General features: G+C 44.4%; 5 protein-coding genes and 3 long non-coding RNA genes across 9 annotated transcripts; 5 read left to right on the top strand and 3 right to left on the bottom strand.

Moving 5' to 3' along the window:
* Positions 1-11,333: 11,333 nt before the first annotated feature.
* LOC117862120 (uncharacterized) lies at positions 11,334-12,380 on the bottom strand. The gene is made up of 3 exons (XR_011898516.1): positions 12,055-12,380; positions 11,894-11,962; positions 11,334-11,792 (listed from the first exon to the last, which is right to left on the bottom strand). It is a non-coding gene; the product is annotated as an uncharacterized lncRNA (long non-coding RNA).
* Positions 12,381-12,846: 466 nt separating this feature from the next.
* LOC117861837 (probable carboxylesterase 13) lies at positions 12,847-13,788 on the top strand (the record flags this gene model as incomplete). Its single annotated transcript, XM_034745369.2, has 1 exon — positions 12,847-13,788. A coding segment is annotated over one exon (399 nt), but the record flags the coding sequence as incomplete, so codon positions are not given.
* A 9,964-nt stretch (positions 13,789-23,752) lies between these two features.
* Positions 23,753-28,296, top strand: LOC140223150 (uncharacterized). The gene is made up of 3 exons (XM_072294675.1): positions 23,753-27,707; positions 27,786-28,010; positions 28,101-28,296. Exons 1-3 carry the CDS (start codon positions 27,474-27,476, stop codon positions 28,170-28,172), a joined length of 531 nt encoding a protein of 176 aa, XP_072150776.1. The 5' UTR covers positions 23,753-27,473; the 3' UTR covers positions 28,173-28,296.
* A 1,876-nt stretch (positions 28,297-30,172) lies between these two features.
* Positions 30,173-35,441, bottom strand: LOC117861485 (uncharacterized). Of its 2 annotated transcripts, none has more exons than XR_011898480.1 (4): positions 35,114-35,441; positions 34,953-35,021; positions 33,103-34,851; positions 30,173-30,542 (listed from the first exon to the last, which is right to left on the bottom strand). It is a non-coding gene; the product is annotated as an uncharacterized lncRNA (long non-coding RNA). The 2 variants fall into 2 exon arrangements; XR_011898481.1 differs by having other exon boundaries at positions 30,173-30,537.
* A 464-nt stretch (positions 35,442-35,905) lies between these two features.
* On the top strand, positions 35,906-36,847 carry LOC117861836 (probable carboxylesterase 13; the record flags this gene model as incomplete). The annotated part of the gene is made up of 1 exon (XM_034745368.2): positions 35,906-36,847. A coding segment is annotated over one exon (399 nt), but the record flags the coding sequence as incomplete, so codon positions are not given.
* Positions 36,848-46,812: 9,965 nt separating this feature from the next.
* LOC140223151 (uncharacterized) lies at positions 46,813-51,356 on the top strand. Its single transcript, XM_072294676.1, has 3 exons — positions 46,813-50,767; positions 50,846-51,070; positions 51,161-51,356. The coding sequence occupies exons 1-3, from the start codon at positions 50,534-50,536 to the stop codon at positions 51,230-51,232; spliced, it is 531 nt and encodes a 176-aa protein (XP_072150777.1). The 5' UTR covers positions 46,813-50,533; the 3' UTR covers positions 51,233-51,356.
* Positions 51,357-53,232: 1,876 nt separating this feature from the next.
* Positions 53,233-57,814, bottom strand: LOC140223061 (uncharacterized). Its single transcript, XR_011898482.1, has 2 exons — positions 56,163-57,814; positions 53,233-53,602 (listed from the first exon to the last, which is right to left on the bottom strand). It is a non-coding gene; the product is annotated as an uncharacterized lncRNA (long non-coding RNA).
* A 1,151-nt stretch (positions 57,815-58,965) lies between these two features.
* Positions 58,966-59,907, top strand: LOC117861835 (probable carboxylesterase 13; the record flags this gene model as incomplete). The annotated part of the gene is made up of 1 exon (XM_034745367.2): positions 58,966-59,907. A coding segment is annotated over one exon (399 nt), but the record flags the coding sequence as incomplete, so codon positions are not given.
* Positions 59,908-65,428: the final 5,521 nt, after the last annotated feature.

Genomic DNA, 65,428 nt, shown 5'->3' with positions numbered 1-65,428 from the left:
TCTTTGAATGCTTGCCTTGTCAATATTCAGTAATGAGAGTTCTTCATTGGAACAATCATATTTTTGTACTGAATTCGTAAACCCGAACCACAAATTTCTCAATTTTATTACCAATTCCTTGAACACAACTCATTATATGAAGATCTGTTCCGTTTCTAGTCGAGCTTTATGAAATTTTTGGAAAGATACAAGATAAGGAAGCTTCACCAGAAAGAAGAGCTAGAGGAGAGCAAAGGAGTGGCCAGGCCAATCGGCCTGGGGTCTCCTTGCCTCGATTTTCATGTAGCAAATTCCTGGAAGGTCTCTGGAAGGATCTAAAACTGATTTTTATTGTGTGGTGTTCAGAGGAGGTTCAGAGAAGAGATTAAAATAAAGAAAGAAAGAAAGAAAAGTATTGAGACAAATAAAAATAAATAATAGGAAAAGAGAGAAAGAAATAAAGGAGGAGTTTTTACTGTCATGAAGATCAAGAGTGGTGCAAAGAAAAGATGGACTTGTTTAAGGAACGGATTTTCATTCCAACCATATGCAATCCAATGACGAGGACATTGCTTGTGCCTCAGAGTCACTATATTTCTTTGCCTTTGCACATGTCCACCATTCTATATCTTCTCATCCTTGAAAACTTCACATTATGTGGATATTCTTATGATCAATGGCTCGAAAGGTAGGCTACCGTTAGAGGGTTTTCTTAATTCAATAATATACGTGTTGATTCTAGCTAACCTTACCCAAGCTCCACCATATAATTGAATGACTTTTGAGAGATGAGAGCTTGCAAATAAGTAGGATAGCCAACATTCATTTAAGCGACATATAAGCACCTGGAAAATAATTCTTTTTTCAATTTTGTTGCAGGGAGATTGTTTTATGATGAAAGAAAAACCCTCTGAAAAAAGCCAGAAAATAAGTGTAGTTGATTCTTGAAGTTACTTGCTGAATAATAGTTGTAGGGGAATCTTTCCTTAGATAAATCTTTGAACACCCAGACTTTGATTATCTTTGCTTCTCCTCTAATCTTTTGTTTCAAGGCTAGGTACTTGACTCGCTTGCTCAGGTTTAATTCAAGATCTTTTAGTCGCTAGACTTGCTCGAGGACGAGCAAGATCTAAGTGTGGGGGGATTGTTGGTGCTCATTATTGACACACTTTTAGTGCCATTTAATTAGTATTTTCATGCTTATTCGTATACTAACCCACCAATTGGCACCTAAAATAACCCTATTATTGCATATGTGTTGTATTTTGGAGCATTGTATTTTGGCAGGAAATACGACATAATCAAGGGGGTATGTATATAGAGCTTAATGGATATTTGGACAAGGGTCGTCGAGAAAAGCCAGCATGAGGAAGGAGAGGACCAGAAGGGCCTAGGCCGATCGGCCTGGGACCCTCTAGGCTGATCCTCATGGTCTATCCCAGGGCTCGGTCGATCTCTTGTTTCTTCAACGTGAAGTGTACGATGATCTCTACGGTTTTTTCACCGACATTGACCCAGAGCTGCCGCCTATTGGAGACTATTAATACCCCCTCATGGACTTCAAGGAGGGAGAGTTGGGGAGAAGAGGAAATCACCACGCAAACACTATCCATTGCCGCCACAAGTAGGAGAAATGAAGAGAAGATTGGATCCAGAGGAGGCCACACGAAGAGGAGCACCAGGGGAGGAGGAAACCCCCTGAGCTGATCGGCTCAAAATTCCCAGGCTGATCGGTCTGGGCCTTCCCTGCCCCCGTTTATCATCATCTTTGGTCCAGTTGATCTACAGGGTGTCCTTTACCACAAAATTCATCAACATGTGTAAGATCATGGGGGTAATACCTCTATTTGTCATCGGGGTTATACGGAGATCTTGATTTGTAATCGCTAAACCTTTGGTTGAGATCTATTTTGCTATCAATCTTATCTTGATGATGCTCTTTCATGAAAAGGTTGGTCAGCGCTACTTTGGGTTGCTTATTTGCTTACCTAGAATGATCATCTTGATGTGTTCTTATGTTCCGATAGTTGAGTACCCACATGTAGTGACAGTGTTGAGGGTGGGAAAGTGTTGGGCATGGTTCACAACCACTCACGATAACACCTAGATCTAATTCATTCATGCATGGCGATTGCATCTACAAGTGATCCTAGATCCCTAGGACAAGCGTTTAATCTATCTTGTTCACAACCTTTACTCTCTATCCATCTTAATCTAGATTGCTTAGTTCCTTTGTTAGCATAATCATATCTTATTCGAAAAGCTTTCAATTACATTGATTAGTGCTTAGTTAAACGTGCAAATCCCTTATTCCATGGATTGATAAACCTTGGGGGAATCTCTAAGGGAAAAGCAACAACTGATCCGTGCGCTTGCGGTTCACAATTTGGCATGCTAACTGCCATCTACACTCTGGCACCACCTTTGCTCTGGGTCACTGCCTATGGGTTCTCATGTGGGTATAGGGTGTTTGGCGGTGAATGTAGTCGATTTCCTTCCGATTGTGGGCCCATGGTTCCATGTGCTTGCTCCTGATTGGTTAAGAGTGTGTTTCCTTGCTCTTGAGGTGTCTTTTCTCTCCTAATGGGCCTCGATACAAATATTCACCAAGACTTGTGGAATTCATTTGTAATAACTGCTACCACTACTGTTGATGCTCATATTTTATGTGTTTATGCAAGAGTTGATGGCGCAGATTTTGTACTTAAGAGCCATCAGCAACACCCCCACACTTAGCCTTTGCTTATCCTCGAGTGAAGAAGAAAGGACTAAGGTGAAACATAACTTTCAAAGGTATGAAGCGAGCCTAAAAGATATTCCAAACCATACCTGCACTTGTGAACTTTGGAGTGTCTATCATGCCATCTTGGGTAGTTGAGGAATGGAATGGTCTTGAATCAAGTCACCTCAACTCCTTATGCCAAGTAGCTTGGGATTTTTCAATTAGTTTTCAAAACAAAACCTTGCTTAGCTCGTCATTTGATTCTCTCAGATCACTCAATGTGTATATGTCCTCACCAAGGCATTAGACAAGCCTTTCTTCATCCTACTTCTAATGATGGCTATATGTGGAGCTCAAGGTAGGCTATGAAGGATAAGGCATACTTGCATCACATATATTGCAAAGTCAAAGACCAGATCCAAAGAGAAAAATAAGTCATACAATCAGATCAAGATGTGCACGTGTATGGATGTGGTGGATGGAATGGAAACTCCTTTTGTATGATCTCTCTCCCTTTGTAAATATTTCTGAGGACATGTCTATCTTTCTTTTTCTTTTTCTGGGACATTCATGTGTCCAACTTTCCTGGACATTCATATTTTTTTGATAGCCCATATCTCTTTTGTAACAATAATCTTAGAAGGAGACCAATACATATGGTGGAGCATTTATTTTGTGGAATGAATGGATGGTACAATGCTAACATCTCATAGAAGCACAACAAGGGGTATATGGCGTGCACATGAGTCTTGATCATGAATGTATGAAAAGAATTGTCACAAGGGTCACACCAAATTGACAAAGCTCAATGCAAAGACAAGTAACATATGCAAATGGTTTTTCAAGATAACTTATCATATGGCTTTGGTAGGACTTTGGCACATAAAAGAGGACCTTTCAAAAAGGCTTTTTAAATTTTCAAATAGATTTTCCCAAGCACTTAAGCATTAAGAGCGAAGATCATATCATCGAACCATATCATACACATCAACTACTTAGATGAGCATGTTGTCCTAAAGATATTTGTTCACAAGCATCAAGATGATAAGCATGGAATAAAACATATGCAAGCCAACCATAGAAAGCATGTAGAGCAGGTGGAGCAAGTTGATTCATTTTAGTTGAGTTTGAATTAGTTGATCAGATTTAAAATTCATTCAAACTCATGAATCAGGGAGATCAGGGGTAAAGAGACACAAACCGACGCGGTGGATGAAGATGGCTCGAGTGGGCCACCCCCTAGGTCGGCCAAACCCCTATGGGTCCAGCTTTGGCTCCCCTTTCACATACGTGCTGGTGCAGCGTGGTGTGCTCTGTTTGTGGGTGTTGTCCATTGTTTCAACTCTAGAGAGTCCGTGGCTCTCCCCCACACTTATTTTGTACCTAGCTGCTTCTTCCAAAGACAAGTAAGTGACATAAGGACTCCATCAGGTTGGATGACCGGTGAGTCTACACTTTATTGAAATTAAATTGGAGGCGCTAACAATCTGATTGGAAATTAAAATGAAGGGAAACAAATAAACATATTCTAAAGTGCCTAAAGGAAAGGATACAAGGGGCACGTCTATTGAGTTGCATCGTAGAGACCGTCATGCCCCATGGCATTGTACAAGCGTTTTATCTTAGCACAAAGACCACGGCGAAGGACACGGAAGTTGTCCTTAAGTTCTTCTGTTTCTAACTTCTGCTCTATTAACGCATCGCTAAGCCTCCTATTTTCTAAACGTAAGTCTATGATCATGGAGGATAGCTGCTTAACCATGGTGGCCTTCGGAGATTCTCATTACAATGTTGAAACTAGCCCCTCGGCCTTCTGACTGGCAGCAGTGAGAGGTGGCGCCTGACCTTGTCACCCTCTAGAGACGAACCAAGCAATCCAGCCAATTACATCTCCAAGGGTGCGAGGTATGGCTTGGGCTCTCCACAACCACCATCCAAGGTTCGCACTCCAAATATTCGGAGGCAAGTTTGTGGTAGCTGACTTTCTGCCCACAATTCCTCCTCATAGCAGTGGCAGAATGCATCGCCGTACTAGTCAAACAAGGACCCGACGTAGCGTTCGCCCATCTTTGAGGGTGACCCTAGATATTCGTTGTATTTCAGCCTTCTGTAGGGACTCGACGCACGCGCCCGCTGTTCTGGAGTCCTCCTTGGCAAGGGCGAGCGTGCAGTCGAGCGGGAGGCCGAGGCGGCGCCGTCCTGGTTTGGCCAAACTGGGAGTTCGGCTGAACCCCTAGCAGCGCCTGTCACGCCCCTGCTTCACCCCTTGGGTGGTATGATGGCTAGGGGCTCGACCTCTAGTGCCTGGACCTCCTCCATCGCCAGATTGCCAACAGGGACAATGACATTTGCCTGAGTGATTTCCCGATCGAGATCAGTGGTCAAGCCCAAGTTGGTGAAAGGGATGAGGGCTTTGCCAGCCATGGTGGTAAGTAGAGATTTCCGGTGTGGATCTTGGTGAGTTTGATGGAGATGAGAGTGGAGTGAATGAGGAGAGGAGGTGGTTGAGATTTTAAAAAAGGGACTCCTCTCCTGCAATGTTAAACCCAACGGGACACTGAGGGAGGGGTCAAGGAACGTTGGAGGAGCATCTGCGCGAAGGCTGGGAGGGAGCGGTGCTCAGACTGGTTCGGCCGAACCCTTCTGGGCTTCGTCGGGCCTCCCGTTGCTCGTGTGCGTGCATGCAGCAAAGAGGGAAGCAGAGAGAGTGGGCCCAATCACTATATGTGCCGGGACTTTGGTAAAAGCTAGGATAGAGCTAGGGTCAATGAAATTAACCTTTGCTTAATTTCAGTTGTGGCTAATTAATTTAGGCTTGTTTTATTTTTAGACCATCATCATCAGTCGCGGACCTATGATTTTAGAGTAGGGTATGCCCATTGCAAAAAAATATTTAGACGAATGACATAAAAAGTTCACAAGGGAATCTACCTGCGTGTCTTCGTAGCCCTTTCCCACATTGATTTCAGATCAATATTTTTTGACTTCTCCATTTTTGACTGCCTACAAGGAACCAAATGTCATTTTTGACTTCTTCATGTCAACCGTATGCATCTATAGCAATTGGCAATACATCTATTTTGACACATCTATTTTTGCAACCGTGTGCATCATGTCAACAGATTGAGAGATTGAGCAGTCGATTTCGATTACCTCGCAGTGGGGGGCAGCAGGTAGTCCTGGTGGAGGGGGGGAGCTGGGGAGGGGCCGAGGCCCGGTAGGGGGGGGGGGCAGTCGCCTGGTGGGGCTGCGCCAGCACTGGCGCGCCGCGAGTGCCGAGAGCCAAGAGGCTGCCACATCGTGCGGGACCGTGGGTGGACCTGCTGGTGGAGGCCTAATGGGGTTTGGCGGTAGCGGGCGGCGGGATCTCACCGCGGGGGTTGGGGGGCGCGGCACGGCCGTGCGGCGGATGTGGGTGGACGGGGGCGGCGCGGTGCGTGCGGCTGTGCCTGGCACCTGGTGGCGGTAGCGGACTAGGTCAGGCAGGAGCTCGGGACCTGACCGACTGACGGGCTGAGTATGGTGGTGGGGGGATCAGTGACTAGATGGGCCGATGGGCCGGCCGGCCGGGTGTGGTCTGTGGGCCAGGTTGGTTTGGACGCGAATTGGAGCCCAAAATAGGTGTGAATATCAGTTTTAACACATAAACTATATTATACATGTATATACCTTTAAAAACTACTAAACATTTTCCCAAAAATATTGGGTATGCCTAGGAATACCCAGGCCACAATAGTGGGTCCGCCCCTGATCATCATATTCATGTTCATATTTATTTTTCTGCATGCATTGCATTTTGCCATCATTATAATGTGTTCATCCAAAAAATTTCACTTGCACCTTCATTGCATTCCATTCATGCTTTGCATATGGTTGGCTTGGTTGTTCTTTACGCTTTATGATGAATGATTTCATATCCATGTTAGTGCTTCATATGGGCATTTTCCATTTGCAATCTTGTGTAAAGATGGTGTTTAAACTTGCTTGCAGACCATCATCATTCAGTTTAATAAACCTTGTTAGCTATTCATCTTGTTTTCATGCTGCATTGGTTGGTTTATAAACTTTGCAATGCGCTTTCTTTTTCTTGTGCTATAAAGAATTACTGATCTTGGGATAGACATGGTGTTTTGACCTTGGTTAATTAATCTCTATAGCTATGGAGAAATTCAACAACCTAGCTGTAAACATGGTTTTTAGAACTATGTGTAAATATTGTCTTTGCTTATATGCCTTCCACTCATATGCATATACACATTGCACTCACGTACACCCATTAGGTTTTTATCTTTCTTTTTACTAGACTAATTATGCCACAAGTTAAGAATCTTAGGATGTGGTGTTGGTTGGTGGCAATTGTTTCTACTCCTAATCGTCACCCTAGGGGTAGTATGTGCACTTGAATTGTTTTGCAAGCATAAAGAAGATGCTCTCACAAATAAAAAGAAGATAAATACAAGGGATATGATTCGATGGAAATCAGATTTGGAGGTAATAAAATTCCAATCACCATAGCACAACTAATCTTCTCCCGAGACGAAGTTCTATCGTAACTAAGGTGTGACCAAAGAAAAAAAGCCAACCAGATCGTCAACATGAAGCACACCTCATTAGAACCTTCCAATTCTGCAATGTCTTGTTCTGCACTATCATAAACATCATGCTCGTGCTCCTCATCGTCATTGCCATCACTGGAGATGTTGAGGTACATGTCCACCTAGCTCCCCTCACCCTCGGTGTAGGTTCTTGCAACGTTTGAGCCACTACCGCCAGCAATAATCTGCTCCATTATATACCTTTCATCCTCTTTGGCTCCCATCTTAACTAATAATACAATTAGTTTTACACACATCTAATCATAGAAACATTAAATTAAAAATTGTCTCAAGTAGTACAATAAATGAATATACATGAAACCATACAACAACCATGAAATAAAGGAAATTTATACAAAACTTGTCCTAATTGCCCGTACAATAAACATATACACGTAATTATACATCAACCCTTGTCTACTAGAAAAAGAAAATTGGCAATCTACTAAGTATACACATGATTGAAATATACACATGAAACCATACATTAAATTATAAATATGTATATATGGAATTCATATATACAATAAAACTTGTACAATTTATTACATGAAACTTACATGAAATTAAACATTAAAAAATTCACGCAATTATACAACATGCACCTCTGTCTCTTGTGACGAGGGTGGCCAGCCGGGCAGGCGAGGGGGCTAGGCGCAACGGCGCCGGCGGGGGGTCATGGGGGAGGCGAGGTGGCGGGGACGAGGGGAGGCACGGCCGGCCGGGTTGAAGGGGTGGCTAGGTGGGGTCCCCTTTTTTGTTTTCTAATGTCAATCACCGTCGGCTCCAGTGCCGTTGTTGAAGGGGATGCCCATCACCGCCAACCTTTGACACTGATAGGTCTTTCTGTAGTAGTGTACAACACATTTTTTTTAAATTGGTTCATTTTATTCAAATACTTCCTCTGTCTAGAAATATAAGGTATCCTAGATATTTTAGGACATATTAGCAGGAGAAGCAAAACATGCATGTATCCGCGAGTTAATAGTAGTTGCAAATAATAAGGAACTTATTTTGAGTAATAATCCACCAATCAGTCACCCTGGCGACCAGCCCAATGTGGTGGAGCTGGTGGTATAGCAGCAGTGGTGGCACAGAGCAGGGAAGCGGTGCGACGCGGTTCGACACGCGTGGTGGCTGGCGGCGGCCGCAGGCATGGGGTAGCAGCCCTGGAGCGGTGGCGCGCACCTGAGGTGGTGGCACGGTTCTTGGCTGGCCGCAAGTGAAGGAGGCTGAGAAGCGATGCAAGAAGGCACCCCAGCGACCCTTTTGCGTGGATGCGAAGGCGAGGTTTATGCTTGTGGCGGCCATCGACCATGAAGAAGAGGTGGAGGGAGATTTGTGCTGGCAACCGCCGCCGCTCTATTGGGACCGAGATGGGCGACAAGACACTAGTTGGGTCTGCAGCTGCACATGGTTCAGAGGTAGCGGCGGGAGAGACACTGGAGGCTTGTAGAGGAATGGATGCGGTGCGGCGATCATGCGTTGGGATGCATGATGGCGACCTACTTAGGAGGGGCTCCCTCTTCTTCCTCTTCCTTCCCTTCTCTTCTTTTTTCTTCTACCTAAAAATTTATGGAGGGGCTAAGGGGGGCTCCATTGTTCGAGTGGCGGTAGGAGGACTGGAGCTCTGCCCGCCCCACCCGTTGATCCACCCCTGTCGATAAAGACTTTGCTGGTCTTGTTGCGCCAAGTGATAATTGATGAGGCAAACCCATCGCCCGTATCTTCTTGATGGTCCATTATTGCAATCATCGTCCTGCAGAATTATCTTATGGCATGTGCATTCAAAGTGCCTGGTCTGATCCTCAACCGGTGCATTGGGACTCTTCCGACATGTGTATGCTCTTATTTTAACTAATATTTTATGGTATATGGTAAACTATAGAATTTGTAGTTATTTGGGATGCTCTAAAATGTCTAAGTGTTTAATTTTTTGTAACTACGTGCTTATAGCTTGGTCGTGGATTGGAATCCCACAAACCATGCACACACATATTACTAATGATGCGTGTGTGCGCGAGCCTCCCAGCTGTTTTTCTTTAATTTTTTGGGTGCAAAAAAAGTTACTACCTATTGGTGTTACCAACTGGTAGTAAAGGAGCCCTTTTAGTACCAGTTATTTGACCTGATTCTAGAGAACTCCCTTTAGTACCGACGTAGTGGTACTGATTGCCAAACCGATACTAGAGGGGGTTGGAGATCAGTACTAAAGATCGTTTCTGCAGCAGTGATATATCAGGGGCGCTGCAGATTCTTCGAGTTGTTGCCTTAAGAGAACGCGGGTTTTGCTGTCTAACCTCTAGAAGATATGAAGCTATACATCGCAAGACAAAGAAACAGTCCAACCTGATACAGACAGCAAAATCAGAGCACAAAGCGGCTCAAACAAGCTTGGTGCTACATGCATACTAGAGTGTTGGGCCACACGAAAGACGGGATTTAAAAGAGCAGCAAAAGGAATTGAAATTTATACTGCCTCAAAATATGTTGGAGATACGTGTTAAATTCTACCAGATATAAACATGAGGCATATTACGTAAGTCATTGCTACTGCTATGTAACCCAATTCTAGATTCAAATAGCTAGGCGTAACCATTACATATGCATGTAAACGGTATGTAAAAATAGCATATGCAAAATAGACGTAACCGTACAAAACATCATGTAACCCAGAATAATAAGTATGTAACAATTCTAGATCTTGTGTAACCTACAACTCTATAAGAAACCAATCTAGGACTTACAGATTAGTGCTCCATCCTCATGTAGACTTGCTGCAGGGTTACGTGTTGCAGTGCAGATCGAAGATGAGGCAACGCAGAACATAGTCGATCGAATCGAGCGGTTGCGCAGTTGCGCTACCCAAAAACTTTATTGTTGTCCCTCGTGCAGGCTTCCTGACGGCAATAGCTCGGAGATACCGCTCACCCTCCTCCTCGGTGCACGCCAAGGAGAAGAGCCGGCGAGATCCAGCAGCTCAGTACCACAGCACACTTCACCAGATGGAAAAGGGAGATGGGAAGGAATTCGTGGGTCTCTCACATGTACATGTGTGTTCCTGGACGTCTCCAGAACTTCTTATAGAGAAGACGGTAGCCCTCTGCTAACCGTTTCCCCTACAAAATTGCCCCACTAATTGGCAGTAGTAACCGCCCTATTAACTCAGGATTAAGGTATTGACTGCGTGCTTATCACCTCCAATGACCGTTGTCAAAAGATTACACGCCAACGGCAAAAAGGTTATATCAACTTGACTTGGCAGCACGCTACGTCGCAAGTTTCAAGTCACGCGGTTGGTTACGCGAAAAGAACACAAATATGCGTGCGTGCGTGCGTTGTGTAACCAAGCCCCCTTCTCTCCTTCAGTTACGTATTTAGAGAAGTGAGAGAGCTCTCCTATTTAAGTTGGCTTCGACCAACTCAAACTAGCAGCATGGGACTATAGAATGCCACTGAACTCTTGCTTTGGGATTCCTTAAAAGATATATATTTATACATTTTGCTTTCAGGATTTTAGGTAACTAGATTTAACATTTAGACTAAATGTTAACTAGATTTATATAGTATATATATACTATAGAGTATCTTCATATTCTGCTTGGGTAACTATATTTAATATTTGTACATTAACATTTGTATGTGCAAATGTTACATTTAGTTACCCAAAATCCTGAAAGCAATCTAGATGAAGCGATTCAACTTCCATCGAGTCCTTGAATTCACATTACACATGCTTCGAGAAGCCGATAAGTTATTTCTGTCTTGAAATAATTATTTTAATCGGTTAATTTTCAAGCCGGCTAGCATATAAGAATATATGTGCCAGTGGGGAGTAACACCGGTACATTTAAGCAAGGGTGTTGGTATACAAAAGTACCGGTACGTTTACTTGACCATTCGTGTTGGTTGTCTTCACCGTGCTAGCAATAATGTATGCCTACGATAAGCTGAAAGGGAACTCACAGCAGTAGTCAATTTATACCGAGTATTTAACAATCTTGTACTTATTTGCAAAGGGTCATAGCAAAGGGTCATAGGATAAGATGTATTTATTGGCCAACAAGATGGTACCATACAACAGTAGTCATGCAAAGCACCATATCGAAAGAAGGTAACATCATGATAACCCCTTTGAAACTAGAAGGAAATAAACACAAAACAGATGGCACACTGGCTGGGATATGATACCCAGTTATTGAACAAAACACAAAGGGCAGGTAGCATGGAGTAGTATCTGGAGATGAACACACGTCTGAGTGTGTGGCATCAAGATCACCGACCTTATTGGAATATAAAGAGAGACACAAACAAAAACGTACTACACAAGGCAGCTTTAAGTGGATACGATATCCAATTATTTAGCACAAGGACGATCCAGTTGGATGCATTTGCTTAAGCAACCACGGTGGCAGCGCCAACGTGCACGTTGCAGAAGCTAGAGCAGGCTTGGTCGCAACTCTCAACGGCATCGTTCGCCTCTTCATTTCCCAGAGCTGATAAAATTATATATATATATAAATATATTAGATTATAGGATTCTAGCTGCCGCTAATTAATGATTATTGTTTTCTCCGTCTGAGCAAAAGGTGCTTACCAGCGTTGATGTTGTTGCACACAGACGACGCACACCCCAACTTGCAGAAGTTAAGCACATTAACTTCCTCTTCAATGCAAAACCAATACGTTTCATCAGATGGAAAATACATTAACGACTCAAAACACGAAGAAATCAAGTGAGATAAATTTATTATTTACCAGTGTCCGGGTCAAGGGTGAGGTGGTCGTTAGGGGGCTTGCATTTGTCCCCGCTGATAATTTTGCAGCCTGACAGTTTTGCACACGTTGGACGGGATGTACCCGTGATACGGCAGGCATTGTAGATATTTCTTGCAGTAATGGATGGGCAGCAGCTCTTAGCTTCCACTTGTATCTGCCCTATAACTAGACACAGTAAGAGAACAGCGAGGATTAAGTTCTTCATACCATTGCCGGCTAGTGCCATGTTCTTCATCATACTATGATTGTGTCTTGGCCAGGGAGAGAAGCTCGTGTGTAGTCAGGATTAATTGTGAGCACAACAAGAGCTAGCATGGCATCTATTTATAGGCTAGGGACTGGACGAGCAGAGTAGATTATTTGCAGCGTCCGTACTTGTTTACCGTGGGCCAGACATTTCATGCGTGCCCTTGTGCACATACCAAACGAATAGCATTATTAAATACTATGTACTGTGTGGTGCCACAACCATAGGTTAAGGACCTGCTTGGTTTCACATGCTTATGCATAAGCAACTTAAAATAAGCAAATAAGTTGCTTATGAAACCAATCACTCTTGCTTATGAGGTTGCTTATTATAAGCAAATAAGCAACTCTTGGGCTGCTTATGGTTGCTCATGGGGACTAAAAGGTGCACTTTACACCTCCTGCCCTCATTCAATGCACCCTACCCCCCCTCTCTCTCCCCCCCTCCCCTGTCACCACTCACCAGCTCCCCTTCCTCCGCGCCACCCGCCGCCGCCGGCCTCCGCACCACCTGCCGCCGCTCCCACCCGCCGCTCCCGCCCGCCGCCCGCCTCCGCACAGACCCGTCGGATTTACAAGAGCGGCCGCATCGAGCGCCCGCTCGTGCCGCCGCCGGTCGGGCCCAGCCTGGACGCCGCCACGGGCGTCGACTCCAGGGACGTCGACCTCGGCTCCTGCTCCGTCCGCCTCTACCTGCCACCCCAGGCCGCGGCCGCGGCCGCCGACGGCAAGACGAAGCTGCCCGTGGTGGTGTACGTCCACGGCGGCGGCTTCGTGGCGGAGTCCGCGACGTCGCCGCACTACCATCGCTTCCTCAACGCGCTCGCCGCCGCGCGCCCGACGCTCGGCATCTCCGTCGAGTACCGCCTCGCGCCCGAGCACCCGCTCCCGGTGGGCTACGACGACTGCCTCGCCGCGCCCTAGCACCTGGCGTGCGAGCGCGTGCTGGTGTGCGCCGCCGCTCCCGCCCCACCGCCGCCCTGGCCAGCTGCTGCTGCTCCCTGCCCGCCGTCGGCCCCCGGGATCGGACGTGTGCAGGAAGAAGAAGGGTGGGGAGGCAAATTGGAGGGGTAGCAACACATGGGGCAAATTTGACAATGTCCAACTCATTCAATGCTCATAAGCAAGGGTATCCAAACAGTTTAGACTAAAAATAAGCAACTTCAAATAAGCAACTTTAAGCAACTTTAAGTTGCTTATAATAAGCAACTCAAACCAAACAGGCCCTAAGCATTTAGGTCATGGCACATCAGAGTTTGTCCAAACAGTATAATAACCTCCATGCATGTCCATATCGTGAAAATGTGTTGCACGTGCTTGCAAGAGATGAACAGAGGGCATAGTTAATCCTGGATTAGAAATACAAGTGGGCCATTTAATTTATCTTGATCGAAAGGCCCGCATTTCGTTGGACTTGTATTCGTAGGGTTATATATAAAAGTGAATGGAAAGGATATTGTGACCCTGTATGGATGCATTGATGCTCCCAATCTTACTAGCTTGTCTATTATATCTCAGCTAGTCAGCTTAACTAATGACTGCTCATGAGATTTTCACCGCAAGGTAAAATAAATTTCCACACAACCCTCCAGGGATTAGTACACTAGGGATTCCATGATTGTTGATAGGGATTGCATGACAATGAAGATTGTCATGTGGCATATGTCAATATTAATCCTGATGGTCCCTTCCTTGTATCCATTAGTCCCTCCCGGTCATCCTTGTACGCATCCAAAGGTGACCTGTATACTAGTCCAAATATATGCGTGTCCATATCCTAAAAATGTGTTGCACGTTTCTAGTCTGGACAAATACTGGTAAGAGATCACAAGTGCAAATAATTAATCATGGATTCGACATGCAAGCTAGTGTGCCATGTGTCCAGCTGAATGGCTCGCGTGACATTGAAGTAGGTAGTCATATGGAAACATAGAAGAGTTTGTAAATAGTATGACCTCTGTACAAATGCATTCAAGCACCCACATTCCTAGTATCTTGTCTGTTGACTCTCAGCTAGTCATCTTGAATAGTGAAACATTCTTGGAATTCAAAATATTTTTTTTGTTACATTTCTCTTTTGCCTCCTTTAGTAATGCGTTATGCAACCGGTACCCAAGACCGAGGCTTTTAGTCTCCATTTTGATATATAGCACTGGTTGCAGCATCCAATACTGAAGGGGATTTCCCAATTGGTGCTAAAGGTGCATTCTATAGTAGTGGAGGGAAGACTCTGATGATTTAGTGTCAGAAGGAACAAGCTCAGCTGTCGTCGCTGGTCGAGGAGAAGGCCGCATTAGTAACCAGAAATGGCTCCAACTTAGCGACCACCGACTATTTGTTGGTGGCCACAATTATATTTATTCATTTATTATAATATTTTTAAGAAATATTTTCAAGGAATAATCTTGGTGTATTGTATTATACTTTAACCATACATGTAATTGTATGTCTAACTATGATTTTGTTCATCCAACATTTTGTGCTAATTGCTATCACCTAAATTAAATGGATATCCAAGTAGAATTTTGAACTCGCATTCAACCACATGTGGATCCGAATTTGCATTTGACTAAAAACCTGCTAAAAGGTGCTATCCAAATCTGATTCCCTGTGAATCCAATCCGATTCCGTCTTACGCATGACCTCATTTTACGTGAACAGTCTACCTCGGAAAGCAGAGTACATTGCACCAAGGGTTTCAGAGTATGAGGTTGATAAATTCTTGAAATATTTCAACTATGTATAACAAATCATTGTGCGCAGGCCGCCCAGCAAATTATTACAAGTTCCCTGTAGCTCTCAACAAGTCTCTTGAATATAGTCCTGCTCATATTAGTGTAGCTCAATTAGCTTTCAACTGAATACAGAGATCACATGTCCGTCATCAATTTCTCCTTGGTCTGCTCCATGGATAAAATTATCAGATTTGCCTTTGTGATGAATATACGTGTCACTAGATTTGTGTTATCCATGTATGTGTCCCTCTTCTTGGCGTATCCAAGGCAAGACATGCAAGTCTCTATGACATGTTTGTCTCTTGCCATTCTTTCTGGCAATGCTCATGTATTTTCTGAAGAAAACAGATCACTTGAGACATGCATGCAAATAGGCACGGGGTATTCTTCTGCATATATGCTGTCACTACTCCCAAGATGGTGTGGTCCATGTATCTGTATCTCTTCTTGGCGGTTCCACGGCAACCTAGGGTAAGTCGTGTATCACGTCCTGCCTCCTTGGTCTGTCTCTCCATGACATGTTTGCAGTGATGTGGTCCACGAAATATCTTATCCACTTACTTTTTTCTTTGCGTAATGAGATGAATTAATAATTTGCAAAAATTAGTTCAACAGCTTCACCGAGAATGTACAGATAATTTCAAGTTCACTAAGGGAAACATGCGTGATGCCGAGTGCCAGGGTCACTCCGCGAAACCCCAAAAACACTCGACAAAGCGTTTGCCGAGTGTAACACTCGGCAAACGACACACGGCAAAAATCTTGACGGCAAACACTGGTTCGCCGAGTGTTTTGTGTCGGGCACTCGGCAAAGACTTTGCCGAGTGCCCAGAAAACACTTGGCGAACAATTATTGAAAAAATAAAAAAAAATCATGCATGCTCTGCCACCTGCTCCGCCGCCGCGGCCGCCGCCGCCACCATCCTCTCCTCTTCTCTTCTCTTCAGGCCCCGGCGCCGGCGGATCCGGTGGAGGGGACGGGCGGGCGGCGGATCCGGGGGCCGGGGGGGCGGCGGTGGATCCGGGGGCCGGGGGCCGGGCGCCGGGCGGGCGGCGGCGGATCCGGGCGGGCGGCGGCGGATCAGGGGGCCAGGGGCCGGGCGCCGGGCAGGCGGCGGCGGATCCGGGGGCGCCGTGCGCCGGGCGGCGGGCGGCGGCTGATCCGGGGGCCGGGGGCCGGGCGGGCGGCGGCGAATCCGGGGGCGCCGGGCGGCCGGCGGCGGCGGATCCGGGGGCCGGGCGCCGGGCGGGCGGCGGCGGATTCGGGAGCGCCGGGCGGCGGCGGGGGGCGCTGGGCGGCATGCCGGGCGGCGGGCGGCGGCGGGGGTTTCGGGCGGCGGCGAGAGGGAGAGAGGAGGGAGAGAGGAGGGAGTGAGGGGAGTGAGAGTGAGGGGGGCCGGGAGAGTGAGGGGGCCGGGCACATATTCTTGAGCGGCCGGGCATTAATTCGCCGAGTGTCCCAGGGGTAACACTCGGTGAAGGCTGCTTTGCCGAGTGTCTACAATAGGACACTCGGCAAAGTTATTTTAAAAAAAATTTAAAAAATATCAAACAATTTTAAAAAATTGTCAAAAATTTACATGAAATAATTGTTGGAGGTATGCCCTAGAGGCAATCATAGAGATGATGATATTCCATTTGTATCCATGATTTGTATGTTGTGTTCATTGAATATCCATTGAAGGCTACTTGAATTGATTTGCAATTATGTGAATTGTATGTGAAACTCTTTACTTGTATGGTTATTCTAAAGTTGTCCCTAGTCGGAGTTCATGTGAGGACACACATGAATATTAGACTAGCACATGTATTAGTTGATGACTATGTTTCACAAGTCATGGACATGGAGATGTTGAACTAATAATGTGGACACATGTGGAGACATGTGCTGGGACTGACCCAACACGAGAAGTAGTTCTCTCTTTAAACAACATATACGCTTTGTCCTTAGACCTGAGATTGTCGCATGTATTCTAGATGTGGATCGACCTACTTAGGGGCTATCAAATGCTACGCCGTAACAGGGTAGTTATAAAGGTAGTTTTCGGGTTTGTCAAGAAGCATGCTATGAGACATGGTCAATCAAGATGGGATTTGCCCCTCTCTGATTGAGAGTGATATCTCTGGGCCCCTCGAGTGATCGGATCCGAAAATGCATGGCCATGCTACGTACGGTTAAGAGTTAACCTACAAAGGGATTCCGAATCACAGGATTGAGAAAGAGCGGTCGGCTTGAAGCTAGACCAAATATCGTGAGGCAAAGGGAATAGCATGTATATTATGTTGTGATGGTTCATCTGATATGATCTTCGTGTGTGTATAGGAGTTGGCACGTCTTGCTAGAGGCCGCTACCGACTATTGGGCCGAGTAGGAGTACTCGGGCCATGTCTATACGTATCCGAACCCATAGGGTCACACACTTAAGGGGCTGGAAGCCCAATTCGGATCTGATCCGAGTTGGATTAGGTTTAGAAGTACTAATGGGCCTCGGATCCAGAGGCCCGTCAGGAACCTCTATAAATAGAGGGGTGGGGGCGCCCTAGGGTTTACATCTTTTTGGCGAAACACACCTGCGGCGCCTCCCACGCCCTCGCCTATTGCAACTCGCGGATCTAGCAGTCCGGTTTGCGACGCTTCCTCCCTGCACGTGTGGATACCTTGGAGGTGTTGGGCCTGCAGCACTTGGATGAGCCGCCGACGAGCCGCCGACGAGTTAAGTGATACACGTAATTCCAGTTGCAGTGAGCGAAGATCAATATGATTGGTCGAATCGAAATCCAGGATCATACGCCAGGCGCATTAGATGTGCAATAGTAGATGGGATCTACTGCCGGGGTCGGAATTTTTGCCGTATGCGTATGCTTCGGTAAATCAGCCGTAACTTTTCGGTACGATCTCGGATCGGGGCGAATTTTATATGAAAATTGATCTACAGAAAAAGTTACACATGAAATTCAACCGCTTTGCCGTTTTCGGCAAAATTAGATTTCCCAAATTCGGCTTGGAAGATGGAGTTTCGGGCCTTCGAAGTTTGGAACGTTAGGACGCCTAACTCTGTTTTGCAGGATGTATGTATGTATCTTGTGATCAGTATGGCCCCCTTGTGTATGTGATGCATGTGTGTAACTCATTCGTGACCTGCGTGTCGCGCGTACGGCAACACGGCAGGAGCCATATGTGTTGTCACTTTATTGTATTTAATGGTCTGCGTACCAATCTGTGATGATCCAAGCAACTATGTAATCTTCATTACTAGATTCTTTACTAGCTATTAGGTGTAATAGCATGTTCTAGTTCTTGGAGGACTCCTCACCAGGAGGATGGCGCACATGGAACATGGAGATGGAGATCACCATGGTGAACAGGTTCTATGGAGATGGAGATCACCATATAAAAACGGGCCATACTGTGTCACAGCTGTGTGAATGCTATTCTGTTTATGTTTTACTTTCTGCATGCTGTGATGTTAGAAGTAGAACGATCCCTCACAAAAAATTTAAGTTAGTATGCCCTCCCAACTAAAACTTGCACCGTCCCATGTCTTGTACAATTAGTGGTGGGTCTATGAAATTAGGGTGCCACTAGTTTTCCTTGACTAGACGGGTTTGTGTCGGACACTTACACGCATAAGGGTTGGTTTGCTTAACGAGGTCATCTTAACGGTTAAGGACCTTGGGGCATAATGGTTGGGCGCCGAGACATGGAGATGTCACCCAACAACAGGAGTCATATGTGATATGATTAGCAAAAGTTGCTTACCGATCTACCTCGTTTGCTAGCGGTGATGCTAAAGCTCACTAGTAGACTTGTTAGTTGTGGATCCTGAATCACTAAGTTTCAATAGAGGGATATTGATTTTAGTGGGAGTAGATTCTGTTAAAATAGTTTAATGTAATTTGCTCTATCATGGATACGTTTGTCTTAGTGTATTTTGCATTACTTTTGTTGTAGATTAAATGGCACCTAGCAACACCACCACATCGTTTGCTTTGCGCTCGGTCCTTGAGAAGGACAAGTTGAATGGAACAAACTACTCGGATTGGATCCGTAACCTGAGAATTGTTCTCAGGGCCGATAAAAAGGAAGATGTTCTAGATACCCCACTACCACCAGTACCTGCTGATGATGCATCTGCTGCCGTTAAGGCTGCTTACAAGAAGGCATTTGATGCTAATCTTGAGGTAAGCTGCCTTATGCTTGCTTGCATGGAACCCGAGCTGCAGATGCAGTTCGAAACAAATCATGAGGCACACGATATGATCGTGGCGCTCAAGGACATGTTCCAGACACAGGCTAGGACTGAAAGGTTCAATGTGTCCAAAGCTTTTCTGGAGTGCAAGCTAGCAGAAGACGCAGCAGTAGGACCACATGTAATCAACATGGTTGGTTACACTCAGCGATTGGAGAAGCTGGGCTTCCCAATGGGCAAAGAGTTGGCCACTGACTTCATTCTTTCATCTCTTCCGCCTAGCTATGGGAACTTCATCTCGAACTACCATATGCATGGGACGGAGAAGGGTTTGAATGAACTGTGTGGTATGCTCAAGACAGCAGAGGTAGACATCAAGAAAAGCGCTTGTACTAGCCATGTGATGGCTATACAGAACAAGCCTAGCTTTAAGAAGAAGGGCAATTCTTGGAAGAAGAAGGGCAAGGCTGGAATTTCCAAGCCAAACCCAGCGAGCGCCCAAGGTTAAAGCTGGACCTGGACCTGCTCCAGACAAAGAGTGCTTTTACTGTCATGAACTTGGTCACTGGAAGAGAAACTGCAAGCAGTACCTAGCTTCGTTGAAGAATGGAGGAAGTAAGAGTACTTCTACCTCAGGTACGCTTGTTGTTAATGTCATAGACAACATATTTCTCGCTGATACAATTATTAATTCTTGGGTATTTGATACCGGATCGGTTGCTCATATTTGCAATTCGATGCAGGGAATGATAAGAAGTAGAAGCGTGGAAAGAGGAGAAGTTGATTTCCGCGTGGGCAATAATGCAAGAGTTGCTGCGTTGACCGTCGGGACGATGCAACTCCACCTCCCGTCAGCATTTATTATGGAGTTGAATAATTGTTATTTTGTTCCTAGTTTAAGTCGAAACATTTTGTCTCCTTCATGCTTGATGAAGGATGGTTATTCATTTGCGAGTGAAAACAATGGTTGTGTGATCTCTAAGAATAATATGTTTATGGCTTTTGCACCCATTGTGAATGGATTATTTGTTTTAAATCTTGATGGTTCACCTGTCTGTAATGTAAGTGCTAAAAGGCCTCGGCCTAATGATTTGAGTCCTACCTACTTGTGGCATTGTCGTTTGGGTCATATAAGTGAAAAACGCATGAAGAAGCTCCATTCTGATGGACTTCTAACTTCGTTTGATTTTGAATCATACGAGACATGTGAGGCTTGCTTGCTAGGCAAGATGACCAAGACGTCTTTCACAGGATTTCCTGAGAGAGCAGTAGACTTGTTGGAACTCGTACATAGTGATGTATGCGGACCAATGAGCACGACGGCTAGAGGAGGATTCCAATACTTCATATCTTTCACTGATGATTTTAGTAGATATGGCTATGTCTACTTGATGAGGCACAAGTCTGAAACCTTTGAAAAGTTCAAGGATTTTCAGAATGAAGTTGAAAATTAGCGTGTCAAGAAAATTAAGGCCTTACAATCTGATCGTGGAGGCGAGTATTTGAGCCACAAGTTTAGCAATCATCTAAAGAGTTGCGGAATTGTTCCACAACTTACGCCGCCTGGATCACCTCAGAGAAACGGTGTGTCCGAGCGACGTAATCGATCTTTGTTAGACATGGTTCGATCAATGATGAGCCAGTCGGACCTACCGTTGTCATTTTGGGGATACGCTCTAGAAACAGCAGCTTTCACACTTAATAGGGTACCATCTAAATCCGTAGTTAAGACACCATATGAGATATGGACTGGAAAGGTTCCTAGTTTGTCTTTTCTAAAGATTTGGGGATGTGATGTGTTTGTCAAGCGACTTCAGTCGGACAAGATCGCACCCAAGTCGGATAAGTGCATTTTCGTGGGATATCCAAAGGAAACTTTGGGATATTATTTTTACAACTGATCAGAAGGCAAAGTGTTTGTCGCTCGGAACGGGGTTTTCCTAGAGAAAGAGTTTCTCAAAGGAGAAAAGAGTGGAAAGACAGTGCATCTTGAAGAAGTTCAAGATGAGCCGATCGGGCAAGAATCAATGAGTGATGCTAACGTAGCAGAACAAGTTGAGATACCCATGGCAAGAGAAGCACCGCCACAACCACGAAGGTCGGCAAGGCTCCGCGAAATGCAGGAAATATTATTGTTGGACAATGATGAGCCTGTGACATATGCAGAAGCAATGATGGACCCAGACTCCGAAAAATGGCAGAATGCCATGCAATCCGAAATAGAGTCCATGGGAGACAATCAAGTTTGGCTGCATATTTCGATTATGAGATATGGCAGATGGATGTCAAGACAGCTTTCCTGAATGGAAACCTAACTGAGGACGTGTATATGATACAGTCCAAGGGTTTTGTCGATCCGAAAAATGCTGGAAAGGTATGCAAGCTTCAGAGATCCATTTATTGATTGAAGCAAGCATCTAGGAGTTGGAACATTCGTTTTGATGAAGTGGTCAAAGGGTTTGACTTCACCAAGAACGAAGAAGAGTCTTGTGTTTACAAGAAGGTTAGTGGGAGCTCTGTAGTATTTCTAATCTTATATGTGGATGACATATTACTGATTGGAAATAACATTCCTATGCTTGAGTCCATAAAGACTTCACTGAAAAATAGTTTTTCGATGAAGGACTTAGGGGAAGCGGCATATATTCTGGGCATTAAGATCTATAGAGATAGATCGAGAAGGCTTATAGGTTTAAGCCAAGATACTTACATTGACAAAGTGTTGAAGCGGTTCAGCATGGAAGGGTTCTTGCCTATGTCACATGGCATACATCTCAGCAAGACTCAGTGTCCTTCGACTGCTGATGAGCGGGATCACATGAGTAGAGTGTCATATGCCTCGGCTATTGGATCTATCATGTATGCAATGATAAGTACTCGCCCAGATGTTTCATATGTGCTAAGTATGACAAGCAGACACCAATCTGATCCAGGTGAGAGTCACTGAACAGCGGTGAAAAACATTCTTAAGTACTTGAGAAGGACTAAAGATATATTCCTCGTCTATGGAGGTGAGGAGGAGCTCGTTGTAACAGGTTACACCGATGCTAGTTTCCAAACCGACAGAGATGATTCAAAGTCACAAACAGGATTTGTGTTCACGCTAAATGGTGGTGCTGTTAGTTGGAAGAGTTCCAAGCAGGAGACGGTGGCCGATTCTACGACAGAAGCCGAGTACATCGCGGCTTCGGAAGCCGCGAAGGAAGGTGTTTGGATAAGGAATTTCCTCATTGAGCTTGGTGTGTTCCCGAATGGGTCCAGCCCATTGAATCTCTACTGTGATAACAATGGGGCAATTGCGCAAGCAAAGGAGCCAAGGAACCACCAGAAGAACAAACATGTAATGCGGCGATTTCATCTCATTCGAGACTTCGTTAACCGGGGTGAGATCAAGATATGCAAAATACACACGGATCTGAACATTTCTGATCCGTTGACAAAACCACTCCCGCAGGCTAAGCATGATGCGCATGTAAGAGCTATGGGTATTAGGTACCTTCTAGATTGACTCTAGTGCAAGTGGGAGACTGTTGGAGGTATGCCCTAGAGGCAATCATAGAGATGATGATATTCCATTTGTATCCATGATTTGTATGTTGTGTTCATTGAATATCCATTGAAGGCTACTTGAATTGATTTGCAATTATGTGAATTGTATGTGAAACTCTTTACTTGTATGGTTATTCTAAAGTTGTCCCTAGTCGGAGTTCATGTGAGGACACACATGAATATTAGACTAGCACATGTATTAGTTGATGACTATGTTTCACAAGTCATGGACATGGAGATGTTGAACTAATAATGTGGACACATGTGGAGACATGTGCTGGGACTGACCCAACACGAGAAGTAGTTCTCTCTTTAAACAACATATACGCTTTGTCCTTAGACCTGAAATTGTCGCATGTATTCTAGATGTGGATCGACCTACTTAGGAGCTATCAAACACTACGCCGTAACAGGGAAGTTATAAAGGTAGTTTTTAGGTTTGTCAAGAAGCATGCTATGAGACATGGTCAATCAAGATGGGATTTGCCCCTCTCTGATTGAGAGTGATATCTCTGGGCCCCTCGAGTGATCAGATCCGAAAATGCATGGCCATGCTACGTACGGTTAAGAGTTAACCTACAAAGGGATTCCGAATCACAGGACTGAGAAAGAGCGGTCGGCTTGAAGCTAGACCAAATATCGTGAGGCAAAGGGAATAGCATGTATATTATGTTGTGATGGTTCGTCTGATATGATCTTCGTGTGCGTATAGGAGTTGGCACGTCTTGCTAGAGGCCGCTACCGACTATTGGGCCGAGTAGGAGTACTCGGGCCATGTCTATACGTATCCGAACTTATAGGGTCACACACTTAAGGGGCTGGAAGCCCAATTCGGATCTGATCCGAGTTGGATTAGGTTTAGAAGTACTAATGGGCCTCGGATCCAGAGGCCCGTCAGGAACCTCTATAAATAGAGGGGTGGGGGCGCCCTAGGGTTTACACCTTTTTGGCGAAACACACCTGCCGCGCCTCCCACGCCCTCGCCTGTTGCAACTCGTGGATCTAGCAGTCCGGCTTGCGACGCTTCCTCCCTGCACGTGTGGATACCTTGGAGGTGTTGCGCCTGCAGCACTTGGACGAGCCGCCGACGAGCCGTCGACGAGCCACGACAAGCCAACGACGAGCCGCGGTACCGGAGGCGATCTTGCTGCACGTGGACGAGCTGCTGAGGAGCTGCTGGACGTGATCGACTATGTACGACTACGTTGATCGACTACATACGACTACGTGATCGTCTTCACTGCATCGACGCATATCTACATCTTCCGCACCAGTAGTGCGTCGAGTGGTAATCCCGTGATCCTTATACGACAGTTCTTCTTGGTTATACGCGGTAGAATATCAGAATTGCGATAGTGTAGCCTACCTCGTATTCCAACAATAATATATATTCTCTATTCACTGTACAAAAAGTTTTGTAGTCCAATCAAAACTAGACCATTTCTAGTCCCTCCCGGTCATCCTTGTACGCATCCAAAGGTGACCTGTATACTAGTCCAAATATATGCGTGTCCATATCCTAAAAATGTGTTGCACGTTTCTAGTCTGGACAAATACTGGTAAGAGATCACAAGTGGAAATAATTAATCATGGATTCGACATGCAAGCTAGTGTGCCATGTGTCCAGCTGAATGGCTCGCGTGACATTGAAGTAGGTAGTCATATGGAAACATAGAAGAGTTTGTAAATAGTATGACCTCTGTACAAATGCATTCAAGCACCCACATTCCTAGTATCTTGTCTGTTGACTCTCAGCTAGTCATCTTGAATAGTGAAACATTCTTGGAATTCAAAATATTTTTTTTGTTACATTTCTCTTTTGCCTCCTTTAGTAATGCGTTATGCAACCGGTACCCAAGACCGAGGCTTTTAGTCTCCATTTTGATATATAGCACTGGTTGCAGCATCCAATACTGAAGGGGATTTCCCAATTGGTGCTAAAGGTGCATTCTATAGTAGTGGAGGGAAGACTCTGATGATTTAGTGTCAGAAGGAACAAGCTCAGCTGTCGTCGCTGGTCGAGGAGAAGGCCGCATTAGTAACCAGAAATGGCTCCAACTTAGCGACCACCGACTATTTGTTGGTGGCCACAATTATATTTATTCATTTATTATAATATTTTTAAGAAATATTTTCAAGGAATAATCTTGGTGTATTGTATTATACTTTAACCATACATGTAATTGTATGTCTAACTATGATTTTGTTCATCCAACATTTTGTGCTAATTGCTATCACCTAAATTAAATGGATATCCAAGTAGAATTTTGAACTCGCATTCAACCACATGTGGATCCGAATTTGCATTTGACTAAAAACCTGCTAAAAGGTGCTATCCAAATCTGATTCCCTGTGAATCCAATCCGATTCCGTCTTACGCATGACCTCATTTTACGTGAACAGTCTACCTCGGAAAGCAGAGTACATTGCACCAAGGGTTTCAGAGTATGAGGTTGATAAATTCTTGAAATATTTCAACTATGTATAACAAATCATTGTGCGCAGGCCGCCCAGCAAATTATTACAAGTTCCCTGTAGCTCTCAACAAGTCTCTTGAATATAGTCCTGCTCATATTAGTGTAGCTCAATTAGCTTTCAACTGAATACAGAGATCACATGTCCGTCATCAATTTCTCCTTGGTCTGCTCCATGGATAAAATTATCAGATTTGCCTTTGTGATGAATATACGTGTCACTAGATTTGTGTTATCCATGTATGTGTCCCTCTTCTTGGCGTATCCAAGGCAAGACATGCAAGTCTCTATGACATGTTTGTCTCTTGCCATTCTTTCTGGCAATGCTCATGTATTTTCTGAAGAAAACAGATCACTTGAGACATGCATGCAAATAGGCACGGGGTATTCTTCTGCATATATGCTGTCACTACTCCCAAGATGGTGTGGTCCATGTATCTGTATCTCTTCTTGGCGGTTCCACGGCAACCTAGGGTAAGTCGTGTATCACGTCCTGCCTCCTTGGTCTGTCTCTCCATGACATGTTTGCAGTGATGTGGTCCACGAAATATCTTATCCACTTACTTTTTTCTTTACGTAATGAGATGAATTAATAATTTGCAAAAATTAGTTCAACAGCTTCACCGAGAATGTACAGATAATTTCAAGTTGTTGATCAATATATGATTACTACTCTATATTTCAAATATTAGATCCAACATTTTGTAAAGAGTATTTTAGCATTCTATGCAAGGACAATAAAACAAATAATTGTGCACAGGCGGCCCAGCAAATTATGTCAAGTTCCCTGTAGCTGTCATGTCTGTTGAAGATAGGCCTGCCCATATTATAGTGCCTCAATTAGCTCTCAAGTGAAAACAAAGACCACAATTTGACCATGGATAAACTGACCAGCTTTGCTTGTGTGATGAATATACGTTTCACCATATTGGTGTGATCCATGTATCTGTCGCTCTTATTGGCGTATCCAGGGCAATCTTGGCAGGCCGTGTATCACGTTTGCTCTACCTCCTTGCTAGCTTGGTCAGCCTCTTTCATTATTTGTGGCAATACTCATGGATTTTATGGGGAAGAAAACAGATCACTACAGACAAGCTAACAGGTTCCGGGTATTCTTGTGCGTGCTGTCACTACTCGCTTGATGGTGGTCCATGTATCCGTCTCTCTTCTTGATGTTTTCATGGTACGGCGTAGGTATATTATTTATAGCGATTCTGGAAGCTCTAAAGTGGCTAAATTAATGTTTGTTGTAACTAGGTGCTCAAGGCATGGTAATGGTAACTAAGTGTTCATGTACAGTAAAATCCAATGTTTTTAATGCGGTTACCCAAACCTTGACCCCTGTCTTTGTTCTAAACACACATTTGGTTCTAGTAATTCAATGTGTTTAGTCCTCAACCGGTGCATTCGGACTCTTCCACATGCGTATGTGCTTATTGTAACTAATATTTTTATGATATATGGTAAACTATGTTATTAACATGTAGTCATGGGATGCTTTAAAATGGCAGCAACAGCACCTTGTAGAGCTTGCATCACTATGTAAGAAACCCACATTAGCGATGGCTCTAAAGCTCAATACTGATGGTAGATTTTTGCGTTACTAAATTATCATAACTAATGCTACAACATTAGTGACGCATTATAATTACCCTTCACCAATGACTCTCACGGTGACATGTTTTTTTAAAACACGTCACCAATGATTTGCCATTGAGATAACGCGTTTTAACACGTCACCAATGTCAAGTCATTGATAACATGTTTTGCTAAAACACGTCACTATAGCACACTTTATGTAGCAAGTAGCTGGTGAAGCTCAAAATTGGCTTCACTGGCTTTTTCTGTCCCCTAGTTCATTTTGTGTTCATGTAGACCTATTTGGAATACAGGAATGGAAAAAAATGCATGAAAGAGCAACGCATGTAGAAAACAGACGAAAGGAAAAAAAAACATAGGAAATGTTACAAGGTGGTGCTTGTATTGGTGGAATAAAAACGGAGGAACCAGCTGGTATTGTTGAAAAGAATAGAACATTTCTACAGCCACCGTATGTTTAAGTCGTGAATGATAGGTTGGCCCAAAGAACTGGCCTGGTCGAGAACCTGCAAAAATAGCGACACTACGGGAAACAGTAAAGTTGCCGAGTGTTTTCTATTTGCCGAGTGCTTTATCTCGGGCACTCGGCAAAGGAATATACAGTGATGGCAAGGGAGGTTCACGGGCCAGACTTCGATTCAAGCTCTGAGGATATTGATGGAGAAATCGTGATGAGGGTGGGAGGAGGCAAGAAGCATGGCCGATATTGGATTGGCGACGGCGTAATCAACACGGCCTCTACTGCCACTCTCTCCCAGATCCAAGCAAGGAGCACGGACTCGAGCCCGGCGATACGGCTACGACCAACCATTGGACAGTTCCAGATGGAGGCTCTCCAGGTTCTTTCTCTTCCATTCATTGTTCGTTGGTTGCTATACTTTAGCTTTGCATTGTAACATTGCAATGAAATATTGTAGGCCCAGGTGGAAGCAGCAAGGAAGCAACAAGAGGAGATGGCGGCGAGGATGGAGCAGATGGTTCAGCGGAGGTTAGAGGCCGAGCGGCAGAGGATGGAGGAAGAAAATCGGATGAGGATGGACCAGATGTTCCAGTACATGCAGAATTTTGCTTCGAGCATGGGTCAATCTTTGCCACCGCCATCGATGCTGTTCCCTCCGCCTCAGCCACCCACAACTACTCCTGTGAGTCATTTGACACATTGTGCTTAAGATTGAATACTTTAATTTTGACAACTTTAGATGTTAGCTCAGAATGTCCTATCCTATGTGCAGAATCAATCGGCGGCTTCGAATAATGAAGACCAAGATTTGTCGCAGTGGTCTCCTTGGCCTCCATGGATTTAGACATTGCATTTGTGACTTGAACTTGGATGAAACTTAGTTGTGACTTGAACTTGGATTTATGGCTTGTTTCATGCTTACTTTGGATTATGTCTGTGATATTTATGAATAATGCTTGTAATGGTGATTGTGAATTATGCCTGTGATTGTTTATTATAAATGCCTATGATGATGTCTATTGTGAATTGAGAGGGGTCCGTTATACATGACAAAACGGGTAAAAAGGGGGGTACTATCCACTTTGCTGAGTGTTTTGGCTTTAACCCTCGGCAAAGGGGGCAGTGTTACACGCATATTTGCCAGAGTGATTTCCCCATCGAGATCAGTGGTCAAGCCCAAGTTGGTGAAAGGGATGAGGGCTTTGCCAGCCATGGTGGTAAGCAGGGATTTCCGGTGCGGATCTTGGTGAGTTTGATGGAGATGAGAGTGGAGTGAATGGGGAGAGGAGGTGGTTGAGATTTTAAAAAAGGGACTCCTCTCCTGCAATGTTAAACCCAACGGGACGCTGAGGGAGGGGTCAAGGAACGTTGGAGGAGCATCTGCGCGAAGGCTGGGAGGGAGCGGCGCTCATACTGGTTCGGCCGAACCCTTCTGGGCTTCGTCGGGCCTCCCGTTGCTCGTGTGCGTGCATGCAGCAGAGAGGGAAGCAGAGAGAGTGGGCCCAACCACTATATGTGCCGGAACTTTGGTAAAAGCTAGGATAGAGCTAGGGTCAATGACATTAACCTTTGCTTAATTTCAGTTGTGGCTAATTAATCTAGGCTTGGTTTATTTTTAGACCATCATCATCAGTGGCGGACCCAGGATTTCAGAGTAGGGTATGCCCATTGCAAAAAATTATTTAGACGAACGACATAAAAAGTTCACAAGGGAATCTACCTGCGTGTCTTCATAGCCCTTTCCCACATTGATTTCAGATCAATATTTTTTGACTTCTTCATTTTTGACTGCCTACAAGGAACCAAATGTCATTTTTGACTTCATGTCAACCGTATGCATCTATAGCAATTGGCAAAACATCTATTTTGACACATCTATTTTTGCAACCGTGTGCATCATATCAACAGATTGAGAGATTGAGCAGTCGATTTCGATTACCTCACGGTGGGGGGCAGCAGGCAGTCCTGGTGTTGGGGGGCGGCGCTGGGGAGGGGCCGAGGCCTTATGGGGGGAGGGTAGTCGCCTGGTGGGGCTGCGCCAGCACTGGCGTGCCGCGAGCGCCGAGAGCCAAGAGGCTGCCACGTCGCGCGGGACCGTGGGTGGACCTGCCGGTGGAGGCCTAATAGGGTCTGGCGGCAGCGAGCGGCGGGATCTCACCGCGGGGGCTGGGGGGCACGGCGCATTTTGCCATCATCATAATGGGTTCATCCAAAAATGTTCTCTTGCACCTTCATTGCATTCCATTCATGCTTTGCATATGGTTGGCTTGGTTGTTCTTTACGCTTTATGATGAATGATTTCATATCCATGTTAGTTCTTCATATGGGAATTTTCCATTTGCAATCTTGTGTAAAGATGGTGTTCAAACTTGCTTGCAGACCGTCATCATTCAGTTTAATAAACCTTGCTAGCTATTCATCTTGTTTTCATGCTGCATTGGTTGGTTTATAAACTTTGCAATGCGCTTTCTTTTTCTTGTGCTATAAAGAATTACTGATCTTGGGATAGACATGGTGTTTTGACCTTGGTTCATTAATCTCTATAGCTATGGAGAAATTCAGCAACTTAGTTGTAAACATGGTGCTTAGATCTATGTGTAAATATTATCTTTGCTTATATGCCTTCCACTCATATGCATATACGCATTGCACTCACGTACACCCATTAGGTTTTTATCTTTCTTTTTACTAGACTAATTATACCACAAGTTAAGAATCTTAGGATGTGGTGTTCGTTTGTTGGCAATTGTTTCTACTCCTAATCATCACCCTAGGTGTAGTATGTGCACTTGAATTGTTTTGCAAGCATAAAGAAGATGCTCTCACAAATAAAAAGAAGATAAATACAAGGGATATGATTCGATGGAAATCATATTTGGAGGCAATAAAATTCCAATCACCATAGCACCTCCAATCTTCTCCCGAGACGAAGTTCTATGGTAACTAAGGTGTGACCAAAGAAAAAAAGCCAACCAGATCATCAACATGAAGCACACCTCATTAGAACCTTCCAATTCTGCAATGTCTTGTTCCGCACTATCATAAACGTCATGCTCGTGCTCCTCATCGTCATTGCCATCACTGGACATGTTGAGGTACATGTCCACCTAGCTACCCTCACCCTTGATGTAGGTTCTTGCAACGTTTGAGCCACTACCGCCAGCAATAATCTGCTCCATTATATACCTTTCATCCTCTTTGGCTCCCATCTTAACTAATAATACAATTAGTTATACACACATGTAACCATAGAAACATTAAATTAAAAATTGTCTCAAGTAGTACAATAAATGTATATACATGAAACCATACAACAACCATGAAATAAAAGAAATTTATACAAAACTTGTCCTAATTGCCCGTACAATAAACATATACACGTAATTATACATCAACCCTTGTCTTGTAGAAAAAGAAAATCGGCTATCTACTAAATATACACATTATTGAAATATACACATGAAACCATACATTAAATTATAAATATATATATATGGAATTCATATATACAATAAAACTTGTACAATTTATTATATGAAACTTACATGAAATTAAACATTAAAAATTCACGCAATTATACAACATGCACCCCTCTCTCTCGTGACGAGGGTGGCCGGCCAGGCAGGCGAGGGGGCTAGGCGCAAGGGCGCCGGCGGGGGGTCACGGGGGAGGCGAGGTGGTGGGGATGACGGGAGGCACGGCCAGCCGGGTTGCAGGGGTGGCTAGGTGGGTCCCCTTTTTCGTTTTCTAATGTCAATCACTGTTAGCTCTAGTGCCGTTGTTGAAGGGGATACCCATCACCGCCAACCTTTCACCAACGATGCCCAAAACTGGCAGTGACGACATTTTTGGGTTTGACACTGATAGTTCTTTCTGTAGTAGTGTACAACACATTTTTTAAAATTGGTTCATTTTATTCAAATACTTCCTCCGTCCAGAAATATAAGGCATTCTAGATATTTTAGGACATATTAACAGGAGAAGCAAAAGACGCATGTATCCCTGAGTTAATAGTAGTTGCAGATAATAAGGAACTTATTTGTAGTAATAATCCACCAATCAGTCACCCTGGCGACCAGCCCAAGGTGGTGGAGCTGGTGGTGCAGTAGCAGTGGTGGCACAGAGCAGGGAAGCGGTGCGACACGGTTGCACACGCGTGGTGGCCGGCGGCGGCCGCACGCATGGGGTAGCGGCCCTGGAGCGGTGGCGCGCACCCGAGGTGGTGGCACGGTTCTTGGCCAGCCGCAAGTGAAGGAGGCTGAGAAGCGATGCGAGAAGGCACACCGGCGACCCTTTTGCGTGGATGCGAAGGCGAGGTTTATGCTTGTGGTGGCCATCGATCGTGAAGAACAGGCGGAGGGAGATTTGTGCTGGCAGGAGCCGCCGCTCTGTTGGGATTGAGATGGGTGACAAGACACTAGTTGGGTCTGCAGCTGCACATGGTTCAGAGGTAGCGGCAGGAGAGACGCTGGAGGCTTGTAGAGGAATGGATGCGGTGCGGCGATCATGCGTTGGGAAGCACGATGGCGACCTACTTAGGAGGGGCTCCCTATTCTTCCCCTTCCTTCCCTTCTCTTCTTTTTTCTTCTACCTAAAAATTTATGGAGGGGCTAAGGGGGGCTCCATTGTTCGAGCGGCGGTAGGAAGATTGGAGCTCTACCCGCCCCACCCCTTGATCCACCCCTGTCGATAAAGACTTTGCTGGTCTTGTTGCGCCAAGTCATAATTGATGAGGCAACCCCATCGCCCCTATCTTCTCGATGGTCCATTATTGCAATCATCGTCCTGCAGAATTATCTTATGGCATGTGCATTCAAAGTGCCTGGTCTGATCCTCAACCGGTGCATTGGGACTCTTCCGACGTGCGTATGCTCTTATTTTAACTAATATTTTATGGTATATGGTAAACTAAAGAATTTGTAGTTATTTGGGATGCTCTAAAATGTCTAAGTGTTTAATTTTTTTGTAACTACGTGCTTATAGCTTGGTCGTGGGTTGGAATCCCACAAACCATGCACGCGCATATTACTCATGATGCGTGTGTGCGCGAGCCTCCCGGCTGTTTTTCTTTAATTTTTTGGGTGCAAAAAAAGTTACTACCTATTGGTGTTACCAACTGGTAGTAGAGGAGCACTTTTAGTACCAGTTATTTGACCCGATTCTAGAGAACTCCCTTTAGTACCGACGTAGTGGTACTGATTGCCAAACCGATACTAAAGGGGGTTGGAAATCAGTACTAAAGATTGTTTCTGCAGCAGTGATATATCAGGAGCGCTGCAGATTCTTCGAGTTGTTGCCTTAAGAGAACGCGGGTTTTGCTGTCTAACCTCTAGAAGATATGAAGCTATACATCGCAAGACAAAGAAACAGTCCAACCTGATACAGACAGCAAAATCAGAGCACAAAGCGGCTCAAACAAGCTTGGTGCTACATGCATACTAGAGTGTTGGGCCACACGAAAGACGGGATTTAACAGAGCAGCAAAAGGAATTGAAATTTATACTGCCTCAAAATATGTTGGAGATACGTGTTAAATTCTACCAGATATAAACATGAGGCATATTACGTAAGTCATTGCTACTGCTATGTAACCCAATTCTAGATTCAAATAGCTAGGCGTAACCATTACATATGCATGTAAACGGTATGTAAAAATAGCATATGCAAAATAGACGTAACCGTACAAAACATCATGTAACCCATAATAATAAGTATGTAACAATTCTAGATCTTGTGTAACCTACAACTCTGTAAGAAACCAATCTAGGACTTACAGATTAGTGCTCCGTCCTTGTGTAGACTTGCTGCAGGGTTACGTGTTGCAGTGCAGATCGAAGATGAGGCAGCGCAGAACATAGTCGATCGAATCGAGCGGTTGCGTAGTTGCGCTACCCAAAAACTTTATTGTTGTCCCTCGTGCAGGCTTCCTGACGGCAATAGCTCGGAGATACCGCTCACCCTCCTCCTCGGTGCACGCCAAGGAGAAGAGCCGGCGAGATCCAGCAGCTCAGTACCATAGCACACTTCACCAGATGGAAAAGGGAGATGGGAAGGAATTCGTGGGTCTCTCACATGTACATGTGTGTTCCTGGACGTCTCCAGAACTTCTTATAGAGAAGATGGTAGCCCTCTGCTAACCGTTTCCCCTACAAAATTGCCCCACTAATTGGCAGTAGTAACCGCCCTATTAACTCAGGATTAAGGTATTGACTGCGTGCTTATCACCTCCAATGACCGTTGTCAAAAGATTACACGCCTACGGCAAAAAGGTTATATCAACTTGACTTGGCAGCACGCTACGTCGCAAGTTTCAAGTCACGCGGTTGGTTACGCGAAAAGAACGCAAATATGCGTGCGTGCGTGCGTTGTGTAACCAAGCCCCCTTCTCTCCTTCAGTTACGTATTTAGAGAAGTGAGAGAGCTCTCCTATTTAAGTTGGCTTCGACCAACTCAAACTAGCAGCATGGGACTATAGAATGCCACTGAACTCTTGCTTTGGGATTCCTTAAAAGATATATATTTATACATTTTGCTTTCAGGATTTTAGGTAACTAGATTTAACATTTAGACTAAATGTTAACTAGATTTATATAGTATATATATACTATAGAGTATCTTCATATTCTGCTTGGGTAACTATATTTAATATTTGTACATTAACATTTGTATGTGCAAATGTTAAATTTAGTTACCCAAAATCCTGAAAGCAATCTAGATTAAGCGATTCAACTTCCATCAAGTCCTTGAATTCACATTACACATGCTTCGAGAAGCCGATAAGTTATTTCTGTCTTGAAATAATTATTTTAATCGGTTAATTTTCAAGCCGGCTAGCATATAAGAATATATGTGCTAGTGGGGAGTAACACCGGTACATTTAAGCAAGGGTGTTGGTATACAAAAGTACCGGTACGTTTACTTGACCATTCGTGTTGGTTGTCTTCACCGTGCTAGCAATAATGTATGCCTACGATAAGCTGAAAGGGAACTCACAGCAGTAGTCAATTTATACCGAGTATTTAACAATCTTGTACTTATTTGCAAAGGGTCATAGCAAAGGGTCATAGGATAAGATGTATTTATTGGCCAACAAGATGGTACCATACAACAGTAGTCATGCAAAGCACCATATCGAAAGAAGGTAACATCATGATAACCCCTTTGAAACTAGAAGGAAATAAACACAAAACAGATGGCACACTGGCTGGGATATGATACCCAGTTATTGAACAAAACACAAAGGGCAGGTAGCATGGAGTAGTATCTGGAGATGAACACACGTCTGAGTGTGTGGCATCAAGATCACCGACCTTATTGGAATATAAAGAGAGACACAAACAAAAACGTACTACACAAGGCAGCTTTAAGTGGATACGATATCCAATTATTTAGCACAAGGACGATCCAGTTGGATGCATTTGCTTAAGCAACCACGGTGGCAGCGCCAACGTGCACGTTGCAGAAGCTAGAGCAGGCTTGGTCGCAACTCTCAACGGCATCGTTCGCCTCTTCATTTCCCAGAGCTGATAAAATTATATATATATATAAATATATTAGATTATAGGATTCTAGCTGCCGCTAATTAATGATTATTGTTTTCTCCGTCTGAGCAAAAGGTGCTTACCAGCGTTGATGTTGTTGCACACAGACGACGCACACCCCAACTTGCAGAAGTTAAGCACATTAACTTCCTCTTCAATGCAAAACCAATACGTTTCATCAGATGGAAAATACATTAACGACTCAAAACACGAAGAAATCAAGTGAGATAAATTTATTATTTACCAGTGTCCGGGTCAAGGGTGAGGTGGTCGTTAGGGGGCTTGCATTTGTCCCCGCTGATAATTTTGCAGCCTGACAGTTTTGCACACGTTGGACGGGATGTACCCGTGATACGGCAGGCATTGTAGATATTTCTTGCAGTAATGGATGGGCAGCAGCTCTTAGCTTCCACTTGTATCTGCCCTATAACTAGACACAGTAAGAGAACAGCGAGGATTAAGTTCTTCATACCATTGCCGGCTAGTGCCATGTTCTTCATCATACTATGATTGTGTCTTGGCCAGGGAGAGAAGCTCGTGTGTAGTCAGGATTAATTGTGAGCACAACAAGAGCTAGCATGGCATCTATTTATAGGCTAGGGACTGGACGAGCAGAGTAGATTATTTGCAGCGTCCGTACTTGTTTACCGTGGGCCAGACATTTCATGCGTGCCCTTGTGCACATACCAAACGAATAGCATTATTAAATACTATGTACTGTGTGGTGCCACAACCATAGGTTAAGGACCTGCTTGGTTTCACATGCTTATGCATAAGCAACTTAAAATAAGCAAATAAGTTGCTTATGAAACCAATCACTCTTGCTTATGAGGTTGCTTATTATAAGCAAATAAGCAACTCTTGGGCTGCTTATGGTTGCTCATGGGGACTAAAAGGTGCACTTTACACCTCCTGCCCTCATTCAATGCACCCTACCCCCCCTCTCTCTCCCCCCCTCCCCTGTCACCACTCACCAGCTCCCCTTCCTCCGCGCCACCCGCCGCCGCCGGCCTCCGCACCACCTGCCGCCGCTCCCACCCGCCGCTCCCGCCCGCCGCCCGCCTCCGCACAGACCCGTCGGATTTACAAGAGCGGCCGCATCGAGCGCCCGCTCGTGCCGCCGCCGGTCGGGCCTAGCCTGGACGCCGCCACGGGCGTCGACTCCAGGGACGTCGACCTCGGCTCCTGCTCCGTCCGCCTCTACCTGCCACCCCAGGCCGCGGCCGCGGCCGCCGACGGCAAGACGAAGCTGCCCGTGGTGGTGTACGTCCACGGCGGCGGCTTCGTGGCGGAGTCCGCGACGTCGCCGCACTACCATCGCTTCCTCAACGCGCTCGCCGCCGCGCGCCCGACGCTCGGCATCTCCGTCGAGTACCGCCTCGCGCCCGAGCACCCGCTCCCGGTGGGCTACGACGACTGCCTCGCCGCGCCCTAGCACCTGGCGTGCGAGCGCGTGCTGGTGTGCGCCGCCGCTCCCGCCCCACCGCCGCCCTGGCCAGCTGCTGCTGCTCCCTGCCCGCCGTCGGCCCCCGGGATCGGACGTGTGCAGGAAGAAGAAGGGTGGGGAGGCAAATTGGAGGGGTAGCAACACATGGGGCAAATTTGACAATGTCCAACTCATTCAATGCTCATAAGCAAGGGTATCCAAACAGTTTAGACTAAAAATAAGCAACTTCAAATAAGCAACTTTAAGCAACTTTAAGTTGCTTATAATAAGCAACTCAAACCAAACAGGCCCTAAGCATTTAGGTCATGGCACATCAGAGTTTGTCCAAACAGTATAATAACCTCCATGCATGTCCATATCGTGAAAATGTGTTGCACGTGCTTGCAAGAGATGAACAGAGGGCATAGTTAATCCTGGATTAGAAATACAAGTGGGCCATTTAATTTATCTTGATCGAAAGGCCCGCATTTCGTTGGACTTGTATTCGTAGGGTTATATATAAAAGTGAATGGAAAGGATATTGTGACCCTGTATGGATGCATTGATGCTCCCAATCTTACTAGCTTGTCTATTATATCTCAGCTAGTCAGCTTAACTAATGACTGCTCATGAGATTTTCACCGCAAGGTAAAATAAATTTCCACACAACCCTCCAGGGATTAGTACACTAGGGATTCCATGATTGTTGATAGGGATTGCATGACAATGAAGATTGTCATGTGGCATATGTCAATATTAATCCTGATGGTCCCTTCCTTGTATCCATTAGTCCCTCCCGGTCATCCTTGTACGCATCCAAAGGTGACCTGTATACTAGTCCAAATATATGCGTGTCCATATCCTAAAAATGTGTTGCACGTTTCTAGTCTGGACAAATACTGGTAAGAGATCACAAGTGCAAATAATTAATCATGGATTCGACATGCAAGCTAGTGTGCCATGTGTCCAGCTGAATGGCTCGCGTGACATTGAAGTAGGTAGTCATATGGAAACATAGAAGAGTTTGTAAATAGTATGACCTCTGTACAAATGCATTCAAGCACCCACATTCCTAGTATCTTGTCTGTTGACTCTCAGCTAGTCATCTTGAATAGTGAAACATTCTTGGAATTCAAAATATTTTTTTTGTTACATTTCTCTTTTGCCTCCTTTAGTAATGCGTTATGCAACCGGTACCCAAGACCGAGGCTTTTAGTCTCCATTTTGATATATAGCACTGGTTGCAGCATCCAATACTGAAGGGGATTTCCCAATTGGTGCTAAAGGTGCATTCTATAGTAGTGGAGGGAAGACTCTGATGATTTAGTGTCAGAAGGAACAAGCTCAGCTGTCGTCGCTGGTCGAGGAGAAGGCCGCATTAGTAACCAGAAATGGCTCCAACTTAGCGACCACCGACTATTTGTTGGTGGCCACAATTATATTTATTCATTTATTATAATATTTTTAAGAAATATTTTCAAGGAATAATCTTGGTGTATTGTATTATACTTTAACCATACATGTAATTGTATGTCTAACTATGATTTTGTTCATCCAACATTTTGTGCTAATTGCTATCACCTAAATTAAATGGATATCCAAGTAGAATTTTGAACTCGCATTCAACCACATGTGGATCCGAATTTGCATTTGACTAAAAACCTGCTAAAAGGTGCTATCCAAATCTGATTCCCTGTGAATCCAATCCGATTCCGTCTTACGCATGACCTCATTTTACGTGAACAGTCTACCTCGGAAAGCAGAGTACATTGCACCAAGGGTTTCAGAGTATGAGGTTGATAAATTCTTGAAATATTTCAACTATGTATAACAAATCATTGTGCGCAGGCCGCCCAGCAAATTATTACAAGTTCCCTGTAGCTCTCAACAAGTCTCTTGAATATAGTCCTGCTCATATTAGTGTAGCTCAATTAGCTTTCAACTGAATACAGAGATCACATGTCCGTCATCAATTTCTCCTTGGTCTGCTCCATGGATAAAATTATCAGATTTGCCTTTGTGATGAATATACGTGTCACTAGATTTGTGTTATCCATGTATGTGTCCCTCTTCTTGGCGTATCCAAGGCAAGACATGCAAGTCTCTATGACATGTTTGTCTCTTGCCATTCTTTCTGGCAATGCTCATGTATTTTCTGAAGAAAACAGATCACTTGAGACATGCATGCAAATAGGCACGGGGTATTCTTCTGCATATATGCTGTCACTACTCCCAAGATGGTGTGGTCCATGTATCTGTATCTCTTCTTGGCGGTTCCACGGCAACCTAGGGTAAGTCGTGTATCACGTCCTGCCTCCTTGGTCTGTCTCTCCATGACATGTTTGCAGTGATGTGGTCCACGAAATATCTTATCCACTTACTTTTTTCTTTGCGTAATGAGATGAATTAATAATTTGCAAAAATTAGTTCAACAGCTTCACCGAGAATGTACAGATAATTTCAAGTTCACTAAGGGAAACATGCGTGATGCCGAGTGCCAGGGTCACTCCGCGAAACCCCAAAAACACTCGACAAAGCGTTTGCCGAGTGTAACACTCGGCAAACGACACACGGCAAAAATCTTGACGGCAAACACTGGTTCGCCGAGTGTTTTGTGTCGGGCACTCGGCAAAGACTTTGCCGAGTGCCCAGAAAACACTTGGCGAACAATTATTGAAAAAATAAAAAAAAATCATGCATGCTCTGCCACCTGCTCCGCCGCCGCGGCCGCCGCCGCCACCATCCTCTCCTCTTCTCTTCTCTTCAGGCCCCGGCGCCGGCGGATCCGGTGGAGGGGACGGGCGGGCGGCGGATCCGGGGGCCGGGGGGGGCGGCGGTGGATCCGGGGGCCGGGGGCCGGGCGCCGGGCGGGCGGCGGCGGATCCGGGCGGGCGGCGGCGGATCAGGGGGCCAGGGGCCGGGCGCCGGGCAGGCGGCGGCGGATCCGGGGGCGCCGTGCGCCGGGCGGCGGGCGGCGGCTGATCCGGGGGCCGGGGGCCGGGCGGGCGGCGGCGAATCCGGGGGCGCCGGGCGGCCGGCGGCGGCGGATCCGGGGGCCGGGCGCCGGGCGGGCGGCGGCGGATTCGGGAGCGCCGGGCGGCGGCGGGGGGCGCTGGGCGGCATGCCGGGCGGCGGGCGGCGGCGGGGGTTTCGGGCGGCGGCGAGAGGGAGAGAGGAGGGAGAGAGGAGGGAGTGAGGGGAGTGAGAGTGAGGGGGGCCGGGAGAGTGAGGGGGCCGGGCACATATTCTTGAGCGGCCGGGCATTAATTCGCCGAGTGTCCCAGGGGTAACACTCGGTGAAGGCTGCTTTGCCGAGTGTCTACAATAGGACACTCGGCAAAGTTATTTTAAAAAAAATTTAAAAAATATCAAACAATTTTAAAAAATTGTCAAAAATTTACATGAAATAATTGTTGGAGGTATGCCCTAGAGGCAATCATAGAGATGATGATATTCCATTTGTATCCATGATTTGTATGTTGTGTTCATTGAATATCCATTGAAGGCTACTTGAATTGATTTGCAATTATGTGAATTGTATGTGAAACTCTTTACTTGTATGGTTATTCTAAAGTTGTCCCTAGTCGGAGTTCATGTGAGGACACACATGAATATTAGACTAGCACATGTATTAGTTGATGACTATGTTTCACAAGTCATGGACATGGAGATGTTGAACTAATAATGTGGACACATGTGGAGACATGTGCTGGGACTGACCCAACACGAGAAGTAGTTCTCTCTTTAAACAACATATACGCTTTGTCCTTAGACCTGAGATTGTCGCATGTATTCTAGATGTGGATCGACCTACTTAGGGGCTATCAAATGCTACGCCGTAACAGGGTAGTTATAAAGGTAGTTTTCGGGTTTGTCAAGAAGCATGCTATGAGACATGGTCAATCAAGATGGGATTTGCCCCTCTCTGATTGAGAGTGATATCTCTGGGCCCCTCGAGTGATCGGATCCGAAAATGCATGGCCATGCTACGTACGGTTAAGAGTTAACCTACAAAGGGATTCCGAATCACAGGATTGAGAAAGAGCGGTCGGCTTGAAGCTAGACCAAATATCGTGAGGCAAAGGGAATAGCATGTATATTATGTTGTGATGGTTCATCTGATATGATCTTCGTGTGTGTATAGGAGTTGGCACGTCTTGCTAGAGGCCGCTACCGACTATTGGGCCGAGTAGGAGTACTCGGGCCATGTCTATACGTATCCGAACCCATAGGGTCACACACTTAAGGGGCTGGAAGCCCAATTCGGATCTGATCCGAGTTGGATTAGGTTTAGAAGTACTAATGGGCCTCGGATCCAGAGGCCCGTCAGGAACCTCTATAAATAGAGGGGTGGGGGCGCCCTAGGGTTTACATCTTTTTGGCGAAACACACCTGCGGCGCCTCCCACGCCCTCGCCTATTGCAACTCGCGGATCTAGCAGTCCGGTTTGCGACGCTTCCTCCCTGCACGTGTGGATACCTTGGAGGTGTTGGGCCTGCAGCACTTGGATGAGCCGCCGACGAGCCGCCGACGAGTTAAGTGATACACGTAATTCCAGTTGCAGTGAGCGAAGATCAATATGATTGGTCGAATCGAAATCCAGGATCATACGCCAGGCGCATTAGATGTGCAATAGTAGATGGGATCTACTGCCGGGGTCGGAATTTTTGCCGTATGCGTATGCTTCGGTAAATCAGCCGTAACTTTTCGGTACGATCTCGGATCGGGGCGAATTTTATATGAAAATTGATCTACAGAAAAAGTTACACATGAAATTCAACCGCTTTGCCGTTTTCGGCAAAATTAGATTTCCCAAATTCGGCTTGGAAGATGGAGTTTCGGGCCTTCGAAGTTTGGAACGTTAGGACGCCTAACTCTGTTTTGCAGGATGTATGTATGTATCTTGTGATCAGTATGGCCCCCTTGTGTATGTGATGCATGTGTGTAACTCATTCGTGACCTGCGTGTCGCGCGTACGGCAACACGGCAGGAGCCATATGTGTTGTCACTTTATTGTATTTAATGGTCTGCGTACCAATCTGTGATGATCCAAGCAACTATGTAATCTTCATTACTAGATTCTTTACTAGCTATTAGGTGTAATAGCATGTTCTAGTTCTTGGAGGACTCCTCACCAGGAGGATGGCGCACATGGAACATGGAGATGGAGATCACCATGGTGAACAGGTTCTATGGAGATGGAGATCACCATATAAAAACGGGCCATACTGTGTCACAGCTGTGTGAATGCTATTCTGTTTATGTTTTACTTTCTGCATGCTGTGATGTTAGAAGTAGAACGATCCCTCACAAAAAATTTAAGTTAGTATGCCCTCCCAACTAAAACTTGCACCGTCCCATGTCTTGTACAATTAGTGGTGGGTCTATGAAATTAGGGTGCCACTAGTTTTCCTTGACTAGACGGGTTTGTGTCGGACACTTACACGCATAAGGGTTGGTTTGCTTAACGAGGTCATCTTAACGGTTAAGGACCTTGGGGCATAATGGTTGGGCGCCGAGACATGGAGATGTCACCCAACAACAGGAGTCATATGTGATATGATTAGCAAAAGTTGCTTACCGATCTACCTCGTTTGCTAGCGGTGATGCTAAAGCTCACTAGTAGACTTGTTAGTTGTGGATCCTGAATCACTAAGTTTCAATAGAGGGATATTGATTTTAGTGGGAGTAGATTCTGTTAAAATAGTTTAATGTAATTTGCTCTATCATGGATACGTTTGTCTTAGTGTATTTTGCATTACTTTTGTTGTAGATTAAATGGCACCTAGCAACACCACCACATCGTTTGCTTTGCGCTCGGTCCTTGAGAAGGACAAGTTGAATGGAACAAACTACTCGGATTGGATCCGTAACCTGAGAATTGTTCTCAGGGCCGATAAAAAGGAAGATGTTCTAGATACCCCACTACCACCAGTACCTGCTGATGATGCATCTGCTGCCGTTAAGGCTGCTTACAAGAAGGCATTTGATGCTAATCTTGAGGTAAGCTGCCTTATGCTTGCTTGCATGGAACCCGAGCTGCAGATGCAGTTCGAAACAAATCATGAGGCACACGATATGATCGTGGCGCTCAAGGACATGTTCCAGACACAGGCTAGGACTGAAAGGTTCAATGTGTCCAAAGCTTTTCTGGAGTGCAAGCTAGCAGAAGACGCAGCAGTAGGACCACATGTAATCAACATGGTTGGTTACACTCAGCGATTGGAGAAGCTGGGCTTCCCAATGGGCAAAGAGTTGGCCACTGACTTCATTCTTTCATCTCTTCCGCCTAGCTATGGGAACTTCATCTCGAACTACCATATGCATGGGACGGAGAAGGGTTTGAATGAACTGTGTGGTATGCTCAAGACAGCAGAGGTAGACATCAAGAAAAGCGCTTGTACTAGCCATGTGATGGCTATACAGAACAAGCCTAGCTTTAAGAAGAAGGGCAATTCTTGGAAGAAGAAGGGCAAGGCTGGAATTTCCAAGCCAAACCCAGCGAGCGCCCAAGGTTAAAGCTGGACCTGGACCTGCTCCAGACAAAGAGTGCTTTTACTGTCATGAACTTGGTCACTGGAAGAGAAACTGCAAGCAGTACCTAGCTTCGTTGAAGAATGGAGGAAGTAAGAGTACTTCTACCTCAGGTACGCTTGTTGTTAATGTCATAGACAACATATTTCTCGCTGATACAATTATTAATTCTTGGGTATTTGATACCGGATCGGTTGCTCATATTTGCAATTCGATGCAGGGAATGATAAGAAGTAGAAGCGTGGAAAGAGGAGAAGTTGATTTCCGCGTGGGCAATAATGCAAGAGTTGCTGCGTTGACCGTCGGGACGATGCAACTCCACCTCCCGTCAGCATTTATTATGGAGTTGAATAATTGTTATTTTGTTCCTAGTTTAAGTCGAAACATTTTGTCTCCTTCATGCTTGATGAAGGATGGTTATTCATTTGCGAGTGAAAACAATGGTTGTGTGATCTCTAAGAATAATATGTTTATGGCTTTTGCACCCATTGTGAATGGATTATTTGTTTTAAATCTTGATGGTTCACCTGTCTGTAATGTAAGTGCTAAAAGGCCTCGGCCTAATGATTTGAGTCCTACCTACTTGTGGCATTGTCGTTTGGGTCATATAAGTGAAAAACGCATGAAGAAGCTCCATTCTGATGGACTTCTAACTTCGTTTGATTTTGAATCATACGAGACATGTGAGGCTTGCTTGCTAGGCAAGATGACCAAGACGTCTTTCACAGGATTTCCTGAGAGAGCAGTAGACTTGTTGGAACTCGTACATAGTGATGTATGCGGACCAATGAGCACGACGGCTAGAGGAGGATTCCAATACTTCATATCTTTCACTGATGATTTTAGTAGATATGGCTATGTCTACTTGATGAGGCACAAGTCTGAAACCTTTGAAAAGTTCAAGGATTTTCAGAATGAAGTTGAAAATTAGCGTGTCAAGAAAATTAAGGCCTTACAATCTGATCGTGGAGGCGAGTATTTGAGCCACAAGTTTAGCAATCATCTAAAGAGTTGCGGAATTGTTCCACAACTTACGCCGCCTGGATCACCTCAGAGAAACGGTGTGTCCGAGCGACGTAATCGATCTTTGTTAGACATGGTTCGATCAATGATGAGCCAGTCGGACCTACCGTTGTCATTTTGGGGATACGCTCTAGAAACAGCAGCTTTCACACTTAATAGGGTACCATCTAAATCCGTAGTTAAGACACCATATGAGATATGGACTGGAAAGGTTCCTAGTTTGTCTTTTCTAAAGATTTGGGGATGTGATGTGTTTGTCAAGCGACTTCAGTCGGACAAGATCGCACCCAAGTCGGATAAGTGCATTTTCGTGGGATATCCAAAGGAAACTTTGGGATATTATTTTTACAACTGATCAGAAGGCAAAGTGTTTGTCGCTCGGAACGGGGTTTTCCTAGAGAAAGAGTTTCTCAAAGGAGAAAAGAGTGGAAAGACAGTGCATCTTGAAGAAGTTCAAGATGAGCCGATCGGGCAAGAATCAATGAGTGATGCTAACGTAGCAGAACAAGTTGAGATACCCATGGCAAGAGAAGCACCGCCACAACCACGAAGGTCGGCAAGGCTCCGCGAAATGCAGGAAATATTATTGTTGGACAATGATGAGCCTGTGACATATGCAGAAGCAATGATGGACCCAGACTCCGAAAAATGGCAGAATGCCATGCAATCCGAAATAGAGTCCATGGGAGACAATCAAGTTTGGCTGCATATTTCGATTATGAGATATGGCAGATGGATGTCAAGACAGCTTTCCTGAATGGAAACCTAACTGAGGACGTGTATATGATACAGTCCAAGGGTTTTGTCGATCCGAAAAATGCTGGAAAGGTATGCAAGCTTCAGAGATCCATTTATTGATTGAAGCAAGCATCTAGGAGTTGGAACATTCGTTTTGATGAAGTGGTCAAAGGGTTTGACTTCACCAAGAACGAAGAAGAGTCTTGTGTTTACAAGAAGGTTAGTGGGAGCTCTGTAGTATTTCTAATCTTATATGTGGATGACATATTACTGATTGGAAATAACATTCCTATGCTTGAGTCCATAAAGACTTCACTGAAAAATAGTTTTTCGATGAAGGACTTAGGGGAAGCGGCATATATTCTGGGCATTAAGATCTATAGAGATAGATCGAGAAGGCTTATAGGTTTAAGCCAAGATACTTACATTGACAAAGTGTTGAAGCGGTTCAGCATGGAAGGGTTCTTGCCTATGTCACATGGCATACATCTCAGCAAGACTCAGTGTCCTTCGACTGCTGATGAGCGGGATCACATGAGTAGAGTGTCATATGCCTCGGCTATTGGATCTATCATGTATGCAATGATAAGTACTCGCCCAGATGTTTCATATGTGCTAAGTATGACAAGCAGACACCAATCTGATCCAGGTGAGAGTCACTGAACAGCGGTGAAAAACATTCTTAAGTACTTGAGAAGGACTAAAGATATATTCCTCGTCTATGGAGGTGAGGAGGAGCTCGTTGTAACAGGTTACACCGATGCTAGTTTCCAAACCGACAGAGATGATTCAAAGTCACAAACAGGATTTGTGTTCACGCTAAATGGTGGTGCTGTTAGTTGGAAGAGTTCCAAGCAGGAGACGGTGGCCGATTCTACGACAGAAGCCGAGTACATCGCGGCTTCGGAAGCCGCGAAGGAAGGTGTTTGGATAAGGAATTTCCTCATTGAGCTTGGTGTGTTCCCGAATGGGTCCAGCCCATTGAATCTCTACTGTGATAACAATGGGGCAATTGCGCAAGCAAAGGAGCCAAGGAACCACCAGAAGAACAAACATGTAATGCGGCGATTTCATCTCATTCGAGACTTCGTTAACCGGGGTGAGATCAAGATATGCAAAATACACACGGATCTGAACATTTCTGATCCGTTGACAAAACCACTCCCGCAGGCTAAGCATGATGCGCATGTAAGAGCTATGGGTATTAGGTACCTTCTAGATTGACTCTAGTGCAAGTGGGAGACTGTTGGAGGTATGCCCTAGAGGCAATCATAGAGATGATGATATTCCATTTGTATCCATGATTTGTATGTTGTGTTCATTGAATATCCATTGAAGGCTACTTGAATTGATTTGCAATTATGTGAATTGTATGTGAAACTCTTTACTTGTATGGTTATTCTAAAGTTGTCCCTAGTCGGAGTTCATGTGAGGACACACATGAATATTAGACTAGCACATGTATTAGTTGATGACTATGTTTCACAAGTCATGGACATGGAGATGTTGAACTAATAATGTGGACACATGTGGAGACATGTGCTGGGACTGACCCAACACGAGAAGTAGTTCTCTCTTTAAACAACATATACGCTTTGTCCTTAGACCTGAAATTGTCGCATGTATTCTAGATGTGGATCGACCTACTTAGGAGCTATCAAACACTACGCCGTAACAGGGAAGTTATAAAGGTAGTTTTTAGGTTTGTCAAGAAGCATGCTATGAGACATGGTCAATCAAGATGGGATTTGCCCCTCTCTGATTGAGAGTGATATCTCTGGGCCCCTCGAGTGATCAGATCCGAAAATGCATGGCCATGCTACGTACGGTTAAGAGTTAACCTACAAAGGGATTCCGAATCACAGGACTGAGAAAGAGCGGTCGGCTTGAAGCTAGACCAAATATCGTGAGGCAAAGGGAATAGCATGTATATTATGTTGTGATGGTTCGTCTGATATGATCTTCGTGTGCGTATAGGAGTTGGCACGTCTTGCTAGAGGCCGCTACCGACTATTGGGCCGAGTAGGAGTACTCGGGCCATGTCTATACGTATCCGAACTTATAGGGTCACACACTTAAGGGGCTGGAAGCCCAATTCGGATCTGATCCGAGTTGGATTAGGTTTAGAAGTACTAATGGGCCTCGGATCCAGAGGCCCGTCAGGAACCTCTATAAATAGAGGGGTGGGGGCGCCCTAGGGTTTACACCTTTTTGGCGAAACACACCTGCCGCGCCTCCCACGCCCTCGCCTGTTGCAACTCGTGGATCTAGCAGTCCGGCTTGCGACGCTTCCTCCCTGCACGTGTGGATACCTTGGAGGTGTTGCGCCTGCAGCACTTGGACGAGCCGCCGACGAGCCGTCGACGAGCCACGACAAGCCAACGACGAGCCGCGGTACCGGAGGCGATCTTGCTGCACGTGGACGAGCTGCTGAGGAGCTGCTGGACGTGATCGACTATGTACGACTACGTTGATCGACTACATACGACTACGTGATCGTCTTCACTGCATCGACGCATATCTACATCTTCCGCACCAGTAGTGCGTCGAGTGGTAATCCCGTGATCCTTATACGACAGTTCTTCTTGGTTATACGCGGTAGAATATCAGAATTGCGATAGTGTAGCCTACCTCGTATTCCAACAATAATATATATTCTCTATTCACTGTACAAAAAGTTTTGTAGTCCAATCAAAACTAGACCATTTCTAGTCCCTCCCGGTCATCCTTGTACGCATCCAAAGGTGACCTGTATACTAGTCCAAATATATGCGTGTCCATATCCTAAAAATGTGTTGCACGTTTCTAGTCTGGACAAATACTGGTAAGAGATCACAAGTGGAAATAATTAATCATGGATTCGACATGCAAGCTAGTGTGCCATGTGTCCAGCTGAATGGCTCGCGTGACATTGAAGTAGGTAGTCATATGGAAACATAGAAGAGTTTGTAAATAGTATGACCTCTGTACAAATGCATTCAAGCACCCACATTCCTAGTATCTTGTCTGTTGACTCTCAGCTAGTCATCTTGAATAGTGAAACATTCTTGGAATTCAAAATATTTTTTTTGTTACATTTCTCTTTTGCCTCCTTTAGTAATGCGTTATGCAACCGGTACCCAAGACCGAGGCTTTTAGTCTCCATTTTGATATATAGCACTGGTTGCAGCATCCAATACTGAAGGGGATTTCCCAATTGGTGCTAAAGGTGCATTCTATAGTAGTGGAGGGAAGACTCTGATGATTTAGTGTCAGAAGGAACAAGCTCAGCTGTCGTCGCTGGTCGAGGAGAAGGCCGCATTAGTAACCAGAAATGGCTCCAACTTAGCGACCACCGACTATTTGTTGGTGGCCACAATTATATTTATTCATTTATTATAATATTTTTAAGAAATATTTTCAAGGAATAATCTTGGTGTATTGTATTATACTTTAACCATACATGTAATTGTATGTCTAACTATGATTTTGTTCATCCAACATTTTGTGCTAATTGCTATCACCTAAATTAAATGGATATCCAAGTAGAATTTTGAACTCGCATTCAACCACATGTGGATCCGAATTTGCATTTGACTAAAAACCTGCTAAAAGGTGCTATCCAAATCTGATTCCCTGTGAATCCAATCCGATTCCGTCTTACGCATGACCTCATTTTACGTGAACAGTCTACCTCGGAAAGCAGAGTACATTGCACCAAGGGTTTCAGAGTATGAGGTTGATAAATTCTTGAAATATTTCAACTATGTATAACAAATCATTGTGCGCAGGCCGCCCAGCAAATTATTACAAGTTCCCTGTAGCTCTCAACAAGTCTCTTGAATATAGTCCTGCTCATATTAGTGTAGCTCAATTAGCTTTCAACTGAATACAGAGATCACATGTCCGTCATCAATTTCTCCTTGGTCTGCTCCATGGATAAAATTATCAGATTTGCCTTTGTGATGAATATACGTGTCACTAGATTTGTGTTATCCATGTATGTGTCCCTCTTCTTGGCGTATCCAAGGCAAGACATGCAAGTCTCTATGACATGTTTGTCTCTTGCCATTCTTTCTGGCAATGCTCATGTATTTTCTGAAGAAAACAGATCACTTGAGACATGCATGCAAATAGGCACGGGGTATTCTTCTGCATATATGCTGTCACTACTCCCAAGATGGTGTGGTCCATGTATCTGTATCTCTTCTTGGCGGTTCCACGGCAACCTAGGGTAAGTCGTGTATCACGTCCTGCCTCCTTGGTCTGTCTCTCCATGACATGTTTGCAGTGATGTGGTCCACGAAATATCTTATCCACTTACTTTTTTCTTTACGTAATGAGATGAATTAATAATTTGCAAAAATTAGTTCAACAGCTTCACCGAGAATGTACAGATAATTTCAAGTTGTTGATCAATATATGATTACTACTCTATATTTCAAATATTAGATCCAACATTTTGTAAAGAGTATTTTAGCATTCTATGCAAGGACAATAAAACAAATAATTGTGCACAGGCGGCCCAGCAAATTATGTCAAGTTCCCTGTAGCTGTCATGTCTGTTGAAGATAGGCCTGCCCATATTATAGTGCCTCAATTAGCTCTCAAGTGAAAACAAAGACCACAATTTGACCATGGATAAACTGACCAGCTTTGCTTGTGTGATGAATATACGTTTCACCATATTGGTGTGATCCATGTATCTGTCGCTCTTATTGGCGTATCCAGGGCAATCTTGGCAGGCCGTGTATCACGTTTGCTCTACCTCCTTGCTAGCTTGGTCAGCCTCTTTCATTATTTGTGGCAATACTCATGGATTTTATGGGGAAGAAAACAGATCACTACAGACAAGCTAACAGGTTCCGGGTATTCTTGTGCGTGCTGTCACTACTCGCTTGATGGTGGTCCATGTATCCGTCTCTCTTCTTGATGTTTTCATGGTACGGCGTAGGTATATTATTTATAGCGATTCTGGAAGCTCTAAAGTGGCTAAATTAATGTTTGTTGTAACTAGGTGCTCAAGGCATGGTAATGGTAACTAAGTGTTCATGTACAGTAAAATCCAATGTTTTTAATGCGGTTACCCAAACCTTGACCCCTGTCTTTGTTCTAAACACACATTTGGTTCTAGTAATTCAATGTGTTTAGTCCTCAACCGGTGCATTCGGACTCTTCCACATGCGTATGTGCTTATTGTAACTAATATTTTTATGATATATGGTAAACTATGTTATTAACATGTAGTCATGGGATGCTTTAAAATGGCAGCAACAGCACCTTGTAGAGCTTGCATCACTATGTAAGAAACCCACATTAGCGATGGCTCTAAAGCTCAATACTGATGGTAGATTTTTGCGTTACTAAATTATCATAACTAATGCTACAACATTAGTGACGCATTATAATTACCCTTCACCAATGACTCTCACGGTGACATGTTTTTTTAAAACACGTCACCAATGATTTGCCATTGAGATAACGCGTTTTAACACGTCACCAATGTCAAGTCATTGATAACATGTTTTGCTAAAACACGTCACTATAGCACACTTTATGTAGCAAGTAGCTGGTGAAGCTCAAAATTGGCTTCACTGGCTTTTTCTGTCCCCTAGTTCATTTTGTGTTCATGTAGACCTATTTGGAATACAGGAATGGAAAAAAATGCATGAAAGAGCAACGCATGTAGAAAACAGACGAAAGGAAAAAAAAACATAGGAAATGTTACAAGGTGGTGCTTGTATTGGTGGAATAAAAACGGAGGAACCAGCTGGTATTGTTGAAAAGAATAGAACATTTCTACAGCCACCGTATGTTTAAGTCGTGAATGATAGGTTGGCCCAAAGAACTGGCCTGGTCGAGAACCTGCAAAAATAGCGACACTACGGGAAACAGTAAAGTTGCCGAGTGTTTTCTATTTGCCGAGTGCTTTATCTCGGGCACTCGGCAAAGGAATATACAGTGATGGCAAGGGAGGTTCACGGGCCAGACTTCGATTCAAGCTCTGAGGATATTGATGGAGAAATCGTGATGAGGGTGGGAGGAGGCAAGAAGCATGGCCGATATTGGATTGGCGACGGCGTAATCAACACGGCCTCTACTGCCACTCTCTCCCAGATCCAAGCAAGGAGCACGGACTCGAGCCCGGCGATACGGCTACGACCAACCATTGGACAGTTCCAGATGGAGGCTCTCCAGGTTCTTTCTCTTCCATTCATTGTTCGTTGGTTGCTATACTTTAGCTTTGCATTGTAACATTGCAATGAAATATTGTAGGCCCAGGTGGAAGCAGCAAGGAAGCAACAAGAGGAGATGGCGGCGAGGATGGAGCAGATGGTTCAGCGGAGGTTAGAGGCCGAGCGGCAGAGGATGGAGGAAGAAAATCGGATGAGGATGGACCAGATGTTCCAGTACATGCAGAATTTTGCTTCGAGCATGGGTCAATCTTTGCCACCGCCATCGATGCTGTTCCCTCCGCCTCAGCCACCCACAACTACTCCTGTGAGTCATTTGACACATTGTGCTTAAGATTGAATACTTTAATTTTGACAACTTTAGATGTTAGCTCAGAATGTCCTATCCTATGTGCAGAATCAATCGGCGGCTTCGAATAATGAAGACCAAGATTTGTCGCAGTGGTCTCCTTGGCCTCCATGGATTTAGACATTGCATTTGTGACTTGAACTTGGATGAAACTTAGTTGTGACTTGAACTTGGATTTATGGCTTGTTTCATGCTTACTTTGGATTATGTCTGTGATATTTATGAATAATGCTTGTAATGGTGATTGTGAATTATGCCTGTGATTGTTTATTATAAATGCCTATGATGATGTCTATTGTGAATTGAGAGGGGTCCGTTATACATGACAAAACGGGTAAAAAGGGGGGTACTATCCACTTTGCTGAGTGTTTTGGCTTTAACCCTCGGCAAAGGGGGCAGTGTTACACGCATATTTGCCAGAGTGATTTCCCCATCGAGATCAGTGGTCAAGCCCAAGTTGGTGAAAGGGATGAGGGCTTTGCCAGCCATGGTGGTAAGCAGGGATTTCCGGTGCGGATCTTGGTGAGTTTGATGGAGATGAGAGTGGAGTGAATGGGGAGAGGAGGTGGTTGAGATTTTAAAAAAGGGACTCCTCTCCTGCAATGTTAAACCCAACGGGACGCTGAGGGAGGGGTCAAGGAACGTTGGAGGAGCATCTGCGCGAAGGCTGGGAGGGAGCGGCGCTCATACTGGTTCGGCCGAACCCTTCTGGGCTTCGTCGGGCCTCCCGTTGCTCGTGTGCGTGCATGCAGCAGAGAGGGAAGCAGAGAGAGTGGGCCCAACCACTATATGTGCCGGAACTTTGGTAAAAGCTAGGATAGAGCTAGGGTCAATGACATTAACCTTTGCTTAATTTCAGTTGTGGCTAATTAATCTAGGCTTGGTTTATTTTTAGACCATCATCATCAGTGGCGGACCCAGGATTTCAGAGTAGGGTATGCCCATTGCAAAAAATTATTTAGACGAACGACATAAAAAGTTCACAAGGGAATCTACCTGCGTGTCTTCATAGCCCTTTCCCACATTGATTTCAGATCAATATTTTTTGACTTCTTCATTTTTGACTGCCTACAAGGAACCAAATGTCATTTTTGACTTCATGTCAACCGTATGCATCTATAGCAATTGGCAAAACATCTATTTTGACACATCTATTTTTGCAACCGTGTGCATCATATCAACAGATTGAGAGATTGAGCAGTCGATTTCGATTACCTCACGGTGGGGGGCAGCAGGCAGTCCTGGTGTTGGGGGGCGGCGCTGGGGAGGGGCCGAGGCCTTATGGGGGGAGGGTAGTCGCCTGGTGGGGCTGCGCCAGCACTGGCGTGCCGCGAGCGCCGAGAGCCAAGAGGCTGCCACGTCGCGCGGGACCGTGGGTGGACCTGCCGGTGGAGGCCTAATAGGGTCTGGCGGCAGCGAGCGGCGGGATCTCACCGCGGGGGCTGGGGGGCACGGCGCATTTTGCCATCATCATAATGGGTTCATCCAAAAATGTTCTCTTGCACCTTCATTGCATTCCATTCATGCTTTGCATATGGTTGGCTTGGTTGTTCTTTACGCTTTATGATGAATGATTTCATATCCATGTTAGTTCTTCATATGGGAATTTTCCATTTGCAATCTTGTGTAAAGATGGTGTTCAAACTTGCTTGCAGACCGTCATCATTCAGTTTAATAAACCTTGCTAGCTATTCATCTTGTTTTCATGCTGCATTGGTTGGTTTATAAACTTTGCAATGCGCTTTCTTTTTCTTGTGCTATAAAGAATTACTGATCTTGGGATAGACATGGTGTTTTGACCTTGGTTCATTAATCTCTATAGCTATGGAGAAATTCAGCAACTTAGTTGTAAACATGGTGCTTAGATCTATGTGTAAATATTATCTTTGCTTATATGCCTTCCACTCATATGCATATACGCATTGCACTCACGTACACCCATTAGGTTTTTATCTTTCTTTTTACTAGACTAATTATACCACAAGTTAAGAATCTTAGGATGTGGTGTTCGTTTGTTGGCAATTGTTTCTACTCCTAATCATCACCCTAGGTGTAGTATGTGCACTTGAATTGTTTTGCAAGCATAAAGAAGATGCTCTCACAAATAAAAAGAAGATAAATACAAGGGATATGATTCGATGGAAATCATATTTGGAGGCAATAAAATTCCAATCACCATAGCACCTCCAATCTTCTCCCGAGACGAAGTTCTATGGTAACTAAGGTGTGACCAAAGAAAAAAAGCCAACCAGATCATCAACATGAAGCACACCTCATTAGAACCTTCCAATTCTGCAATGTCTTGTTCCGCACTATCATAAACGTCATGCTCGTGCTCCTCATCGTCATTGCCATCACTGGACATGTTGAGGTACATGTCCACCTAGCTACCCTCACCCTTGATGTAGGTTCTTGCAACGTTTGAGCCACTACCGCCAGCAATAATCTGCTCCATTATATACCTTTCATCCTCTTTGGCTCCCATCTTAACTAATAATACAATTAGTTATACACACATGTAACCATAGAAACATTAAATTAAAAATTGTCTCAAGTAGTACAATAAATGTATATACATGAAACCATACAACAACCATGAAATAAAAGAAATTTATACAAAACTTGTCCTAATTGCCCGTACAATAAACATATACACGTAATTATACATCAACCCTTGTCTTGTAGAAAAAGAAAATCGGCTATCTACTAAATATACACATTATTGAAATATACACATGAAACCATACATTAAATTATAAATATATATATATGGAATTCATATATACAATAAAACTTGTACAATTTATTATATGAAACTTACATGAAATTAAACATTAAAAATTCACGCAATTATACAACATGCACCCCTCTCTCTCGTGACGAGGGTGGCCGGCCAGGCAGGCGAGGGGGCTAGGCGCAAGGGCGCCGGCGGGGGGTCACGGGGGAGGCGAGGTGGTGGGGATGACGGGAGGCACGGCCAGCCGGGTTGCAGGGGTGGCTAGGTGGGTCCCCTTTTTCGTTTTCTAATGTCAATCACTGTTAGCTCTAGTGCCGTTGTTGAAGGGGATACCCATCACCGCCAACCTTTCACCAACGATGCCCAAAACTGGCAGTGACGACATTTTTGGGTTTGACACTGATAGTTCTTTCTGTAGTAGTGTACAACACATTTTTTAAAATTGGTTCATTTTATTCAAATACTTCCTCCGTCCAGAAATATAAGGCATTCTAGATATTTTAGGACATATTAACAGGAGAAGCAAAAGACGCATGTATCCCTGAGTTAATAGTAGTTGCAGATAATAAGGAACTTATTTGTAGTAATAATCCACCAATCAGTCACCCTGGCGACCAGCCCAAGGTGGTGGAGCTGGTGGTGCAGTAGCAGTGGTGGCACAGAGCAGGGAAGCGGTGCGACACGGTTGCACACGCGTGGTGGCCGGCGGCGGCCGCACGCATGGGGTAGCGGCCCTGGAGCGGTGGCGCGCACCCGAGGTGGTGGCACGGTTCTTGGCCAGCCGCAAGTGAAGGAGGCTGAGAAGCGATGCGAGAAGGCACACCGGCGACCCTTTTGCGTGGATGCGAAGGCGAGGTTTATGCTTGTGGTGGCCATCGATCGTGAAGAACAGGCGGAGGGAGATTTGTGCTGGCAGGAGCCGCCGCTCTGTTGGGATTGAGATGGGTGACAAGACACTAGTTGGGTCTGCAGCTGCACATGGTTCAGAGGTAGCGGCAGGAGAGACGCTGGAGGCTTGTAGAGGAATGGATGCGGTGCGGCGATCATGCGTTGGGAAGCACGATGGCGACCTACTTAGGAGGGGCTCCCTATTCTTCCCCTTCCTTCCCTTCTCTTCTTTTTTCTTCTACCTAAAAATTTATGGAGGGGCTAAGGGGGGCTCCATTGTTCGAGCGGCGGTAGGAAGATTGGAGCTCTACCCGCCCCACCCCTTGATCCACCCCTGTCGATAAAGACTTTGCTGGTCTTGTTGCGCCAAGTCATAATTGATGAGGCAACCCCATCGCCCCTATCTTCTCGATGGTCCATTATTGCAATCATCGTCCTGCAGAATTATCTTATGGCATGTGCATTCAAAGTGCCTGGTCTGATCCTCAACCGGTGCATTGGGACTCTTCCGACGTGCGTATGCTCTTATTTTAACTAATATTTTATGGTATATGGTAAACTAAAGAATTTGTAGTTATTTGGGATGCTCTAAAATGTCTAAGTGTTTAATTTTTTTGTAACTACGTGCTTATAGCTTGGTCGTGGGTTGGAATCCCACAAACCATGCACGCGCATATTACTCATGATGCGTGTGTGCGCGAGCCTCCCGGCTGTTTTTCTTTAATTTTTTGGGTGCAAAAAAAGTTACTACCTATTGGTGTTACCAACTGGTAGTAGAGGAGCACTTTTAGTACCAGTTATTTGACCCGATTCTAGAGAACTCCCTTTAGTACCGACGTAGTGGTACTGATTGCCAAACCGATACTAAAGGGGGTTGGAAATCAGTACTAAAGATTGTTTCTGCAGCAGTGATATATCAGGAGCGCTGCAGATTCTTCGAGTTGTTGCCTTAAGAGAACGCGGGTTTTGCTGTCTAACCTCTAGAAGATATGAAGCTATACATCGCAAGACAAAGAAACAGTCCAACCTGATACAGACAGCAAAATCAGAGCACAAAGCGGCTCAAACAAGCTTGGTGCTACATGCATACTAGAGTGTTGGGCCACACGAAAGACGGGATTTAACAGAGCAGCAAAAGGAATTGAAATTTATACTGCCTCAAAATATGTTGGAGATACGTGTTAAATTCTACCAGATATAAACATGAGGCATATTACGTAAGTCATTGCTACTGCTATGTAACCCAATTCTAGATTCAAATAGCTAGGCGTAACCATTACATATGCATGTAAACGGTATGTAAAAATAGCATATGCAAAATAGACGTAACCGTACAAAACATCATGTAACCCATAATAATAAGTATGTAACAATTCTAGATCTTGTGTAACCTACAACTCTGTAAGAAACCAATCTAGGACTTACAGATTAGTGCTCCGTCCTTGTGTAGACTTGCTGCAGGGTTACGTGTTGCAGTGCAGATCGAAGATGAGGCAGCGCAGAACATAGTCGATCGAATCGAGCGGTTGCGTAGTTGCGCTACCCAAAAACTTTATTGTTGTCCCTCGTGCAGGCTTCCTGACGGCAATAGCTCGGAGATACCGCTCACCCTCCTCCTCGGTGCACGCCAAGGAGAAGAGCCGGCGAGATCCAGCAGCTCAGTACCATAGCACACTTCACCAGATGGAAAAGGGAGATGGGAAGGAATTCGTGGGTCTCTCACATGTACATGTGTGTTCCTGGACGTCTCCAGAACTTCTTATAGAGAAGATGGTAGCCCTCTGCTAACCGTTTCCCCTACAAAATTGCCCCACTAATTGGCAGTAGTAACCGCCCTATTAACTCAGGATTAAGGTATTGACTGCGTGCTTATCACCTCCAATGACCGTTGTCAAAAGATTACACGCCTACGGCAAAAAGGTTATATCAACTTGACTTGGCAGCACGCTACGTCGCAAGTTTCAAGTCACGCGGTTGGTTACGCGAAAAGAACGCAAATATGCGTGCGTGCGTGCGTTGTGTAACCAAGCCCCCTTCTCTCCTTCAGTTACGTATTTAGAGAAGTGAGAGAGCTCTCCTATTTAAGTTGGCTTCGACCAACTCAAACTAGCAGCATGGGACTATAGAATGCCACTGAACTCTTGCTTTGGGATTCCTTAAAAGATATATATTTATACATTTTGCTTTCAGGATTTTAGGTAACTAGATTTAACATTTAGACTAAATGTTAACTAGATTTATATAGTATATATATACTATAGAGTATCTTCATATTCTGCTTGGGTAACTATATTTAATATTTGTACATTAACATTTGTATGTGCAAATGTTAAATTTAGTTACCCAAAATCCTGAAAGCAATCTAGATTAAGCGATTCAACTTCCATCAAGTCCTTGAATTCACATTACACATGCTTCGAGAAGCCGATAAGTTATTTCTGTCTTGAAATAATTATTTTAATCGGTTAATTTTCAAGCCGGCTAGCATATAAGAATATATGTGCTAGTGGGGAGTAACACCGGTACATTTAAGCAAGGGTGTTGGTATACAAAAGTACCGGTACGTTTACTTGACCATTCGTGTTGGTTGTCTTCACCGTGCTAGCAATAATGTATGCCTACGATAAGCTGAAAGGGAACTCACAGCAGTAGTCAATTTATACCGAGTATTTAACAATCTTGTACTTATTTGCAAAGGGTCATAGCAAAGGGTCATAGGATAAGATGTATTTATTGGCCAACAAGATGGTACCATACAACAGTAGTCATGCAAAGCACCATATCGAAAGAAGGTAACATCATGATAACCCCTTTGAAACTAGAAGGAAATAAACACAAAACAGATGGCACACTGGCTGGGATATGATACCCAGTTATTGAACAAAACACAAAGGGCAGGTAGCATGGAGTAGTATCTGGAGATGAACACACGTCTGAGTGTGTGGCATCAAGATCACCGACCTTATTGGAATATAAAGAGAGACACAAACAAAAACGTACTACACAAGGCAGCTTTAAGTGGATACGATATCCAATTATTTAGCACAAGGACGATCCAGTTGGATGCATTTGCTTAAGCAACCACGGTGGCAGCGCCAACGTGCACGTTGCAGAAGCTAGAGCAGGCTTGGTCGCAACTCTCAACGGCATCGTTCGCCTCTTCATTTCCCAGAGCTGATAAAATTATATATATATATAAATATATTAGATTATAGGATTCTAGCTGCCGCTAATTAATGATTATTGTTTTCTCCGTCTGAGCAAAAGGTGCTTACCAGCGTTGATGTTGTTGCACACAGACGACGCACACCCCAACTTGCAGAAGTTAAGCACATTAACTTCCTCTTCAATGCAAAACCAATACGTTTCATCAGATGGAAAATACATTAACGACTCAAAACACGAAGAAATCAAGTGAGATAAATTTATTATTTACCAGTGTCCGGGTCAAGGGTGAGGTGGTCGTTAGGGGGCTTGCATTTGTCCCCGCTGATAATTTTGCAGCCTGACAGTTTTGCACACGTTGGACGGGATGTACCCGTGATACGGCAGGCATTGTAGATATTTCTTGCAGTAATGGATGGGCAGCAGCTCTTAGCTTCCACTTGTATCTGCCCTATAACTAGACACAGTAAGAGAACAGCGAGGATTAAGTTCTTCATACCATTGCCGGCTAGTGCCATGTTCTTCATCATACTATGATTGTGTCTTGGCCAGGGAGAGAAGCTCGTGTGTAGTCAGGATTAATTGTGAGCACAACAAGAGCTAGCATGGCATCTATTTATAGGCTAGGGACTGGACGAGCAGAGTAGATTATTTGCAGCGTCCGTACTTGTTTACCGTGGGCCAGACATTTCATGCGTGCCCTTGTGCACATACCAAACGAATAGCATTATTAAATACTATGTACTGTGTGGTGCCACAACCATAGGTTAAGGACCTGCTTGGTTTCACATGCTTATGCATAAGCAACTTAAAATAAGCAAATAAGTTGCTTATGAAACCAATCACTCTTGCTTATGAGGTTGCTTATTATAAGCAAATAAGCAACTCTTGGGCTGCTTATGGTTGCTCATGGGGACTAAAAGGTGCACTTTACACCTCCTGCCCTCATTCAATGCACCCTACCCCCCCTCTCTCTCCCCCCCTCCCCTGTCACCACTCACCAGCTCCCCTTCCTCCGCGCCACCCGCCGCCGCCGGCCTCCGCACCACCTGCCGCCGCTCCCACCCGCCGCTCCCGCCCGCCGCCCGCCTCCGCACAGACCCGTCGGATTTACAAGAGCGGCCGCATCGAGCGCCCGCTCGTGCCGCCGCCGGTCGGGCCCAGCCTGGACGCCGCCACGGGCGTCGACTCCAGGGACGTCGACCTCGGCTCCTGCTCCGTCCGCCTCTACCTGCCACCCCAGGCCGCGGCCGCGGCCGCCGACGGCAAGACGAAGCTGCCCGTGGTGGTGTACGTCCACGGCGGCGGCTTCGTGGCGGAGTCCGCGACGTCGCCGCACTACCATCGCTTCCTCAACGCGCTCGCCGCCGCGCGCCCGACGCTCGGCATCTCCGTCGAGTACCGCCTCGCGCCCGAGCACCCGCTCCCGGTGGGCTACGACGACTGCCTCGCCGCGCCCTAGCACCTGGCGTGCGAGCGCGTGCTGGTGTGCGCCGCCGCTCCCGCCCCACCGCCGCCCTGGCCAGCTGCTGCTGCTCCCTGCCCGCCGTCGGCCCCCGGGATCGGACGTGTGCAGGAAGAAGAAGGGTGGGGAGGCAAATTGGAGGGGTAGCAACACATGGGGCAAATTTGACAATGTCCAACTCATTCAATGCTCATAAGCAAGGGTATCCAAACAGTTTAGACTAAAAATAAGCAACTTCAAATAAGCAACTTTAAGCAACTTTAAGTTGCTTATAATAAGCAACTCAAACCAAACAGGCCCTAAGCATTTAGGTCATGGCACATCAGAGTTTGTCCAAACAGTATAATAACCTCCATGCATGTCCATATCGTGAAAATGTGTTGCACGTGCTTGCAAGAGATGAACAGAGGGCATAGTTAATCCTGGATTAGAAATACAAGTGGGCCATTTAATTTATCTTGATCGAAAGGCCCGCATTTCGTTGGACTTGTATTCGTAGGGTTATATATAAAAGTGAATGGAAAGGATATTGTGACCCTGTATGGATGCATTGATGCTCCCAATCTTACTAGCTTGTCTATTATATCTCAGCTAGTCAGCTTAACTAATGACTGCTCATGAGATTTTCACCGCAAGGTAAAATAAATTTCCACACAACCCTCCAGGGATTAGTACACTAGGGATTCCATGATTGTTGATAGGGATTGCATGACAATGAAGATTGTCATGTGGCATATGTCAATATTAATCCTGATGGTCCCTTCCTTGTATCCATTAGTCCCTCCCGGTCATCCTTGTACGCATCCAAAGGTGACCTGTATACTAGTCCAAATATATGCGTGTCCATATCCTAAAAATGTGTTGCACGTTTCTAGTCTGGACAAATACTGGTAAGAGATCACAAGTGCAAATAATTAATCATGGATTCGACATGCAAGCTAGTGTGCCATGTGTCCAGCTGAATGGCTCGCGTGACATTGAAGTAGGTAGTCATATGGAAACATAGAAGAGTTTGTAAATAGTATGACCTCTGTACAAATGCATTCAAGCACCCACATTCCTAGTATCTTGTCTGTTGACTCTCAGCTAGTCATCTTGAATAGTGAAACATTCTTGGAATTCAAAATATTTTTTTTGTTACATTTCTCTTTTGCCTCCTTTAGTAATGCGTTATGCAACCGGTACCCAAGACCGAGGCTTTTAGTCTCCATTTTGATATATAGCACTGGTTGCAGCATCCAATACTGAAGGGGATTTCCCAATTGGTGCTAAAGGTGCATTCTATAGTAGTGGAGGGAAGACTCTGATGATTTAGTGTCAGAAGGAACAAGCTCAGCTGTCGTCGCTGGTCGAGGAGAAGGCCGCATTAGTAACCAGAAATGGCTCCAACTTAGCGACCACCGACTATTTGTTGGTGGCCACAATTATATTTATTCATTTATTATAATATTTTTAAGAAATATTTTCAAGGAATAATCTTGGTGTATTGTATTATACTTTAACCATACATGTAATTGTATGTCTAACTATGATTTTGTTCATCCAACATTTTGTGCTAATTGCTATCACCTAAATTAAATGGATATCCAAGTAGAATTTTGAACTCGCATTCAACCACATGTGGATCCGAATTTGCATTTGACTAAAAACCTGCTAAAAGGTGCTATCCAAATCTGATTCCCTGTGAATCCAATCCGATTCCGTCTTACGCATGACCTCATTTTACGTGAACAGTCTACCTCGGAAAGCAGAGTACATTGCACCAAGGGTTTCAGAGTATGAGGTTGATAAATTCTTGAAATATTTCAACTATGTATAACAAATCATTGTGCGCAGGCCGCCCAGCAAATTATTACAAGTTCCCTGTAGCTCTCAACAAGTCTCTTGAATATAGTCCTGCTCATATTAGTGTAGCTCAATTAGCTTTCAACTGAATACAGAGATCACATGTCCGTCATCAATTTCTCCTTGGTCTGCTCCATGGATAAAATTATCAGATTTGCCTTTGTGATGAATATACGTGTCACTAGATTTGTGTTATCCATGTATGTGTCCCTCTTCTTGGCGTATCCAAGGCAAGACATGCAAGTCTCTATGACATGTTTGTCTCTTGCCATTCTTTCTGGCAATGCTCATGTATTTTCTGAAGAAAACAGATCACTTGAGACATGCATGCAAATAGGCACGGGGTATTCTTCTGCATATATGCTGTCACTACTCCCAAGATGGTGTGGTCCATGTATCTGTATCTCTTCTTGGCGGTTCCACGGCAACCTAGGGTAAGTCGTGTATCACGTCCTGCCTCCTTGGTCTGTCTCTCCATGACATGTTTGCAGTGATGTGGTCCACGAAATATCTTATCCACTTACTTTTTTCTTTACGTAATGAGATGAATTAATAATTTGCAAAAATTAGTTCAACAGCTTCACCGAGAATGTACAGATAATTTCAAGTTGTTGATCAATATATGATTACTACTCTATATTTCAAATATTAGATCCAACATTTTGTAAAGAGTATTTTAGCATTCTATGCAAGGACAATAAAACAAATAATTGTGCACAGGCGGCCCAGCAAATTATGTCAAGTTCCCTGTAGCTGTCATGTCTGTTGAAGATAGGCCTGCCCATATTATAGTGCCTCAATTAGCTCTCAAGTGAAAACAAAGACCACAATTTGACCATGGATAAACTGACCAGCTTTGCTTGTGTGATGAATATACGTTTCACCATATTGGTGTGATCCATGTATCTGTCGCTCTTATTGGCGTATCCAGGGCAATCTTGGCAGGCCGTGTATCACGTTTGCTCTACCTCCTTGCTAGCTTGGTCAGCCTCTTTCATTATTTGTGGCAATACTCATGGATTTTATGGGGAAGAAAACAGATCACTACAGACAAGCTAACAGGTTCCGGGTATTCTTGTGCGTGCTGTCACTACTCGCTTGATGGTGGTCCATGTATCCGTCTCTCTTCTTGATGTTTTCATGGTACGGCGTAGGTATATTATTTATAGCGATTCTGGAAGCTCTAAAGTGGCTAAATTAATGTTTGTTGTAACTAGGTGCTCAAGGCATGGTAATGGTAACTAAGTGTTCATGTACAGTAAAATCCAATGTTTTTAATGCGGTTACCCAAACCTTGACCCCTGTCTTTGTTCTAAACATACATTTGGTTCTAGTAATTCAATGTGTTTAGTCCTCAACCGGTGCATTCGGACTCTTCCACATGCGTATGTGCTTATTGTAACTAATATTTTTATGATATATGGTAAACTATGTTATTAACATGTAGTCATGGGATGCTTTAAAATGGCAGCAACAGCACCTTGTAGAGCTTGCATCACTATGTAAGAAACCCACATTAGCGATGGCTCTAAAGCTCAATACTGATGGTAGATTTTTGCGTTACTAAATTATCATAACTAATGCTACAACATTAGTGACGCATTTTAATTACCCTTCACCAATGACTCTCACGGTGACATGTTTTTTTAAAACACGTCACCAATGATTTGCCAGTGAGATAACGCGTTTTAACACGTCACCAATGACAAGTCATTGATAACATGTTTTGCTAAAACACGTCACTATAGCACACTTTATGTAGCAAGTAGCTGGTGAAGCTCAAAATTGGCTTCACTGGCTTTTTCTGTCCCCTAGTTCATTTTGTGTTCATGTAGACCTATTTGGAATACAGGAATGGAAAAAAATGCATGAAAGAGCAACGCATGTAGTGAGAAAACAGACAAAAGGAAAAAAAACATAGGAAATGTTACAAGGTGGTGCTTGTATTGGTGGAATAAAAACGGAGGAACGAGCTGGTATTGTTGAAAAGAATAGAACATTGATAACATTGAGATAACACGTCACCAATGATTTGCCATTGAGATAACGCGTTTTAACACGTCACCAATGACAAGTCATTGATAACATGTTTTGCTAAAACACATCACTATTGAGGATCAGTGGTAATGAGATTTAAACCAAAACAGGTCACTATTGAGGGTTATTAGTGACGGGATTTAAACCTAAATACGTCACTATTGAGGATCATTGGTGATGGCATTTAAACCAAAATTTGTCACTATTGAGGGTCATTGGTGATTCGGGATGATCTAAAGTGGCTAAATGTTAGTGTTAACTATGTGCTCCTGGCATGGTAACTAAGTGTTCATAGTACAATAAATTCAAATGTTTCATGTGGTTACCTAAACCTTGTCCCCTGTCTTTTTCTAGTAATTCAATGTACCTGGTCCTCAACCGGTGCTTTTGGACTCCTGCAACATGTGTATGCTCTTATTTTAGCTAACATATTATGGTATATGGTATATGGTATATGGTAAACTATGTTATTTATAGTCCTTTGGATGCTCTAAAATGGCAAGAACAGCACCTTGTAGAGTTTGTCTGTGAATCAATGTCAATTAGTTCCAAGACGTATTATGTAGGTTCTTCGCCCCGGATACTCCAGCAAACTCCATAACCATATATACAGTGCAGAGAGAATAATACTTCAGATAAAGTTAGTGCAAGCACCTAGAGGAGTATAACTTTATGGAGCCAGGTCAGCAGCAGCAGCAGCATTGAGTGTTATTCCTTGAACAGTAGAATGATCTCAGGGCTAATATCCACGGCAAGGTAGGCAGGCCGTGTATCACGTTTCGACCTCCTTGCTAGCTTGGTCTGCACCTCTATGACATCTTCTTGGGGTATCCACGACAAGGTAGGCAGGTCGTGTATCACGTTTCGTCTATACCTCCTTGCAAGATTGGTCTGCCTCCCTATGACATGTTTTTATATTTTTCTGCATGTGTTTGTCTGCATTACCACTTTTTTGCTTTTCCTTTTCAGCCAAACACCTTTCTTCAGATGTTTTTTTTTGACCTTTTGGATGAACTAAGGTTTCATCTCCAATGACATCTGAATTGCTGATATATTGATCCTAAAAAAGAACTTGTCAAGTGTTAAAAAAATATTTAATAAAAATATAAGAGAATACTTTTGTTTATGGAGTACCTTATTTTCTATGTTTTCTACGGATTTGTTTCTATGCTTGCATTTTTTCTTATTGCTGGTCATAGACCTTTTTTCATGGTCACTTCTTCTGGGATCTTCTTTTTTCTAAAAAATTGTGAATTGTCACGTAGAAAAGTATAATAATAAAGTCTAAGAATTCAACATATATCATGTTTTTTAATTTAATTGCAGTAGAGCACTTTGTAATGCATGCTGCTCAGATTACATATTGCACTATCCGCTATTCCTTTAATGCTTAGTAGACCTGCAATTTTGCATGAATAATATTTTTTTTGCATGTATTGTAAATAGAATGAACACTGACATGGAAGTGAGTATACTTTTCTAGCCAATCTTTCCCCAGTCCTTATGGCTTCTTCTACGAATGTTACTTTCTCGGTAAAAGAGTCATCAGTGTCTACCTCTTCATTCTCGGTAGTTATCGTGTAGCATTTGTCTGAGTTGTCTTCTACTTCCTACAAATAATAAAAAAGAAAATAAATTTAGGTTAGAATTTGTTTCATTGATATAGTAAAATTATTAAGTATTACGGATTCAAAAGAAAAAAGTGCAATAAAAAATTAATAATAAAGTGTTACCTTTTTTACACTTTCCATACCAATTCTTGAACTGCCCTTTTCTTTTGGAAAAAATATCTTTGAAACAGTATAATCAGGTCTAAAACTTGTCAAGTTGTACTCGGTCAATCTGAATTGAGAAATCAATGTTTCTTCACATATTTCCTGAATTGATTTTGGTAGCTACTTATTATCATGATCAACTGAGGTGATCATCGAATCTGCTCATTCATTAATTATCATTTCTGCTTCCTTGTCAAAAGTACACAAGTTGCACTTGTTGTTGGATCACTTATTTGAAGCTTAATTTGAATCTGAAAATATTATTCTCCTATTAGAAATAGAAGTATTATAATAAGATTGTAAACTACTAAATAATTTACTGGGCTTTAGGTTCGGCTCTCTTGTCACATTTATTGCAATAGTAGTGATCAAACTTCTTTTCAAGTTGCTTCTTACAATCGCCT

This window comes from Setaria viridis, chromosome 6 (assembly GCF_005286985.2).
Source record: "Setaria viridis chromosome 6, Setaria_viridis_v4.0, whole genome shotgun sequence".
Taxonomy (NCBI): domain Eukaryota; kingdom Viridiplantae; phylum Streptophyta; class Magnoliopsida; order Poales; family Poaceae; genus Setaria; species Setaria viridis.
Note: the sequence above shows the minus strand (reverse complement) of the source record. Positions and strands in the feature narration are given on the sequence as shown.

Excerpts from the sequence above, each read along its gene's own strand:
- LOC140223151 (XM_072294676.1), top strand. The coding sequence starts at position 50,534 with ATGGCAAGGGAGGTTCACGGGCCAGACTTCGATTCAAGCTCTGAGGAT. Across the intron at positions 50,768-50,845 it reads TCCAGATGGAGGCTCTCCAG|GCCCAGGTGGAAGCAGCAAG; the intron begins GTTCTTTCTCTT and ends GAAATATTGTAG. Across the intron at positions 51,071-51,160 it reads AGCCACCCACAACTACTCCT|AATCAATCGGCGGCTTCGAA; the intron begins GTGAGTCATTTG and ends TCCTATGTGCAG.
- LOC140223150 (XM_072294675.1), top strand. The coding sequence starts at position 27,474 with ATGGCAAGGGAGGTTCACGGGCCAGACTTCGATTCAAGCTCTGAGGAT. Across the intron at positions 27,708-27,785 it reads TCCAGATGGAGGCTCTCCAG|GCCCAGGTGGAAGCAGCAAG; the intron begins GTTCTTTCTCTT and ends GAAATATTGTAG. Across the intron at positions 28,011-28,100 it reads AGCCACCCACAACTACTCCT|AATCAATCGGCGGCTTCGAA; the intron begins GTGAGTCATTTG and ends TCCTATGTGCAG.